Consider the following 66,659-nt stretch of genomic DNA (forward strand, 5'->3'; position numbering starts at 1 on the left):
AGAAGCAGATCGTAGACTGCATCTATGAGTTTCAGAAGAAGGGTCGGAACGGTGAGCTCAGAGGTATGGATCACTATTTCATCACTCAATGTGACATCGATTTGCAACTTATCTTTTTGATGTAATTGAAGAGCAATTTTTGCAAAGATTTGAACTGCAGTAACCGATATTTTTGTTCAGAACGAACATATTCGGAGCCAAGGAAATGGATGCGCGGTAAAGGACGGATAACAATTCAATTTGGTTGCTGTTATAATTATGCAGTGGTAATTTTACAGCTCTTGTAATTTGCAGTTATTTTGCTCTGTCTTTTTTTTTTTGCTAAAGCAAGCATTTCTGATTTCCAGGACAAGCATGGTAACCCTCCAGGCATAGTCCGTGACGAAGAAGTCGATCCCATTCCCCCTTTGCTGAAATTTATGATCAGAAGAATGGTAGCATGGCACGTCCTGCCCACCACATGCATACCCAACAGCTGCATTGTGAACATTTATGACAAAGATGATTGCATTCCTCCCCATATCGACCACCATGATTTCTTACGACCCTTCTGCACGGTTTCCTTTCTGTCGGAGTGTAATATTCTGCTTGGGACAGAGATGAAGGTGCTCGGTCCAGGAGAATTTTCCGGCTCCACTGCTATACCTTTGCCTCTTGGGTATGCACTTGAGAAATTTGCTATATTTTCATCTGTTTTCCCGCTTTTTTTTGTTGCTTTCTGTTGATTTAACTTTGTTTCTGCTCACCATATCGTTTGGACATCCTTGCAGCTCTGTGCTTATTCTAAACGGAAATGGGGCTGAAAATCGCTAAGCACTGTGTGCCCGCTGTCCCTACTAGAAGGTAAAGGTTTGAGTCCTTAAGTTTCTCGCAAGCCTCTCAACACTAATGTGAATTCTTTCAAATTTTGGAAGGTGGTACTTATCACCTAATTGTTTGTTTTATTTTACAGGATCTCCATTACATTCAGGAAGATGGACGACAGCAAACTCCCCTTCAAGTATTCCCTGGACCCTGATCTGCTGAATCTTCGTGCCCTACCGACACCAGCTGAATCTGCGCGACTGCAGCAAACAGAAAGTCAGAGTTCGTCGTCTGTTCGAGTCGTCCCAGTGCAGCAAATCAGCAGCGAAAGTGCAACGCCTGTTCCAGCTGTCCCAGTGCAGCAAAACAGTGGTGAAAGTTCGACACCCGTTCCTGCTGCACGCTTTCAGTCGGTCCATAGACAGCATGCGAAGTCGGAAGAAGTCAAGGCGAAAAGCAATACCCCCAACCAGTTCAATCTGGATGACTTCCCTCCTCTTGGCTTTGGTTCCGCTGGCTTCTAGCAATATCCTATTAGCTGCCTTGGTTGATTCAATGGTGTGAACAACAAAACTGAGATATTAAGTTGGTATTCTGTCCTGGTCAAAGACTTGTTATAAGTTTACATGTGAAATCCTTAAACACCTAGTTCTTATCGTTAATGTTTGATTTCATTCAAACATTTAGGGGGAATTTTGTACTATATATTGCTCGTGCTATGTGACAATATAGCCAGTTTTTCAGAAAATTCAACTCTAGCGGCAGCATCAGTGCTATATCGTTTTCTCACACCATGAACACACACATTCCTATCTCCAGTCCAGAGAAACGATAATAATGAGCTGTGAGGAAATGAGATGAGATTCCATCAACACCAGTCGTTAAAAGCACTACTCAATTCTTTAGCTTATCAACTTGTGCACAAATCACAAATCACAAAGTAAAGGAACAGAAAGGATATAACGTAGTTCACCTTTACATCTACAAAGAACAGAGAAATTCTAGAAAAGCTGTTGAAGAGCAACAGTGCAAACATTTTTTAAAATGCTAATCACATTGGATTCAACAGAATACTACAACAGTGCAAACATAATTTCAGAAACAGTTTACAACAACTTGATACAATATATTTAATATTCATCACTAATTTGAAGAGCATCTAATTGTTGTTGTATTTCTTCCAAAGCTTCTTTCAACTTAGATATTTGTTGTGACCGCAATAGTTTTCTTTCTGAAGCTGAAGCTGAAGCTGAAGCTGAAGTGGGGGTAGAATTTTTATTCATGTGACGTTGAAAAGCTTTTTCTGCCTCCTCTCTGCTCTTGAATTTTTGATGTATAGCGCCCTTAAAGCCATTAACTTGACTAGAAGCTTCTATCCAAGTGTCATATATACCTGGTTGATGTCCAACAAAAACAACATATGTTTTTCCCTACAAAAAACATTCAAATTATTATATAACCAAGATATTAAGTCAAAATTAAAATGAAATGACTTACCATTCTTGCTACGAGTATAAATTTGGATTTACAACTCCAACCTAACAAGTAGACCGATAGCTGTTAATCTTGTGAATTGCTAAGAAATCCATCCATATGATCTATCCAAATTTTCTCATTCAAAATAGTAAATCCAACATAAAAATCAAGCACAAGATATTCCAAGCAAATTATAAATAATGAATGTGGAATTGTATAAAGCTCCAGCCAAGAAGTTGCAGAACCACTTGAACAGTATATAATATCTGGTGATTTAGCCCATTGCATAATAATTTGAATCGGAAAGAAAGTGATGTATGAGATGTCCTAAAACCACATTTGCTCAGGAAGAAGGCATTCCAGAAAACAAAATTTGTGTTGTGACAGCCAAAAATACCCAGACTGAAGATCCTACAGATCTATGTATATCCCTAGCAGTATTTCAGGAAAACTTTAATGCGAAAAAAGAAAAACAAAACATCTGCAGAAAACCATGTCCTATCCATTTCGTCACAATCCTTCACTTCTAGTCTGTGGTACTCAAACAGAATTAATTTAGAATTTTGATAATACATAAAGCGAAACAAAGATGTCGTTGGCACTACCAAAAAAATTGTTAGAGCAAAGGACAGCTATCCCGTTGGCAACTAGATTAGATATGAAGAAGTTATCAAATCAATTTACTATCAAAACACATGTACTCTTGATTAGTTTCCATAACATTTTCCAGATTCTGCGGACATATATATCTAACATGAATATTCATTAGTTACTTCAGAACAATTCTGCGAGAAACAGAACAAGTGGAGTGAAAACTAAAGTTTAACCAAACATTCTCATCCATCACTCATCCACGATAAAAAAAAGTCAGTCAGGCGCTAAATTGTCAATCTAACTTCCCGGATACTACGTTGACCTAAACTAATTAGGGAAACATCAAAGCAACATATGTGATTTACAGAAGAGGTCGGAAGCTTCGGCTTTGTCGAGGAAGAAGAGGGTCGGGAGCAGCTTCGGCGAGCAGCGCGAGGAGAGGCGGGAGCAGCTTCGGCGAGCAGCGACGGAGGAGAGGCGCGCGGAGAGAAACCCTAGCGCCGCTGCGAAGAGGAGAGTTTGGGGGGAGGCAAGCAGCACGGAGGAGAGGCGGGAGCAACGGCGGAGAGAAAAGAGCGGCGAGCAGCGTCAGCGCGCGGAGAGTAAACCCTAGCACCGCTGCGAAGAGGAGAGTTTGGGGGGAGGCAAGCAGCACGGAGGAGAGGCGGGAGCAACCGGAGAGAAAAGAGCTAGCGTCGGCGCGCGGAGAGGCTAACCCTAGCGTAGCGGCGCTGCGAAGAGGCGAATTTTGGATGCGGATCGAGCGAGCAGCGGAGCGGAGGAGCTTTACACGGCGAAGGAATGGAATTTCCACGTGGAAAATGCCACGTCAGGCGGTGCTCACAGGTGCTCACCGAACGGTGCTCAGGATAGCCACACCGTGTATATATATATATATATATATATATATATATATATATATATATATATATATATATATAGAGAGAGAGAGAGAGAGAGAGAGAGAGAGAGAAATGATATCCTGCGCGACTCACGGCCACTGTCGGCCGGAAATCGGCCGGATTCCGGCCGAATCAAGTGAGGATCTATTCGACGAAATCATTTGGAGGAAAATTTCTGCAAATACGCCGTAGCTATGGATCGAACCGCGGGTCCCTGAATTACCATCCGGATGTCCTACTGATCGTTTGGTCTAAGAAATGGCCTTACGTGGGTAAATGACAGCATGCAACGCCAATTAGTGTGCCACACAGTGAACAAGCCCTAAATTAGTCTTAGTTATATCTAGAGAAATGCAAATTTGGAAGCCCTAAAATCAACTTTTAGAAGCTGCCGGAGGAGACTGTGCCCCCGGAGCAAAAATGGCCGGAGGGGTAGCTAAGGAGGAGATCTGCCGGAGGAGACTCAAATTTAAATCATTTCGAACTATAGTTTGATTCTGCTCTAATCAAAGTTCGAATAATTCGAACCGAACTCAAGCTCGAATTTTATTTCGAACGAAGCTGAAGCCAAAATTATTTATATTTTCGAGCTTTGAATCAAATTCGACTATCACATATATTTTTCGAGCTCGAACTCAAACTCAAACTATCAATATTTTCATACTATTCGGCTCGATTCAATTAGTTTGCACTCCTAGTTGTGACTAGGATCGTAAAGAGAGTGCTTTTTATCATAAGAATTATGAAAGACAGATTGTGTGATCGAATGGATAATAATTGGATGAATGATAGTCTTACTGTCTATGTAAAGAAAGTTATAATTCAAAAAATTGTAAGATAATTATTTTGTGATGCTTTATGATTATAAAATTTTATATTTTTTATTTTAATAATTATATTGTTGCCTACATTGAACAAAGATCCTAGATCCGCCCCTGAATCTAGACGTCAACGATCAAGTCAACTTTATAACTTGGTCATACAAGCGAAGAGCATGTGGTTCTGTTAGCTCTTTCAGAATTCATGGCTTTACTTTTCCTGTCAGCACTAGCCATGCAATTTTGTGTTCCATAAACACAAGCGATTGATTCTATTTCTAGGAAACTCATCCTAATGATGGGCAAAGTGACAAATACACATCATGGATTTTATCTTCGGATGATGAGGCAGTTTCACGAGATCTTCTCTCAGTGGCGAAGGTAGATTGCTTCGGTCGAGCGGGCACGATGAAATTGTTGGATTAAACCAAATTCCAAGAGGTAAATTACAAATTGAATGCCTCTTCTTTTCTACAAGAAGCCAAATTCAAATTTACCTCAAGCACCTCTTCATGAATTCATGTACGTCTTCATAAATTCATGCATTAATGTCTTATTGTTTTCATGTCATCCAAAACCCTATAAATATAAATGAAGTGTGTGAGAGTTGTAGCAACAAGAAGTCCAATACAAAAAAATCCTATTTGCTTCACAAGTCTTCTTCTTTGTCCTTAAATTTGTTAGTCCCTACTTCTTCTTCCTTCAGAAATCACTCTGCAACATGACCACCAACCTACTCCATGCTCCGCCGGTCATTCGATCTATCTTGCAGGCGTAGCAGTGCTAGATTCATGTATTTGTTCACGGATGATTTGAGAGAAGTTGGGTTAAAGGATTCCTTCATGACGGATATCGATGAATTCCATCACTATGCCTTCGTTCCAAAGCCTCCAAGCCTGCATGGCATTGAGTATGACAGTTACTGAATGCTCGAGGGAAGAATTAATAGAAGAGCAACAAACTAATGTTGCCGAGAGTCAAGCGTCCAAGCCTGCAGGATTCCTTCATAGTTGACGTGACTTCTTCTAGGATAAAGATCAAGAGTCAAACGAAGGTTAGATTTCAGATTGACTTGACAAGTTAACATAAACTCGAGAGAAACTATTCTATGAGGGTGAGATAGCTATCATATCCGGCTTGAATTGTACTTCGGGCTCAGTTGTGCTCAATCCTATACCTCACTTGAACCTCCAAAGCAATGTCATCCGCCCCCAAAGTCTCATCTCGGTTGTCTCAGTCTCGGCCATCTCAGTCTCGACAATTTCGGTCTCGGTCATCCCGATTTCGACCGTCTCGGTCTCGGCTATATATCTTGGTCTCGGCTGCCTTGATTTCGACTGTTTTAGTCTCGATCGTCTCATCGCAACCATCCCAATCTCAGTCGTCTTAGTCTCGACTGTCTCAGTCTTGACTATCTCGTCTTAGCCATCACATCTCGACTGCCACCCTCCACCTTATACAAAAACTATCAAAATTCCCCCAAGTATACGGTGCCTGCAAAGGGTTAAGGCAGTTAGTTACGAGATTATTAGACCTGATCCCCTAAATACCCTCGTACTTGTGCATAAAGTCAAAAGGTAAGAATAATCAGCGATTGCCGCACCGTAGGGCGATTACGAGACTGATAGAGTTGGCCCTCAGATGCCTCCCGTCGAGATCTCAGGTTTGCAATCGTTATAGTCGGTCTCTTCAAGTTCCAATCAATGATCTCTCTTAGGTTGACGAGAATAAACATTGTGAGTATATAAACCCTTCTTAAGGTATGGACAAGAGGCTCTCGCTCTGTCTCTTGCGCTCAAGCTCGGCCATTTGAGCAACTACATATATTCGTCATTTTCTTCTTCTACACTTCTATTTTTCTTTCTATGGAATACTAATTTGAGCGTTGGAGTGATCTGCCGCGACTCTTCGGTACCATTCTCACGTCTTTTTGAAATGTATTTCAGGTCCTTATCAACTTCTCCTTCGAGCTTCGTCATGAAATTGCGCATGTCAGATTATTCGTTGACTGATGACTTGACCATCCGTAGTATTTAGCCGGAACAAGACTGTTTAAAAATGCAACTGCAACAAAGAAGAATGCAAGTTGGAGAAGATTGCGGTGAGGCAGAAAAACAAGTCTTCTACTGGAGAAGATTTGAACGTCTAACGAGTCTGATGCAATCTAGGTGAATCTAATCAGATCATCGTCTTATCATGGTCCTGCATGCTCAATGGCGGAGCCCAAATTTACAATTAGCCCGGGCTAAATTTTTTCAACTACAAATAACAAAGATTAACCTCGGGCTGATAGCATAATAATTTTATTTATCTGTCAAAATCAAAATAATTTTTCTTTCTTTAAAATTCTAATAAATTTTGAAGTGGCCCTTGGGTTAGAGCCCAGTTATGTTTGTACCTGGCTCCGCCCTTGTGCATGCTAGGTCGACATAACAATAGAGTCCATCAAGTCCTAATCTCTTCTATCCATGCGACCATAATAGTTTCGAGATGATGAAGAAGCCTGATTCAGACTCTTTGACCTTAACCTTCGATAGTCCTTGGTGAAACATCGATCCAAGTGAGGCTAAGTAACATTGGACTAACGATCAAATAATATCAGGAGGACGGACCAATAACTATTGACCCCTGCGCAATAACTTGTTCTTGATAGATAACTTTTCGGTTGTGATCGTCCACGTAATTTATCTAGGATTTAAGTGACAATTATCTCCATAGCTATATAAAATTTTAAAAAATTATGAAAAATTAATTTTCTCCTCTTCTTCTAACTCTTTAGCTTTCTCGTACAGGACATCTCAGCCTTTGTTGATTTGATTGTAGGAATCCTCTACTGATATACTTCGATTGACAGATTGGCAGCCCACAGAGAATGAGCACACAAAGGAGGAGGAACCAGAGAACAGGATGAAGAAGAAACAATAAAAGTCACACATCGGGAGGATCTACGTCGAAAAAAGAGGAGGAACCCGAGGACATCGTAAATTTAGAAGACGCCGTAAAAGTCCCACAGAGAGAGAGAGATTGCGCACACAGAGAGAGATGTGCGCTGCGCAGAGAGAGAGAGAGTTCATGTGCCGCTGGACGCCGTCCAAGGAGAGGACGCAGCGGTGGAAGCTAGTAGAAGTACATCCTCTTTTCCTGGACAAAGCTGTTTCAGCTTGAAGCCGTAGATGTACTGTGGCAAACCTGGCCATTCCACCGCCTGGGACGCCACCGCGGCCGGTCGCCGTCCCACATGAAGATCTCCATCGACGCACGCTGCTTCCATACTCTGCGAGAAGTTCCCCGGCGCCGGGTCGTTCTCGCTCGTCCAAGGCGTGTGTTCTCCTTCATCCTCAAATCCAGCCCCACCTTCATCCCCGGCATGTACGTGGCCAGCTCAAAGATTCTCCGCGCTGCATGACAGAGGCTTGGAGGGCAGATCAGCCGGTCGCCGTCGTGCAGGAACTCACTGGACTAGATGTTAATTGTTATCAGCTGCTTAGGAAAGCAAAGGCAAGAGCACCAGTATCATCACAAGTGAGAGAAGCAGAGCGACAGCCATGGCGACACGACAGCTTATTCTTCTCGCTTTACAAATGGAATAAACTGTACCGGAACACTGATCAAGCTTCCTGATGAGCTCGATTCCTTCGTCACATACGTGCACCCAGAATTCCTAGCTTTATGATCAGGAATCTAGCAAAGTTTATGATCATATATCAAAAAGCATCACAAGCTTTAGGCAATCAAAGGTTGAGCAAGAAGGAACATTGTGCGGACAGAGCCTTTTCCAATCTGGAAGAAGAGGAAAATAACGGCCATGAACCTTTTGTTTGCATCAGTAATTTTGGAAATTAGAATATTTAGAAAGATAAAAAGCATCTTTTTAACCCATACTTTATTGTTTCTTTCTCTTTTTTCCATTTTTATTTAAAAATATTATATTTTTATCCTGATAATTTGAAAAATAGAATAACATTATCTTCTTTCTCACAAATTCTGAGTTTTTTCCGTGCATCATGCTACGTGACTTAAAAACTATATTGTACAATTTTAAAGTTTATAATAAATAATTTAACTAATTTATAATTATTAAACAAACAATTTTGAAAGAAAAAAAAGTACTATAAATATATAATATTTTTGTGTTAATTTCCCAACAATTCAGCTATTAAATGGTCTAAATCAAGTGCGAAGCTATCGCCAGCCTGTCTCTCGTTGTCCTTCTTTAACGCTCTTCCATTCCATTCTCTTTTAACCTTCTCGCTCTCTGATGCTCTGTCGCGACGAAGAAGACGACGGTTACATGGACCGGTGCCCCTTCGTCCGGGTCATCGTCGGCAACCTGGCGCTGAAGGTTCCTGTGCCGCCGGCGCCCCCTGCCTCCCCCTGCTTCGCACAGATCAGTCTTGGCAAGTTCCCTCACCAGATTGCCGACGTTCCTATCCTCGCTTCTGGCGAAACCTCCATCGCAGACAACTCGGCTCCCGTCGCCGCTCGGTTCCACCTATCAAAGGATGACCTTGACCGAATCGCTGGAAAGTCGTCGCTTTTCGCCTCCTCCGCTAGCCGCGCGAAGCTCAAGGTCTCCATCTACACCGGCGCGCAAGGGAGTTCCTTCCGGTGGAGCCCCGGGAATCTCGTGGGCAAGTTCAGGATGCGGTTGGATTTGAAGGGTATCGCAAAGGTCGGCGGGGCGAGCGGGGCGACGGAGTTCCACAGCGGGTGGGTCGCCATTGGTAAGAAGAGGGCATGGATCGGCAAGGGCACCCCTTCGTCGTCCTCCTCCTGGTCATCAGAGGCTCAGCTGCATCTGACGGTGAAGGCCGAGCCTGATCCTCGATTTGTGTTCGAGTTCGACGGCGTGCCGGAATGTAGCCCGCAGGTTTTGCAGGTAGAGGGCAACATGAAGCAACCCGTGTTCACCTGCAAATTTAGCTGCCGCAATGCCGTCGACCGCAACATATGCTCCAGGTTTTCGCCGCCGCTCGCCTCTTCCATTATCGGAGCCCTGTCCCAGGGTTTCCTTCAAAATTTAATTTTTGATTTCTTGGTTCATCGCAACTGGTTGCAGTGCGGCGATTTCGGAGTCACGTAGCACCAGGAAGTGGTTTTCGTCGTTCGGGTCGGAGCGGGAGCGACCGGGGAAGGAGCGGAAGGGATGGTCGGTGACGGTCCACGACCTCTCCGGCTCTCCCGTGGCTCTCGCTTCCATGGTAACCCCCTTCGTGGCCACTCCGGGAACCGACCGAGTGAACCGCTCCCACCCCGGCGCGTGGCTCGTGCTCCGCCCGGGGGACGGCACCTGGACGCCGTGGGGGCGCCTCGAGGCCTGGCGCGAGCGCGGCGGCGCCGGTGCCGGCGACAGCCTCGGGTACCGCTTCGAGCTTCTCCCAGACGCCAACATGGGAGCCAGCATCAACCTGGCCGAGTCCACCGTCAGCACCATCAAGGGAGGCCAGTTCGTCATCGACCTAACTGGCGCAACCGGCAAATCGGCCACAGCTGACGCCAGCAACCGTTTCACGAGCTACCGCGGTTTTGTGATGTCAGTGACGGTGGCGGGGGAGGGGCGGGGTGGGCGGCCGACGGTGGAAGTGGGTGCGCAGCACATCGAGTACACGGAGGACGCGGCGGTGTTCGTTGCGCTCGCCGCCGCCGTCGACCTCAGCATGGACGCCTGCCGGCTTTTCTCGCACAGGCTGAGGAAAGAGCTGAGCGCACCGGACTTGCTGCGGTGACCACAACACGACAACAACACAGTGAAAGTACCATCTTCTATCATCTCCTCCTCGGCTTGTTCACTCATGGATCAGCAGTAACAAGTCTTCTGGGCGTTTTTGAAGCTAGAAGTCTTCATCAGAAAGAGCCGAGCCAGTGTGAGGGGGGGCTTCTCTCAAAAGGAACGCACTGTAAAAATCGTCTCGCAATCGACATTCTAACTTTTTTGTTGTTAAAGACTTGTTCCGACTACTTTCAATCGTTTGAGATGCTTTAAATTCATGGCACAACAATGGCGCCTGCACTCCACGCTAACCCCTGTTCCTGAATTCTGATAAACCCAAACAAAACTGATCCAACAACTCTCTCATCACGATGCTCTCCACCAAGACGATCTAATACTCGAGATCTGATGTCATAAAGATTGTCTTCTTCAAAGGCTGTTCCTTCCTTCTTCTTCGTCGCCATGTTCTTGGACGTTGACGAGAGCTGGACGAAGTACTGATCGCCGGTGTTCATTCAATATTGATGAGGGACGCAGACTTCCTATGCCCAAATTCACACCACTCGTATTCCACTCTACCTCACACTTGAATGGGAAAGTAAAGTAGGACCCACCGTCGGACATTAAATAATTGGAAAACTTTTTAACTAACCCCCCCAGGATTTATCTCCTTTTAACAGCATCCTGAATTTATTATTATTTTACTCCCTTGAATGACAGAGAGAGTAATTTTTCAAAACTATGTTACTTTTTAAGAATAAGATAAAAGTACGGAGTCAATTTGAAAATTTGTCAGAAAAAAATAATAAACAAAATCCCGGACCTTTGGTCTGGCAGTGCCATTACAACGCACACACTTTCTCTCTCTCTCTCCGTCCTCTAAACCTACTGTAGCAGGGAGCCCTATTGCCCTCTCCAGCTCTCCCCCACCGATCGTGCCGACCTAATCCCTGCAGGGATGGAGAAGTTCTAATTCAGGTGAGGTATCTCGCTCACGCTCTTCATTCGGAGAGTGCTTCTTCATTTAGCTTGAAGTTATGTTGCTTAGGGATTGTGGGTGGCGGTAGCTCGTGAAGTAAGATCGTCTTATTTTTTTTTCTGTTTTGCTCGGCTTGTATGCTACTTGTAGTAATGAATTTTTCTTCTTTGTTTTTTTGGATGAGTAAGGTGTGATAAGGTGTGATCTGATCGATCTGGGGCTATATTTCTCTTGTTTTGTCAAAAATGTCAAAAAAAGGTGCGATTTTTCTTGCTTCTCTGATGGTTTTTTAATACTTTGAGGTATCATGCTAGAGTTTCCCTTTTTCTCCTACCAAGATTTAGATGCAGCGATTTTAGTCCTCCTGGTGATTTTTCGCCTTGGTTTTTATTTGGGATTGTTCTGGTTCAGATTCAAGGGCGTTGGACAGGCACCAACTGGGTAGCTGATTGTGATTTGGGTTATTCTGAAATCGGAAGCCTGAAGCCATCGTTGGTGTCGGTCATCATGATGAGACAAGCTTCTATTAGGAATCAAAGGAGCAAAGGGCTAAGGATAAAAAATGTCCTTCAGATTTGCATCTTGACTGTTATGTTCTTCTGGCTGCTTTATCAGCTGAAGCATTCTTATGACAAGAAGAAGGGATTACCAAGCAAACCAAGAATCTTAGACAATGCCATCGACATCGATTCAGAATTTGTAGGTCTTGGCCGGAAAGCCCTCCCACACGACCAGAGAATCTTTACTCATGATAAAGTCAGTGATAAGGATAAAGAAACTGAAGAAATTGATAGAGGTGAAGATGGAGAATCTCATAGAGGAATGGATGATGAAGAAGCCAAAGATATCCCGGAAGATGGAATCGATGAGCTAGATAATGAGCAAGAAGATGAGCAGGATGAGCAAGAGAGGGGGGATGAGGAAGCTGAGGATGGAGATGATACTGTAAATGAAGAAGAAAAAGATGATCAAATCGAGGAGGCTGAGTTCCTGGATGACCAGGACCCTGAGGATGATTCTACCCAGGATGCACATGAAAAAAGTTACAGAAATGATGATGCTTCTAGTTCTGTTCGCCAGGACCAAGTGAATGGAACAGAAATTAGTGATATCGGTGTGGACGAGGAGCAACAGAAGAACAATGAGAAGGATGTGGATACAGAAGGTAAAATTGGCAGGAGTAATGCCACCAATGAGGATAATAATTCCACTATCACTGATGTTATCACCCTAGAAAAAGTCACTAATCGTAACGATAGCCTAACTGCAAGTGGATCTTCTGTTACAAAAATGGAGCAAGAAATTTCTCCCATCAATCAGACAAAGCAGGAGGGCAACCTTCTTACAGAAGGTGCATCAGATATTCAAGTGAAGCTACAAATTGTGTCACCACTGGCTACTAATGCAAACGAAACTGTCAAAACGAATAATCCTCCATCGCTTGCTGATGAAACACCTAAGAGGAGCATAGGTAATGCTCAAAATACCACGATGTCTTTGCAGAGCCCAGCTGAAGCTGACTCCAGCTTAAAAAGTATATTTGAGGATAAGCATAACAAGTCAAACACAACTTCTGCACTAGAGAATGTGGAAAAACTCTCTTAGTGTTTCTCTCACTGCAAACGACAACGGAGATGTAGTGGATGGCCATTCAGCTAAAGATTCATGAATTGTTCCGTCGACCTTACCGACATCCAAAGCAATGTAAAGAACATAAAGCAAGAGGCTGCAGACTATCGTTCATGTGGGATGGAAAATGGTAGGGGTTTTGTCATGTAAAAGATATAAGTTACTAGACTGCGCTTTCTTCTACTTGTGTTGCTCCTTCAGGTTTGCTTTTGCTCTATGTAAGCATTTTATATGTATTGGGTTCATGCCAAGCATTCCCCACAGCACATCTCTAGATAAGATCCAGGTGTTGATGAAAGTAGCTTTAGAGGAACATGTTTTTTTTCCTTCTTATTTTTCATCTGAATATTTGGGCAAATTGAGCTTATGGATATACAAGTGAGCAGAACTTGTTTCTTTGGTGAGAAGATGTTCTTATTTCTAGGTCTAAAACCAACATGCTTTATGCAAGCTACATTTTCATTTAAATTCCATAGTTCAACTAAGAGATTAACTTAAGATGTGTATCAGCAAATAGTTGTTCGCATTTACTATTGGTCCATTCCTCTCATATCGACTTTCATGTATCATTTACTTTGGGTTGATATTTTCCGAGTCTCATCCTAGTTAGACTCATTAAGTAGCTTCAGTAAATTATATTTTTTACCGTCGACATACATGATCTTTTTCATAATTGAAATCCTTTGCACTTTTTTGCTAGAAAATTAGGCCCTTTTGTGAGAATGTTACTTATTGTGTTAATGGAATGGAAGAACTTTTGCTTGTGTAGCAGTGCAGGAAGAAAGCACTAGCATGCTAAGAAGAAGGGAAAGCCTAGAGATTACACCTGTGCATAACTGGTAAACCCCTGAATTTACTGCAAGAATTTCGAGCTTCTTATCAGTGTAATGAATACCTAAGACAATTTATTTGCAGTTAGATATCTTCTCTGTTCTCTCTGTAAGTGCCTAGCAGAAATCAGTAGACGAGATAAAAACATGAGATCTCATCTTTGTTAGTTTGTATCTGATCTTTTTAGAAAACCTTTTGAAAGAATTGTTAGAAAGAGTTTAACAAAGATCCATAGCAACTTTGCGAACTGTTTCAACTGGTCATGTTGATGCGGCTTGTCTAAACAACTCCGAGTAGAGAAGTGGCCCGAGACGACCATAATTGTCTCATCTTCGCGGTTGCCATGAGTTGTCTTACCTATACCATAGGGAAGACAGACATGAAAATAGTTTCGACCCAAAGCATGATTCCACTACTTAACTTTGGTCTAACTGAAGTGATCAAACTTTCTCATGATGAAGAAGCATTGAATCCTCCATGTTTATATACCACCTCAAAGTAATCCATATACCTCAAAGTAATCCATACAATCTGAAGAAGTTTTTTTTTTTTTTTTTTTTTTTGTAAAAGATGAAATCTTCCTCCATTGGTCATTTAGGTAAATATCACGACAAAGGATCCGAACCCTTGTCTTTTTCTGAAGTTCACCAACTCAGCTAGGTCCCATATTAGAAAATTCCTTAAGAGATTTTTTGAAGGCACCTCTGAAACAACACCTCAGTCAATAACGATATGTTGTTAAGAGAACTCGAAAACATGATTTTTTGAAGGCACGATATCACATATGTCTCCATGTTTGCCACATGGTGTTGTCTCCATGCCGAAATAGCATATCTGTCGAACAAGTGGTAAGCTCCGAGTTCGAGTCCTCTTAACAACATGTAGTTGTTGACAGATATTGCGATAATAGGCTCTTATACATAGTAGTATCGTGCCTTCAAAAAAATCTTTTAAGGGGTTTTCTGATATAAGATCGTTTCTAAATTGTTAATACAGAAGAAGAAATAGGCAGCAAAGTCAAATTTGTGTTGTGAGCTGGTTTCCATACAAGATTTCGATATCAATCAATATCTAATCTATCATGCCAACTTACTATCCTCCAACTTGAAAGACAATTTCTTCATTATTAGAATTAAGTGGAATCACCTTAAAGTAGCCAACAAGTAAACAACAAAATTGGATTCGAAACAAACCGATGCCCAAATGTATCAACATGCGTAAGTTTCGGCGAAGTGGGAGGGCATTAACTCCAAATGTCATGATTCATTTCCTAATTTAATGCGAAAAAAATGGAAGAAAACAAAAAAAAAAAAAAAGAAAATCACCGAATCGACAAAAGTAAACGACGAAGACGACGACGATCCGACAGGCCGCCTGCCGAACCGGGACGGTGGCGGACCCGACCGCCGAGTCGCCGGCAGAGATTTTGAATATTTTAGGGGGCAAAGTGAAATCTGTTTTTTTTAAAATTTATTCTTCTAATTACGCGATTAAATAATTCAAACCGTGTCTCGCGTAATTAAACTCTGCGAACATGCAGCAATTATTATTATTTTATTTGTCGTCTTCTCCTCGTTCTTCCTTATCGCTGCGGGAACGTGTTCAGCTGTCGCAAAATCCGCATCTTCCGGTGCCTTTATCGTGCTCTTCTTATTGCGGGAAGCAGCGCGGCGGCCTCTTTATCTCCTCCAACCTGTAATCTGTTCCCACACTCAGCTAGATCTCGCCTTTAAGAATCCCTTGCTTCCTCCCTTTTGAATCTCCCACTACTCCCTCCTTGTCTTTTGCTCTCGGCGCCGGAGAGCGCCGCATTGCAGCGGGAACCATCTTTTCTACCCCTGACCGCTCTGGTTCTTGTCCGGAATCGGTCCGCGGCGCCGGATTTAGCGAAAAGGTGGGATCTTGATCGCGCTTTGAGTGTGGTGTAGGTAATGGCGCCGCTGTTCACCTGGTGGGACACCGAGGCCCAAAGGGGGACGCCGGTGATCGTCAAGATGGAAAATCCTAACTGGTCCATCTCTGAGATTTCCTCCCTTGACGACGACGAGGAGTACCAGTTCCCCACTGTGGCTCCGCGGAAGAAGGGCGCCCGGGGGAAGAACGCGAAGCAGGTCACCTGGGTACTGCTTCTCAAGGCCCACCGCGCCGCGGGCTGCCTCGCCCAGCTCTCCTCTGCCGTCGTCAGGCTCGCGTCCGTCGTGCGCCGCCGGGTCGCGTCCGGGCGGACGGACTCTGAAGCCCTCGCCTCCCCGCCGGAGGAAAGCCCCGTGCTGCGCTCTCGGTTCTACTCCTTCATAAAGGTGTTCCTTTGGCTCTCTCTTGCCTTGCTCGCCTTCGAAGTTGCGGCGTACCTCAAAGGCTGGCATTTGAGCGCGGCGGAGATGCGGCGCCTGGTTCTTCCCTTGTACTTCGGTCTCCCCGACCTCTTAGATTTCTACGCTAGTTGGATAAGCTTCCGGGTAGACTATATCGCCCCGCCACTTCAGTTCCTTGCCGACGCCTGCATCATTCTCTTCCTCATCCAGAGCGCCGACCGCCTAATCCTCTGCCTTGGCTGCTTCTGGATCCGCTTCAAAGGCATCAAGCCAGTTCCCAAGAGCGCCATTGGAGACTCCAAGGATCTCGAGTCCGGCAGTGGCGACTACCACCCCATGGTTCTGGTCCAGATACCAATGTGCAACGAGAAAGAGGTAAGCTTTGCATAAACCTCGGGTCTTTTGCTGTTCAGATTTCGGGAATCATCACCTAAATCTGTCATCTTTTCCATTTCCGTTTGCTATTTGTAGGTGTATCAGCAATCGATCGCTGCAGTGTGCAATTTGGACTGGCCAAGGTCCAAAATGCTGGTTCAGGTGTTGGACGATTCCAACGACCCCGTGACGCAGGCTTTGATCAGGGAGGAGGTGGAGAAGTGGAAGCAGAATGGAGCCCCGATCTTGTACCGACACCGTGTTCTTCGAGATGGTTACAAGGCCGGCAATCTCAAGTCAGCCATGAATTGTAGCTATGTCAAGGATTATGAGTTCGTCACCATCTTTGACGCTGACTTCCAACCCGCACCGGACTTCTTGAAGCGCACGGTGCCTCATTTCCAGGTGTGCAGGACTGAGGATTCCATAACCTTTGCTCCATAACCAAATCTAAGATTTGATTGATGTCTCCTAAACATTGAAACTCAAATTCATCTGTAATTGTCGTTTACAGGACAACGACCAGCTGGGACTGGTACAGGCAAGATGGTCGTTCGTGAATAAAAGTGAGAACTTGCTAACCAGGCTTCAGAACATTAATCTGTGCTTCCACTTTGAGGTGGAGCAGCAGGTGAATGGGGTCTTCCTCAACTTTTTTGGGTTCAATGGAACTGCCGGAGTTTGGAGGATTAAGGCACTGGAGGATTCAGGAGGGTGGTTGGAGAGGACCACCGTCGAGGACATGGACATTGCGGTGCGAGCTCACCTGAAGGGATGGAAGTTCATCTACCTTAATGATGTGGAGGTGCGGAAAGGATTTTGAATCACCCTTTGTTTCTTTTGCTCACAGTATCGATGTCGATTGTTACTCTCTCTCTCCTGTTTGAATTCTCAATTCAGTGCCAATGTGAGTTGCCCGAGTCCTACGAAGCTTACAGGAAGCAGCAGCATCGGTGGCACTCCGGCCCTATGCAGCTCTTCAGGCTTTGCTTGCCTGACATTATCAGATCTAAGGTACATATTTTGTGAAGCAATACATGAAAAAGCTTTATATGTTTGATGCATCGTGTTCTTTGTCTCTGAAGAACTAATACATGTTGTTTTGATTTTCAGATTGGGTTCTGGAAGAAATCTAACTTGATATTTCTGTTTTTCCTTCTCCGAAAGCTCGTATTACCTTTCTATTCCTTCACGCTGTTCTGCATCATTCTGCCGCTAACCATGTTCGTCCCAGAGGCACAGCTCCCTGCATGGGTTATCTGTTACATCCCCGCAGTCATGTCCTTACTCAACATTCTCCCTGAACCCAAATCCTTCCCGTTCATCGTCCCTTACCTTCTCTTCGAGAACACAATGTCCGTGACCAAGTTCAATGCTATGATCTCGGGTCTCTTCCAGCTTGGGAGTGCCTATGAGTGGGTGGTCACGAAGAAGTCTGGTCGCTCGTCTGAGGGTGATCTTATGTCTCTCACAAAGGAGCAGCCCAAGCAGCAACGAGGTTCCTCCATGCCCAATCTTGAATCCATAGTACAGGAAGAAGATTTCGACCCAAAAAAGGAGTCGAAACGCAAGCATAACAGGATTTACCGGAAGGAGTTGGCTCTTGCGTTCCTTCTCTTAACTGCAGCTGCTCGCAGCTTGCTATCGGCCCAGGGAATTCATTTCTACTTCCTCCTGTTCCAAGGGATCTCATTTCTTCTGGTCGGTCTAGATTTGATAGGCGAACAGATTGATTGAGAATCAGTCATGCTTCTTCGACATTCACAATTCCCTTCAGGAGAGGTTCCATTAACACCTCTTGACCGAGATGTAGATAGTTACAGTCTGAAGTTGTTCAGTGTTGGAATTCCTTCAGGTATCATTCATTTCACAGCGAAAACGATTGGTAGATAATAGAATAAGCTTGTCTACCCTTGTGAACTGTTATTATCAACGAAAACATACAGAAGACAATCTGCTTGACAATGCCTTAATTTGGTTATGAACCATCAGCGCCATTTCATCAACGAAATTCCTTCCAACTCAAGTTCATCTCCAGCAACAACATGATCTGACATTGGAAAAACTATAAACACGTAAAAAAAATTGTTTTTTTTAAACCAAACAAACGAAGAAAACTGTTCTTTTCACAAAAGAAAAGCTAAAAAAGCAAGAGGTGCTCATATTCTATGGGTGTAAAGTCTGTCATGCCGATTTCTACAGCATTCAGAATGAGGAATTTTCTTTACAATCACTGCACCAGTAAAACATCAAAGTTTGCAATTTACACGGAGAAGTCGAGCGGCCCCCGTCCCTGCGCCGTCGGTTTCAACAGCGAAGCGAAGGCCATCAAGCAAATAAAACAACGACGAATCCGATCGAGCAGACGACGAAAAGAAGCAGCTTGGGTGTAATTTGATTTCCTCTACGTTGTCCATCATATAGCAAAAGGGCCAGAAAACCTAACCCTAAATTTCGCTTCGATTAGATGGGCCGCAACGTGAGCCGGCTAAAGGAAATTTAATTTGCAATAACGCCCTGCTAAATTTTTCTTGTCCTAAAAGTCCTAAAATTTTGATAATTAACGAAAATATTTGTTATGATGAACAATTTTGTTTCTTGGATTTTCTTCTGTAAAAAGGTAGAATTCGTCATTCCAGCGGCTTCATACGATCGTTTCCATGATTATCTATGAAGAGGTAAATCGAGAAATTACAGTAAATCACGACAGAGGAGAGTATTACTTGAAAGTCTGTCGAACAGAGGAGAGTATTCAGCGAAAGTCACGACAGAGGAGGATATTATTGCTTCGTCAAGATTCAAATCCTTATCTTTTTCTATAAATTTGTTCCGTCATAACTTATGTCATGGGACTTGTTTCTTGGATTCTCAAATGAAGTGAGGACTTCCTTCCCGAATTAATAATTTGACGGCTTGTATTTTTTTTATAAATTATAAGGACGTGCAGATACCAAAGGACACACCGGTAGGAAGGTCCGTTCATGCCCTTATATAAAATTTAATTAATACAACTGTAATATTGATTTTTGAGCAAATTAATTATTATTAAATATAATTACTACATTTGTACCTTCCTAAGGGAAATTTGCATTTTTTTCCTCCAATTTTTTGATGAATTTTATATGTATATCCACCTAATGGTAATCAGCACCGTATAATTTGCTGTATAATTCGATTAATTCAGTTTAATCAAATTTTAAAATCAAAATCGAATTATTCAAAATAATTAATATTTTTTTAAAAATTAAAATTTTAAAATAACCAAATGAAAATTTTAAATTCGATCAATTAGTCCAATTTAACTAGCCCTTGTTTCTAACTATCAAATCAAATCTTAAATAGTTGAATATCCCCTTCTTCTATATTGATAAGAGACTTGAGATTGCATATGCCTTATAATCTAATTGTCCTTTTTGTAATTTAGCTAGGTCTTCTCTCAGTGTTCTCGTGTGCGTAGGGTAGCAAAGGTGTCGTGCATCCTTTCTTCCCTCACCTCTCGTCATTTAAGTTGCACATGGTTTGCTAGAACCCTAGATGATGACCTAGCCCATTAACTCTGTGGCCATGGCATGGACCATTGCATTATAATTCACACACACACACACCCAACTCAAAATAACTCCCTTTCCACCTACTACCTTCCCTTCCTTGTGTTCTCCTTCCATGGCTTATGGGATATGAGATAGCAGTGGTGGGATCATGTGAATATTGGATCGATAACTCTTTATTTGTCTGTAAATTCACAAGTTAAAAACAAAAAAGAAAAAGAAAAGCTTCCATTCCATGAGTTGCATGTCAACTTTGAGGACGTTCATTTATAAGCTTCGACTCATGCCTTGGCATTAAGGGAATTAATTAATTCATCAGCATTGACTCGCCAACAATTCAATAACTAGAGAAAACAACTGGCATCCGCAAGGGAATTGCTCGGTTTTGTTTCTTTCTGTGACATGTTTGTAGTTTTGTGAGCTGGAGGAACTGCGCGCATCGTCTGGCACAGAGATTCGGTGATCTAAGAAAGCAATTGATGATGAAATTAATAAGTGGAATCGACGACAGAAGGTCGCAGTGGGCAGTTACAATGCAGGAGAAGATCGAGTGCAGTTTCTTGTCTGATCTCTTCGAAGATGATGTGCTCGATCGCAGCTCCAACCGCCCTTCTCTCGTGCTCGAACTGGCTCCATTCCTTGTGGGAACTGGAGAGATCGCGAGCTATCAGTTGGGATAGGTCGACGACGATTCCATCGCAGTCGACTCGAAGGCTTTCTTCCAACTCCCTCGAGCAATCGTCTTCCGGATTGCTGCTGCAGGAATTCTTTGCCTCTTCCGTCGACTCAAAACTTGAGGGCGATGTCGATTCTTCCTCAGCTGCGTCAGGAACCAGTTTAATAAATAATAATTTTTTTTTTAAAAAAAAATGGTGAACGGCGAAGAAAAAAATTGTGAAAGTCAATGCAGCAACCTTCGTGAGAATGGAGAGCAAGGACTGACACAGGGCTCCTCTCCTCCTTGTCGATCTCAGCCTCATCGGTGGCAGCAGCGGAAGAGAGCCTATGGAATTCCACACCGTGATTTTCGGCCTTCATTAACCTGTCAATGGCCGCAGCATTGCGCCTGCAAGCTCTGCTGATCATCCTGTCGCAGGCAATTTTGGCGAGCACATGCCTGATGACCTCGGTCTTCTTCTTCTTCTTCTTCTTCTTCTTTTTCTTCCTCCTCTTGAGCCAGTAGTCGGAGAACCCTTTTAGCCTCGAACAAGCGCTGCCAAGGCAGCAAACGCATGCGGCGGCGTCGGCTGCTCTATCCGAGTAGCCATGCTGCAAGAGGTAGGCATCGAGCAGGAAAGGCTCTTGCTGCTCTTCCAGCAGCTCGCACAGCCTTCTCCCATGGCGGTGCAGTGACTCGGGGACGGAGTCCATCATCCGGGAAGAATGAAGATAAAGAGCAGCTAGCTCCCTCCCTGACTAGCTCACTCACTGATCACTCACTCCCAGGTCACAATGGCATGGGACTTGTCCGCAGATAGTAATCAGAAGCGATGGAACACAGAGACTACCATTCCCTTTCAGTGAAAGCAGATTAATGAGGCAGATGCAGAGGATGCCCAAATGGCCAAACCCTGGACAAAGAGGAGGCTCGTCAAGCACCTGCTCGTCCCCACCTGGTTGTTGGCTAGCAGTGGCAACCATGTGTCCATGACAAGAGGCAATGGCAGTGGAAAAGATTGAACTGATTTGCTGTTGGGAATTGTGTTTGGAATACTACTATACTCTCGATCCCTGTCTTGCCGTCTCTCTCTCTTCTCCAGGACTTAGCTAGCTAGCTAGCAGTATAGTAATAACTAGTTCATAGTTCATCACTATATATGCATCAAAAGTGTTGCAAGCCAGGAAGAAGCACTCTTCTTTGCTCCTCTTCTCATGGACATGAACATGGTCATGGACATGGACATGAGAAGGAGAGGTGCACCTTTAGCTCGATCCCATTGATTAAGATTAGAAATTATATAAATAAATAAAAATGCAAGTCCTTAAATGAAGCATGGTCCCGACGTGAACTACAGATTGGGCAGGAAAGTATCCTATGTTCTTAAGACACTGTTTGGGCTTCTGGAATCATATGTAATTAAGTATGCTTAATTATATAAAATAATTGCAGTGGTTGGGAAATTAATTAGTTTGATTGCCTTAATGAATTCATATATACTGAACTTACTGTTAGATGATGCCGGTTGACTGAATGGAGCTGCATTATCTTTAATTTGCTTAATTAATAGTTAATACGATGCAGTACCAACAGTTTAGTTGTTACCCCAAGGGAAAAAACTAATCGAGCTTATTAATTAATGATGTTGCCGATGTCTTTGCCCTATGATTGAGTGAGAAAAAAAAAGGGTGATAAACAATCAAAATGAAGTGCATCATTTGTCAAATTGTTAGATGAGGGTATCTTGCTTGCCCTTAAGGCGTAGCAGGGATTGATTTTAGGAGATGATGATCTGGGATCATCCTGTCATACATCTAATGCCTGTGTATCTACATGAACCTCTCCATATCCATGGGATCGACTTTAGGGGTTGTTGAAATTAGATGAGGGTATCTTTTCAATTAACTTCAAATGGGCATCCCATTTAAATAAATTATCTAAACCTTTAATATAGGTCTTGCTCTCAAAATTGATTTTCTGAATCAGCTGACTAATTGACTTACTTGCGAGGTAATACATGTTATGGAAGTTAGCCATCAGCTGCTACATAATGTGGTAGTTACCTGTTAACTTTTATATGATTCATCGTGATCAAATAATGTTTATTTGAAATATAATAGGTGTCATGGAGTTTTCTGCGTTTATTTTGCTCATTGAAATATTATTTTAATCAGGATATCACTTTCTAATAAATAAAATTAACATAAGATAATGAAACCGTTGTAGAAGCTAGCAACTAGATATTACACGATCAGCTATTTATTAGCTTCTAAATGGTTAATCATGTTCATATAATATTTATTTGAAATGTAATAAATGTTATGAAATCTCTTTTCTTTATTTTTTTCATTGAAATATTATTTCAACCATGATATCACTCTCCAATAAGTAAAATAAACATAATATAATATAATGACACCGTTGTATAAGTTAATAATCAACTACTACATGTTGTAGCAACTACCTGCTAGCTTCGATAATGTTCATTTGAAATGTAGAGGGTGTCACGGAGTCACTTGCGTTTGTTTTACTCATTAGAATGTTGTTTTAACCAAGTTATCACTTTTCAATAAGCAAAATCAAAGTAAAATAATGACATCATTGTAGCAGTTACTTACTAGTTTCTACAAGATTGATCGTGATCAAATAATATTTATTTTAAATGTAGAGTTTTTTTTATTTTGCTCATTGAAATATTATTTTTAATCAATTATCACTCTCCAAATAAGCAAAATTAACATAAAACAACAACACTATTGTGGGAGCTAACAACTAGCTATTATAATAACTATCTACTAACTTTTACATGACTGATCAGGTTCAGATAATGTTCATATGATATGTACTCATCAGAAAACAACATCACAAAAACATGATAAAAGTTTAATTCATCTAAGAACATGCTAACAATAAAACTCAATCAATCTTTCATCAAATTGAACTCCTCAGAGTTTACAATATGAAAATCTGTCTTTGAAACAAGATGATGAGAATAAGAAAAACTATCATGTTGATAAAATAGGAAGACATGTAGTATTTTGAATTGTATGCACTAAAAAAGATAAAAAAAAATAAACTCTACGTTGCAAGGAAAAGTTAAATCCTAAATCGAATAAGGGAGGAAGTTTTTAGATTGAAACTTAGGAGGATAATAAACAATATATTAGTTAACTACCGATTGTTTTTGGTTTATTTGAGAACTGGACCTATATATATTATGAGGATTTTGGATAGTTTACTTTAAATGAGGTGCTCCGTTAATTGACAAAGGACCGTCCATCTGACGATTTGACAAATGATGGACATGCTTTTGATTTTAGTTTAAAAAACTAGCATCAAGCATTATTGGTTAAAGAATAGTAAATCAATCATTTTGTTGTGTTGCACATAACAATAATTTAATTAACGTGTGGTGCTACTAAGTAGCATCAAAATCATTTTAAATTAATTAAAATCATTTTAAAATAGTTATAGAAGCTACTAAATAGCTGTTACAGTACTATAATAGTATTATATTAAGTGTTATATGTTGTAGCAGTTATATAATATTTCTACCCATTGTAGCAGTTAGTCATAACTACTACAATAGACTGGAAATAAAGAACCATGTTATAACAACTACTCAACCGCTTCTACCGGTAGCTACTATAATAACACTGAAATAAGGGGTATTTGTGGACTAAAATCATTAATAGGGCATCCTTTTGATTTATTTTTATTTTAAAAAAAGCGTGTGCATTTGATGTTTCTATAATTAATTTGGGTTGGGAAATTAGTTTACTGAAATTACTGTTCAATGATGCCGGTTGACTTAATCGAGCCGCATATATCTTTGCTTAATTAATACTTAATAAACACGATGCAGTACAAACAGTTAAAATTGTAACCTGAAGAGCAAAACAAATCAAGCTTAATTATTAATTAATAATGTTGCTCATGATTTCTTTGTCCCATGATTCAGTGAGAAAAAACATCACACACTAGCATCGAGCATTATTGGCTGATGAATAGTAATTCGTTTTGTTGCGTTGCACGTAACAGTGATTTAATTAATGCGTGGTGGATCAAAATGGTCGATTCCGTGGGCAATTAAGGGCCGCGTTAATGCGTCTCCGTAATGAGCCATTTGCTTTAATCTCGCCATTAACGCGCAATTTACGTGCCGTGATAGTGCCAAAAGACTCAGTCGCCTTCAAGTGTGTGTAAAGGAAAGAGACCAGGTAGCTTTCGACCCAAAGAAACACACAAATTATTAACGTGACGTGGCAATCGAGATGGGCGATCGACGAAAATAAGTTTTCCATTATTGATTATTAATCAAGTAATTAGTGCTGGGGCAAGTTCGTAATTAAATGAGAAAAGAAGGTCAAGAATTAGTGGAGCATGATCTCCAATCCGGTGACACTGACTGATCGCCGAATCCATCGAACCGGTCGAGCCAGTGAGCACGTGCGGCCGCACCGGTCCGGTTTAGCTCGAGGTGCGTGCGTCGGTCCCACATAATTCAACTGAATCGTTGGCTGTTGACTTCGTCGTTGACTTTCGATGAACTTGTCGAGTCACATAAAAAAAAAGTTGTTTGTCATGATAGATTCTTCATCATAAATTTATGACGAAAATCTGCATCATTCAATTTTAAAATTAAGATTAAATTCAGATCGTAAATTGAATGGGTGATTGCGATGACTTAAATTTAATCTTCTATTTTAAAATTGAACAGTCCAGATTTTTGTCATAAATTTGTAATGAAAATCTGTTGCGATAAGGATCCCAACTGTTACTTTAATTAAATTACGGAATTACTGATCTAGAAGTATGGCAATCTTTTAAGTACGATGGTAGATAGATTTTGGTGTTTTGTAATTTATTTCGGCCTAATAATTCACGATTGCGGCAGCGCGACGCAGTTGGTGGTAGAAAGGAGCAGACGAGGGATCAACTCGAAATTAATCAAAACCCGAAGGAGAAATTTGAAAATTTTTTAATCCAACGCAGTTCGTCACAATCCCGTAATGCATGGTGGAGTTTGATCGGTCGTCGTAGTTGTTTTAGGTCATCAACGACGCGACCCAGGCGAGATCGTAGTGCGGCGACGCCGGAGTCGGCGGCGGCGGCGGCGGCCGGTGGACGGTGTGTTTGAGGGCGGCGGCCTGACGGAGCTTGGCCAGCCGCCAGCTCAGGGAGGAGGCTTCAGCGAGTAGGCCGTCGCTGTCTCGCCGGACGAGGAGCGAACGGTGGGCCAGGCCGGCGAGCCGCTCCGCCAGCTCGCGGTTGGAGGCCCGGAGCCGGTCCAGCTGGACCCGGAGCCCCTCGAGGTGTCGTTTCTTCCGCGCGCGGGAGCGGCGGGCGGACTCTCGGTTGGAGATCATGCGGCGGAGCCGCCTCAGCTCCTCGGGCGGCGCCGCCTGGCAGTCGCCGTCGACGAGGACCGCCATCGTGAACTCGACGAAGTAGGGCGGGGGAGTGAGGGGAGGAGGGAAAGGGAAGAAAGGTGGAGGAGTGGGTGGACATTTAAAGGCGTAGGATGAGGCGAAGGAAGTCGGGTCCCAGTCACCTACGTCATGGATCACGACATGCTGGCGGCGGGTGCGGGTCGATGTATGATTAGAGAGTCAAATTACGGGCGGTGGATTTTGTCCGGTTTGGGCTGGCAGATTCGCGAGGTTGCCATCAACATTAATGTTGATTTTCATCAAGAAATAATAATAATAATATTATTATTATGTTTTTTGTAAGATATCATGCTAATCAATCCAACAAGAATTTAATAACCTTGGGAAAGTATACTAAATCAAATCACAAAAATCTGGCAAAAAGAACTAGCAGCCATTGCTTGGCCATTGTTGAAATCTTGGTGCTATAAAACAATTTTTTTCCCACAGAAACTGAATTCTACTTATTCTGGCACATGTACTCCTCTTCCATTCCACAGAACGATAATCATGTTCAGGTTCAATGCCTAACGATAATCCTCCTTTTGGAAGCACAGCTAATGCTTGATTCATTAAGTACCTGCACAAATTACAACTCATTTTCAGGGTCCAAATCACATTGTTAAGCAGTAACTGAATGTTTAACAATATTTGATCAACAAATTAAACATCAAGAAGATCTTTGATGATGAACTTAGGAATCTTTTCTCCTCCTGCTTCACTCAAAAGATAGAAGCCTAGAATATTGTAGGTGAGCCCCTTGAACCAGTCAAAAAGGTAAATTTAAGTGTTCTAAAAAATTGAACTTCCAAGGTAACAAAAAGAAGCTTTTTAGGATGGAACAGTGAGACAATCAGATAGTCTGCTTTGATGTTTAACTGAGAGACAACAGATTCCCTAAATGATCTTGATATGGAATGGAACTGAAAGATCAGATTCTTATCATTGTGTGACTTTTTTAGCATGAACTGTGAGAACTGATTCAATAAACGATCCATATGGCATCGAAGTAATCCACAAGAAATTCTCAATGTTATATGAACCCATGAGGTACTCCTACGTCGAGCCTTCACAACTTTCCTTGAAAAGGCCATCATTCCCTGTTGTATTTGAGGTTACACCAGATGCCTTAAAGTGTAGTTCAAGTAAATCATGGCCGAATTAGGAAATAGAGAGCTGACTTAAAAGGCAATGAGGCATCACACGAAGATGATTAAGAATGGGAATATGCTGCCTTTAATACAATAGAGGTTGACATCTTACACTATAAATTCCAGTTATAGTTGGTCATAAATGGAATATGTTAAAGAATTTGCATAACTGCAATAAGAGATCAGCCAAATCATCTCTGCTTGAATGTATGTTGGTTAAATGAATCCATTGCACAACTAAATCCACAACAACCTACATTCTCTCTCTTATATGAGAAATCTGAAAAAATGAGCATTAAGTCTAAATATCTAATAGCTACATTAATGATTTAGTCAGTTGCTGTAGGCAGTTAACACTTAAGCTTTTAAAATCAATATAAATGTGATTGACCACCAATTAGTTTTAATAATATAACACCTAGTTTAATTAGTTGCTGAGTCATTGGGCTCCTATAAGTATGAATAAGAACAAGTTTAAAAATCATCTATATTTACAGACAATCTATGTTTAATTGTGTGAGCATAAGCAATAATAGAGTCTCCAAAACTACAGGAAACAGTTTAGTCAAAAGGCACCAAAGTAGGCATACAAGACAGGTAAACATCAGTCAAGCATGTTATTTCATGCCAAGTGAGCAACTTAACGAGGCACTTCCAGCATAATGCATCTTGATAAGCTCCTTATTAAATGGATGAAAAGAAAGTGACCACTTCATAATTGCATTATTTTCGTTCCCTCCTTCACATCATAGCATTCAGTATGGTCAAAACACTCTCTTCCCTTTTTAAATTTAATGCACACATTTCTAGTTCTTTCCATCAAATTTGGTAAAACAGACACAATGATACATGGAGGGGAAAACCAAAACATCATATGCAAACTTAAGAATGCAACATTCATGACATTGTCTGTTTTTGTCTTCAAGTGACACTTAGTTAAGATAATAATTTCATAGCCCACTAACATAAAATTTTATCACCCACTACCATTATAAAACCTGAGAATAAAAAGTTATAATTTCATGTAACCCTTAGATATGTTGATGAATTTTTTGAACTAACGCACCTTGCTTATCCTTGTAAATAAACTAGCATTGCTACTAATTTGGGATCTTAGTGTCTTAAGAGTAGTTAAGAGCATGGACTACCAACAGCTGCTTAGAGGTGAAACATGGCCTTCATAACACAAGCTTTCATTTTGTTTCCGCTTAACATGAGAAATATTAAAATCAGCTCTGAACAAGAAAGCAATTTTGCTCCGATCAAAGTTAAGTAAAAATGTCACGCTATTTCCTTCTACTTAATACATTATAGACTATCATAACTCAGTCAAAAGTTGAGTTTTCAGGGTAAAAATATAGCATATCGTTAATAATAGAACTCGTCTTACACTATTATCATCAAATGCATTATGAGAAAACACTTTGGGTTCCAAATTAAAAACTAACTAAACCAATTAATGAAAGAAGAAGAATTTTAAAAAATAATCGCATCTAACTGTGAACATTATCATTCAAAACATTGACATTAAAATGGAAAAAAAAAACTTACATAGCTAATGCAGAGCTTTGTAGAAAATATCAATAATTGGTTCCTTAAATTATTGAATTGAATCTTCAATTATTCCTCTTCAAAATAACTCTTTTAATCATTCATTATCAGAGATCAGTTGGAAAAAAGAGGGAACCTACGTGGGCTTTCACACTGATTCCCATTGAATGACGCCCGTATCTTCCATCAACCATCTTTTCCATTTTTCCCTATCAAATCTCAATGGCATTTTCTTCCCATCAACTAAAACTCAAAGACCAACGAAGGGGAAAAGGAAATAAAAACAAAGCAGGCATGGTAGACACTCATGATACACTCAAATCACATATCACGCTAATGAACCAGGAGCGAAAAAAATTCCATTTTTTATAAGAACTTCAAATAAAACATCGAGAGAACTAACTAGCGATCTTGACAAGTGCGACGGAAGGTACCCTGAGAGAGCTCACAACACGCCCTCGCGTTGACCGACAGGTGGGAGGTGAGTCGAGGAGCGGCCACCGTGCTGTAAAGCGGAAGGAAGGACTGCATGCACCCAAGTTCTCCCAGATTCCTACGACGTATTTTTTTTCAAATAAAAAAACTGAAGAGAAGAACAAAGTGAAATACCACGGATTTTAGCTTTGTGTGGTTTACCGGGGAGAGGCGAAAGCGTGCTGGCGGCGCTGGAGGCGAGGGACTGCGGAAGGCGGAGCGCGGATGCGGGAGGCCGCCGCAGGCGGCGACCGAGTGGCGGAATACCGCGCGGCGTTGAGCAACGATCGCGAGATGGAACCTCGCCACGCCATTCGAAGTGTTGCGTGAGGTGTGGCTGCGGAGACGAGAGGACGGTAGGGTTTACGAAGCACCAAACCCTGGTGCTTTAAGATTGGCTTTAGGGTTTTAGATCGTATCTGGAAATCGTGATCATGGCCGTCCACGTTTCAACTCTTTTAAAGAATACATCTAAGTGGGCCATAATTTGGGCCATGGGCCGAAATCTATATCAAGTGTTCATGTGATAAATTTAACGATTTTACAGATACATAAATTCACAAATTTATTTAATTCTTGTAAATGAAAACGAATCAGAAAATTATTTTTTTTAAAAAATATATTTTAATTTGAACTAGTTCGTTTTCGCTTTTGTATGCCCATACCATCCTTATTTATTATTAATTAAATTCGTGGGGATTGAAGAAAGGAAGAATGGGTTGGAAGACTGCGACGTGCCCACTGGTTTTGTATGCGGGCAACCCGAGCCACTGGTTTCTCCGCTCGCATGCAGACGCGACGCTCGATTTAATTCATAAAACAATTAAATTCTTGTTATATATAAATAAATAAATAGAACCAAAATCCAGAAAATAAAAGAAAAAAAAAGGAGAAAATATATAAAATATTAGAATCCATAAGAAACTACGTCCTCGAGAACCCGGTTTTCGCAGTGCAAACCGGCCTATATAAACCCGCCCATGCCTGTTCTCCCTGCTGTCTCTAATTATTTGGAATCTTTGTTTTAGAAAAAAAAAAAACACGTATTGAATCACTGTGTGTCGCCATGGATTCCTCCTCTTTGGGCGGCGCGACGACGACGCAGCTGCCCGTTACCAGCTGCCTCCGCCTGAAGCGGCGGGAAGACGAGCGGCGGCCGTCGGCGTCGCTCGACAAGGAGGAGGTGCTCCGGCGGATCCGCCGCCAGAAGCGGATCAACCGGTTCCAGAACGCTCTGCGGCCGCCGGAATCAGGCACGGGAGGAGAAGAAGCAGACGCGTGGCTAGAGGATGCTTTCTCGTCCCCTTAATTATTACCATATAAATTATAAGTAAATTACTGATAGTGTGTCATACGTCAGTATTAATTAATTAATCCCATGCACGTATCCACTAATCACGTATTAATTTATGCAGTTTGTTTTTGGCAGATTTCTCCGGCCATGCGTGTGCTTGAGTTTGTTCTTCCTTTCTTGTTTTTGTTGGACCATGCCGTGAATGGATTGGGCCTTATCTGACACGAAGGCCCAATGGCTCACATTGGACGGTGCTCTAGGCCCATATATGGGCCCAAAAGTAGTTTGTACTTTATCACCAAATAAACCAATAAACCAAATAACACTCTTAGAATTAACATCATAAACAAACTCTTAGCAGCAAACTTTTTTATATAATCAATATGTTTGGATATAAAGTTTTAGGGTTTCGCAAGGTAAAATTTGATTAAATCATAGCACAACTTATAAATACTCAGAATCTGACCTCTAAGATATTCAATTTTTTTGATATTTAAAGTCCAAATAAAACTCTTTGTGGTGAATGAATTTACCTAATAGTCTTTCTATAATTATTGTTTTTGATAATTCAGGTCAGTTTCTTTAAACTGATTAATCCTCAAGGTTATCAATTTGACCTCATAGAAATTTTTTATCGACCATCAAATAAATTTGAAAAATACTCAAGTTGAGGTCACCAATAGCCGACTTCCACAATCGAAGTTTCCCACCGACCATCAAATAAATTCGAAAAGTACTCATATTAAGGTCACCGATATATCGACTTCCACAATCAAATTTCCCATAAGCCACCGGGTAAATCTGAGAAGTACTAATGTTGTGGTCACCGATAGTCAACTTCCACGATCTATCTATTGCTGTAGAACGACCTTTCCATAATAATTTTTTTTGGTAATTTAAATTTTCAGTTTGAACCAACTAATCTTGGAGATGATTGTCCCAATTTCACAAAAAATTTTCATCGACTATCAAGGTAAATCCGAGAAGTGTTCACGTTGAAGCCATCGATAGTTGACTTCCACAATCAATTCATCGTTGTAGAACGGCCGGCTCTTTCTGGATATTAGAATCATGGGCCATAACACGGTCGCTCCGTCAGGTAGTAGTCCGATCCACCCAAATAATCATATTTCATGTTGCTTCCCATAATTTTTTATGTCAAATAGAGAATATGTATATTCCAATCGAGAATCGAACCATGACACTCTAAAAATCTACCAATGGTTCCACCATTGCTTAAGGATACGTTTGGATAGAGTGAGAGAAAGTTCATTAATGGAAGGAGAAAGGAGGAAAAGAAAGGGAAGTAAAATATTTATGTTCCTTTTGTTTGGAATGAATAAAAATTAACGTAACATGTGTTATTTTATTTAGAAGGAAAATAAAAATAAGTTAAATATATAAAGTTACAAAAATACTCTCACTTTTTAAAAAATATAGAGGATGGATGTGAAATTATAAAATTCTATGAGTATTGCAGGTAGAAGTTGAGATATAGAAGGTCTTAAAATAGATAGCGCATGCTCTTTGGATAAGTCTCTATCCTTAGAAGAAGGAGGAGAAAAAGAAGATTAAGATTACTTGTCTCTATTCTCTTAAGTCTTATCCTCGAAGAGATTTATGGCGAAGATCAACGTTGACGTCGTAGAGTACAAATGGTTGGACATTGAACGGTGACGATATGTATTGTGTGAGGAGCGACGGCGCAAAAATAAGATACATAAATAAATGAGTTAATTTGAGAATTAATATTTTAAAAATAGAAATAAAATTAATATAATATATTTTTAAGTTCTTCTTCTCTTTTTTTTATCCTCTAAATCAAAATATAAGAAATTATAGTGATTTATGAGCCTATAAAGGTAAAATATATCTTTCACTCTTCCTCCCCTCCTTAACTCATTTCATTTTAAATAAGAGTTAAAATTCTCCATTCCATCCCTTTTCTTCCCTCAGTTCCTCCCAACCAGAGCGTTAGTCCATGAATGAGGGCCTTTGAAGCACCAAATAGATGAGGATTAGAGTTTTGCCTGTAAAATGGAGGACCCAATAGAGAAAGACTCTCTTGGGTCAGACAGGCCTGCTTTTACCAAGAAAATTATTGAAAAGTGATCATTTCTTTCCATTATTTATTTTTTCAGATGGAAAGTGAAACCTTTAGATAAAGGTATGACAGATCGTCTTCCTCCAACAATAATTGCTTAGCTGAGGTTTGTTGGTCCACTTGCCCCCCTGTGAAATAGGACCCACTCAACCTACCTTTCGTCTTCCACAATAAAACACAGAAGGATACGACCAAGGATTTTGCCACTTTACTTGTGCCATGGCTGGTGCCAACTTACCTTATGTAATTCCAAAGTCGCCCAACTGCTCTCCCAGTGCAATTATTAATACAATATATACAAGAATCACACTGCAATTTTTAATGCAATATATACGAGAATCACAGCATTGTCCAATCCAATGTGCTCTGTGGTGACCTGAAGGCATTGCCATTTTTTTTTACTATCTTTAATGAAGATAGAGGAGAACAGTGGAGAGATGTCCTGAAAGATTTTAATTTATTATTGTGTGTCATAGAACAGCTAGTGTGGGAGAAAGGGATCCAATCCCCTGTACAAGGTGCATGTTGTCTCTCTTCACATTGCCTTAATTCTTAGAACCCTAGTTCTTTGCCTTTTGTTTTGGTGCAATTCTTGTGGAGGAGCTGTTCTTTTGGTTGTTCAGAGTTTCTTGTTGCCAGAAGCTCTGCTTTTAGGTTTACAGAGGTGGAATTGCTGAATTTCTTTTGCATACTATTTCATCTTCTTCAGGAGCTTGCATTGGAGTTAAAGGAATGAAGTCTCAGTTCCTTTTGTTGCCTCTGCTCCTCCACTTCATCATTCAAGCTACATCTCAAGAACACTCCGACGTGACGATCATGGTGAAGGGATCTGCTCTAGTGGCCCAAACCAGTGATAGTTTTGTTTGCGCGACTCTCGACTGGTGGCCTCGCGAGAAGTGTAACTACGATCAGTGTCCATGGGGAGGATCTTCAGTCCTGAACCTGGTGAGTTCCCTGGTATGGTGCCTTTCTGTGTGTGGTTTTAGAACAATTGTAACCACTGCTTTGGCTCCATGGTTGTTCCTCAGGACTTGGCTCATCCCTTTCTGGCAAAATCCATTGGAGGTAATCAATCCCCTACTGTTCTTCTAGTTTTGAAATCATAATGCTGGCGATCGATCGATCCATTATGATCATTTCCTTCTGGTTAAATTCAGCTTTTAGTCCATTGCGGATACGAGTTGGAGGTTCGTTGCAAGACCAAGTTGTGTATGGCCTTCCGAATCCAGGGAGTCGATGTCTTCCCTTTTCGAAGATGAATGGTGGTCTCTTTGGTTTTTCCAAAGGATGCTTGAGCATGGCAAGGTGGGATGAGCTAAACCATCTATTTCAGAAGGCTGGGTAAGTTCCAATTGCTTTATGTTAATAGGTTAAATGGAAGCTTGAATTATGAGGTTTAAAGATAAATAAAACATTAATAAGTGTTCCGGCGGGATGCGATGGACGGTCAAGCCACTAGTCAATAGATCTTCAACTCACGCATTGTTGCTCCCGCCAATGGAGGGACATGAGAAAAAGTTGAACGAACGGATTAGCTAGGTGCTGGAGATTTCCCGACAGGTCACTCCCACGCTCAATTCAGTATTGGTAGAAAAGGAAAAAGAAGAACTAGTGTATGAATTTGCTAAAGTTGCGGAAAAAGATTTTCATACCTATAGAAGGGTTTATATACTTATGAGAAGGAATATCCACGTCGATTTGGAGGCAGATCCCTGTCGGGGTCGAGGAGACCGGTTTTGACGATTGCTGACAGAGGGCCCCGACATAAGGCATTTGGAGGACCAATTCTGCCGACCCTAAAATTGCTCTATGACTTAGCAGTTGCTGATTATTCTTTCTTTTTAGCTATATGTGTAGACACGAGGGAATCCAGAGAACCAATCCTGATAATCTTGTAATCGGCCTGACCCCTTGGCAGGGTTCGTACACTTGAGGGATTTTGACAGTTTATGTGGGAGGCGGAGGCGGTGGCTGAGGTGAGGTGTTGAGAAACGGAGATGGTCGAGAGATCGAGATAGTCGAGATTGGGATGACCGAGAGGCAAAGAGAGATGAGGTGATTGAAGTGGTCGAGCTCGAGGTGGCTGAGAGACCGAGATGGTTCGGATTAGAATGGCTGAGAGACCGAAATGACTCAAGTCAGGATGACCGAGTAGCCAAGATGGCTCAGGTCTGTGGCTCGGTCGAGTGGTCGAGAAGACCAAGAGGCTCAGGTCAAGACAGCCAAGAGGTCGAGACAGAGAAACCGATATGGCTCAAGTCGAAATGATCGAGTGGTCGAGTAGCGATTAAGATGGGATGAGATGGAGGCGCTAATCCACTCAAGGTTAACCATTAACTTTTTGATTTGACATATCAACTTACACCTTGACTATCTTTGCCACGTAAGGTTAATCAAAATCCGCCGCATCAATAAGAAAAAGTATGAAAGTTAAGTTGGATCCACATGAAATCTCTTTTAACTCATTTGTATTGTGATCGTAGAGCTATCATCACATTCGGTCTGAATGCACTATACGGGAGGCACCGCGGGCAAGGCGAAAAGTGGGCAGGTGCATGGAACTCTAGCAATGCTCGAGAGTTCATCAACTACTCCATTTCGAAAGCATACAATGTTGATTCATGGGAATTTGGTAACATCTTTCTCTTCATCCCTAAGATTCGATCGGCAAGAAGAAAGATAGCTACCGAAACTCACTTGCATCGTTGTTGATCATGAAAACATCAGGCAATGAGTTGAGCGGGCAAGGTATCGGTGCGAGTGTCAGTGTCGAGCAGTATGCCAAAGATCTGATCGAGCTCAAAGCTATCTTGAAAGAATTGTACAAAGATTTGCATCGAAAGGCAATGCTGGTTGCTCCTGGAGGTTTCTTCGATCAACAATGGTATGCCCAGCTCCTTCGGGACTCTGGTTCAGGCACGATCGATGCCATGACACATCATATTTACAATCTTGGTGCAGGTGAGTTCGAAAACATACTACATTGTACACAATTCATAATCCGTAGTTTTCCCGCCGCTGTCCAATTCAAAATATACTGAACAGGTAATGACTCTCACATACAAGTAAAGATTATAGATCCACAATACTTGAGTAGGGAAGCAGACACATTCAGAGTTCTCCAGCTCACTATCGAGAGGAACGGACCGTGGTCCTCCGCTTGGGTCGGCGAAGCTGGAGGTGCATTCAACAGTGGCAATCGGCTCGTGTCCAATAAATTTCTCAACAGCTTCTGGTAGGTCTGCATTGCATCCCCTGCTTCAAGTGTGACTATTCCATTTGCTGAAGAGGAGCAATTCAGGTACTTGGATCAACTTGGCATGGCATCGAAGTACAACACTAAGGTTTATTGCAGACAGACATTGATCGGAGGGAACTACGGTCTCCTCGATTCGAATACTTTCGTTCCGAATCCTGATTACTACAGGTAAGACCTCATATCACAAAGAAATGGTTTTGTTATTCAGACTCATATGGTTGATTCTTATCAGTGCTCTACTATGGCATCGACTAATGGGGAAAGGAGTGCTTTCTATTGATATCGGTGGTTCATCATACTTGAGAGCTTATGCCCATTGCACAAAAGGAAAAGAAGGCATCTCTGTGCTGCTGATTAATCTAAGCAAATCCACCAGGTTCAGTGTGAGGGTCCTCAATGTTCTCCATGCCGAAGGAGGAGGCAACAGAGAGGATGACGACAACGATGACGACAATGACTCCATCAAAGCATCAGAGGAGTTTGGAAACAGAGAAGAGTATCATCTCACGGCCAAAGATGGCAACCATTTGAGCCAAACTGTGCTGTTGAATGGCACTCCATTGGAGCTTACTGAAGAGGGAGGCATTCCACTTCTGAATCCTGTGAATGCTATTGCTAAATCGCCTATAGATGTAGCTCCCTTGTCCATTGCCTTTGTAGTCTTCCCTAACTTAGATGCAAAAGCTTGCTTCAGATAATGTGACGATAAATTGTAGTAAATAGCAGCTAATTACTTTGTCAAGTTGATGTTGTGTAACTCCATATTCATGGAATGAGTTGGATAAGTTCCTCATGCTTTTAATAAGAAGACATCACTTTGTCAATTAGTGATTTGACTTGCATTAGTTTACCTGTCTGTAGTTAACAAAATGGGTGAGAAAAGAGAAAAACACACAGGAAGATGAAAGACACAATTGAACTTATTATGAATAAGAGAAGGCAAGGAATCTGCGTGAAAGAATTAACTGCACATTCCAATATCTTATGAATTAAGACATTTGCTAGAGTTGCCCAATATTCAAGGGGGTTGAGATGTTTGAATTAAACATCCATGGCCTCTAAATTTAGAGGTCGAATAAAGAACTGGAAAGGGTCTGAGTAAATTAATAAATAAAGGTAAAATAAACTTTTCAAAGGGGAAAAAAAATAAACACAAAATCTGCATGCCTCCAGGACAATTATCTCTTCAGTATATACTGGTCGTGCAACTGGATGCTCCACCTCTACCAATAAGGAGCAGATTGTTTGTTCCAGAACAGGAATACACCGTCCAGCATACTGCGAAGAATTACCTTTAAGAAGCTCAATACTGAATACTATTTGTCTTAGAATGAATGTAATGTTCAGTGATGCCGGAACAGCAGCCCGAGTAGGAGTCTGGGAGATGCATCCCATGTTTTGACTGCACCACTATGCAACAAAATTCTTTTAGATATTTGAGTGAAAAAATGTGCACCAGTTGAGGTTTGTAACTCCTTCCCTCTATTTTCAAGCAGTCTGGTTATCTGACCATTTTTAAGGGCTCCAAGATATGACAATTCTTTATGAAGTCGTTGGAATAGTTTACATGCCGCGTCCAAAAAGGCTGTAAGTGCTTATATCCAATCTCCAGCCAGGGCTTGCACTGCCCATTGTAGTGGATCACCGCGGCCGTCTTCACGCTGTCAAGGTCAGTCTTTTCCTGATAGCCCAGACCTAACAAATGCCAGGATGATTCGATAGGATGTACATGACCTCTGAATGCAATTAGAGCTGGTGGCAACGTTCCCAGCTTCCATAGTGTCAGATTTGACTTCAAATTCTGCAGAAGCCATTAGGCAAGCAAGTGCAGTTAGGGAAGCAACTTCTACTGAAGCATCCAGGAGGAGGGTATGAAAATTAAAAACAAACAAACAAAAGATCAGTTACAAGTTGAATTTTCTTATGCATGTGGTTCGGGAAAAAAAAAACCTTCACCAATAAAAATAAGGTGCAATAAGAATCTGAGGACCTATCCATGACAGAAAGTCAAAAGGTGATACGCTTAGTATGGGCGTAGAGTTATAGGCAATAATATAGTCTCAAGTAAACATATGGAGCCTATGTTTAACCAAGGTACATTAAACTGTAATGATATCCATAGAATTTTGCAAAGACTCCACTTCCATGGTGTAATGGATATAAAGAAAGTTGAAAAGTATATGATGAATATTTGTTGAAAACAACAAGGACTAAAAGGAAACAATAATATAATTTGAATAAGGCATTAATCCTTTATATTCTTCCAGATGAAATTTCATATTCCAGTCAGCTTACAGAGCTGCAAGTCTCATGCCGCTGTTGAAATGCATGCTCTATTAAGATGAATAGGGCATCAATCCTTTATATTCTTCCAGATGATATATTCCAGTCACAGCTTACAGAGCTGCAAGTCTTATGCCGCTGTTGAAATGCATGCTTTATTAAGATGAATGAACTGGGTTTAAGGATGAATCTGATTTTTAGTTCTTCAAAAACTTCATAATGTAACAAATATTATGGGTATTGCTAAATAGATCATATGCCTCCATATATAACACCTTATCATGGGTTAACCCAAGTCTTTTTTTTTTTTGCTTTTAAATTGTCTTTTGATCTGCCTCATATTCTCGCACCTCTATCTGTAACTGATCATCCAACTAGTTTTGAAATCCCTTGATCATTTTTTGCTTGTGATATTTTTGGTATCACATTCAGTCTTTCGAAATGCTACACAAGACATTCAATCTTGCTGCCAATCAATGATATTACATCTGTAATCAGACTGATGCATCTATCTAAACCAATCAAAGTATACCAGAAACTTAGGAATCAATCCAATGCGCCAAAATAACTAATTTAGTTAATTTTTTAAGAAGGGAAAGGGTAACTAGAGTATCAAGTAATTTAACATTAAAACAGTATATCACAAGCAAATTGGAGAAGTTTAACAAAAAAATAAATGGTAAGAATCTTCTATAGTTCTCTCTAGAAGGAAAATTTAGGGCATTCATTAGGATGGAAAATGAGATGGCGACTGAGGTTAGACATTACCTCCTTTACCCAAAAATGGTATGTTTCCCGAATATTAGTCTTCCTCCAGGCATTCAAGTCAAAAATATTCATCCCATATGCCCAAGCACATTCATTAGGATCCAATTTATTAGCAATGAGGGGATGCGAAAAGTTGAAATATGTTCTGAACCTTTTACCCATCACCCATGAATCTTCACCTTTGCAAGTTAGGACAGCACCATTTACTTTCCCAGAAAGATCAATTTCCCATAATGATGACAAGTCACGCTGAACAACAACATCGTCATCTAGAAACACCACCTTGTTGAGGTTGGGGAACAACTGTTTTAAAATTCAGAATGATCACATTATTGCCACTATTCAGGAAACCATTTATGAAGAGAACAATTCTTTGCATCAATATGGGAATGACATGATAATCAAAATCAAAACCCGACTTAATTGGATAACAAGATGTCTCCTCATGGCCATCCATGGGGTCACAAACATGAACATTAATAAACAGACACACTATTGAAGCAATCTCAGAAAATTAAGACAAACATGAAGAGAAAAGAACAATTTTGTATTTCTTGTAGCTGTTGCAATCTTATGTCAACACATAACATTTTTATCTTTTATGACCATTGTAGACATGTCTCAACTTATATTCTAACCATAGTAACAGCTTTCACAACCATTGCATTAAAAAGTCAAAGTCATGTGCCTGTGAAAATATATGTTTGGTGGACGAAAATACATTTTAGTGTAAGACTAACATGGATGTTACTGGTAAATATTGAATATACATTTAACCTTACATGATTTCTGTTAATCACGCTTCACATATCGTACAAACATATTTGAATTCACTAAAGAGTTTCCATGTAATATAAAAATAATCATTTCTGTTTATAACCCATAAATCTGAATCTGGGTAAGCAAAACTCAGTTTTAATTACATTGACACAGCTGCCATTTTCCTAGACTCATATCTTAAACAAATTAGTTACTATCTGGGACAATGTGTTCCATTCATATTCTTCTGTACTCCAATTTTCTTTTTTACTTCAAATAAACATCAACAAAAACTCATTAGGTGAACTTTTTTTTTTTTTTGGAAACCAGTTCACCCTATGTTTTAACACAAAAAAGTTCAAGAAGGATTCATCGGCTGTTCAAATAAAGGTTGCCATGTGTCTAATTCAGACCTTCCAAAAGCATATCAGAATTATTTAAATAAAACTAATTTTTTTAGGGAGATGCAAAAACACATGCGTATATAATATGCTTGTGGTAATTTATTAAATATTAATGGAAGCATTTCAGGAATTTTCAACTGAAAGTCATGCAAAAACACATGCGTCTACAAGGTAATATCTGTGTAGAGCTCATATGACAAGAAACATTGAATCATATTACTACACATTTTCCACCTTTATTCTCCCAACCTTATTTTGAAGGATGAAAGTCTTGAATGACAGTAACAGCTTGCTGTATTAACTTTATTTAATTAAGTTTATAATATGACAATTGAAATAATATGGGTTCACTTCATCTTAAAGGATGATGCACCTAGTAACATGGATATTAGATAATAACCTAAGCCAGAAAAGTGCTTAAGATGACTGTCTGAACCCTATGAGCTGATCCTCTACTCCATACTCCACAGCATAGCGGACAGATTGATAAAAAAATAGCAGATAACAAAATTCCTCTTACATGTTTGCAACAACATAATTTCCGTGAAAGTTTCTTTAATAGTAGAGATGATATCGTGAAACAAAATGTTTAGTGACTAAATTACCTCAGGCAGGTAGATGCGCAGATGGTTGAGCAGAGAAATATATTTAGGACTTCTAGCTTGCAATTTAGACGCAAAAACCCTAGGAGTATCAGAAACATCGGCTCCCACAATATGATTCCCATGATAGTGATTTCTGACACCATTGTGATTTTCAATAGCTTCAAGAACAGGTACATTTTCTCTTGTTAACCAGCCAAACTGGTGAACACCTCTCACCTCAACAATAGCAAAGGGAAGAGTATTCAATGCAAACCATGAATGCATTCCAGGATAGGTCTTCTTGTCAGTTATGACATGAAAGACTACTCTCTCTGGATTTAGTGAAGATGCAACAACTGAGTTGGCCACTACAGAGGCTGCAAGAATGTTATCGGTGGCTACAACAAAATGATGGTAAGAGTTATCAGCAAGCAATGGTAGCAACTCAGGTGGTGGCAACTGTTTACGTGCTTGTGCATTGGATGAATACTCATCAGCAAGTCGTAATGAGAGACAATGTAAGCCTTTTGGAATAGACGTTGCTGCATAGTGTTTGTGCAGTTGCTCTGCTAGTCTAGATCTTTTCAACTCCCTGTCCATGCTTTCCATCTGCACAGAGCATGGCAAGTGATAAAAAATAAACCTCCATAAATATTGACTTAATGAATTTTATATAAAAATGGTTGACAATCATGATGTGCAGTTAAAAGAAAATTTCTAGCGTTTTCACCTAAATTTTTATCTTAAAACATGAAATTCATTTTTCTTCCTTTTATGGTTTGTCAATTATCGATAAAACAATGGACATTACTATGCACACAACTTGTGACACAAGATAATTCAAATTCAAAGTTTCTGACCAATCTGCCGCTCCTAATCAATTCACCAAAAGCTCACATAATTGGAGATGAACAATTGTTTTTGACAAATAGGCACACCATAATCTGTTGAAAGAGAAAATGTACCTAGTAGATTTTAGTAGTAATGGCTAACACAATTTCTAGAACCACAGACTAGAAACCATGAGCATAAGAGTGTAGCTTCTGCTGATCCTGATACTCTGACTCACCAATTCTATTATATGTGATGGCACTGCTTTTAGAATTGCTTGAATCATTTCAAAAAATTTCTTAAACTGCAAATATATAGGTGATGTTTTTCATCATAGTGTCTCTAGCCCCTCCTGAACAATCTCATTTAAATGTTGGATAAATGTTGTCTCTAGCCCCTCCTGAACAATCTCATTTAAATGTTGGATATTTTGAGTGTGAGGGTTTGGAAGAAACAGAATTAAGCAAGAAGATGTTAGGGTTTAAAAGTATTTAAACAACTCAAATTAAACAAAATAATTAGCCTAATTAGACCTTGAGGTTGTACTGAACAATATAGGTTGGTAACAATTGGCATTTATGGATCTCTCCCAGTATTTACAAGACAAAATGTCAGTAAACCATGCAGCACCACAGTGAAATGCAAGTCCCTTATAGATCAGCAGACTGTCTCTGATCATTGACTGTGATTCTAATCCAAGATCAGAACAACCCCTAGGTGCATGGAAAGAAATACTTAATGAAGTTCAGATGATACAAAGATATCCATCATTTTTCATTTTAGTTTTTAGTTTGTTATAACTTTAAATGAGTAAAATACAATTGCTATAATTGAATTGGTGTGGACCATGTAGTCATGTTTTGTAATTCTATACTGTAAAAGTAGAAACGTATCAGTTTGAACAAAACTAATTTTCATCTCTGTACCAGTATTTGTATCAATACATACCAGCTATATTGCCTGATACCAACCTATGCTTTGCTACAAGTTCAAAAGAAACTCATCTTTTTCAAATATATGCATCAATCCCAGGTACTTCTAGCATTAAGACTGCTTATAATGCACCATATTCATTTTGGTATTGGTAAGAACTGCTAAAGTGGAGTCTCTGTTATAGGACTTTGAATCATCTGATCACATATGTTACGGATTTGCTAGAAGTAGCAAAAATAGAATTAAAAAAATTAAAGCTAGTAGAAATGAAGAAAAATAAAAATTTAGGCCATGAATTGTTTTATTTAAACAACCTTTTTCTCTTATGAATTTAAGGAAGATTTAAAACTTCTCTTGGTTTTGAGCCTTTGATATTTTAAACACCAGAACTGTAAAGATAACATATCTATTTAGGTTTTCTACTTCAACCAATATCACTTCAGCTATGGTGATGATGTAAGAATTTTTGTATGACAAATGTTAAGAAATTTAAATATATAAGTGGCTACTACAAAATTATGATACATGGATCCTAACTTATGGTAGTCTAAAATGAGAACAGATTATTCATTATCACACGAAAAGGTTGCAAGCATTACAGATCCAATGATCATAAACAATTATCATTACCAAGCTGTGTTAGTCCAGACTAGTCTATCATTATCAACAAGCAAATTTAGTCCCAACTATTTTGTTCCTAACACATGGATCACATCCCAACTTTGGAATATATGCATTACGCAATGCTACACGGCTACTAATATTCAAATATCTTAAATCATGTTAATTACATCAATGAACTTTCCTTGGTCCCCTCTATTCCTTCAACTTCAACTTGAAACAAAACAAATCTGCTTGCCTAACTAAAGAATCCATTAGTCATTTTTTAACATGTTCATGTCATCTTACCCTATTTTTTCTAATTTTACTATCTATTCAACTGAAACCTAACAACTCCAGGATAATATTTGTGAATCCTTTTTCTATTAAAATCATACATTCACCTTAGCATTGACACTTCTGCTACCTTGACTTTTTGCACCATTTCTTATAAAATATGATGGATTGTGCTAAAATTTCAAAAATTTCCTTTTAACCTAAGGGAAACATGATAATAAGATAAAACTTTAAAAACTCTTTTCATTTCCCACCTTGTATATTCCTTTTGAATTGCGTTCCAATTTCGACCAATAAATGTCTCAGTTAGGTGATGTGAGACTATAGGATAAAGGCTCGGTTGTTGTTCTTGTTGTATCTTCCTTTTGAATTATTCAAGGTATTTTATAGAAATTCCATAAAATCCATCCATTTATATTCAAGGAGCTAATTTTCTACTTAACTTGAAAATTTGAGGTTCTGAAATTTCTCTCCACAATTCAAGCTTTGAGCTTAAACTCTACTATATCAACAAGATTTATCTTGAATATAATTGGTAAACTCAAGATTAGTCTCAATTCTTTGAGAATGGCCAAGTATTTGAAACTTAATCGAAAAGAAAAGGATGTGAAATTATAATTTGGCTACAGAATACTATCCTTAAAACAGACCCAACAACTGAAAAATAGCAACTCCATAAAGTTCAGAGAACCTGCAGCAAACAAGAACTAGAGCCTCTCTATGTAATTCAACTTATGAAGATTGCAACAACATGGTGAACATTTGTTTTCTGATAAACTACCATAATGGGCTTCTGGGATGAGCATAAAAGAAAAGTAAACAGCATACCGTCGCCTTCAACCTTGTAGCAAATGTCTTGGCATCACCCTGGCTATTCTTCATGTCAGAAAGAAACTCACTGAAAGACTCTGGCAATTTTAAGCCAGCTGAAATTTCCTCAGAGTTTACTTGGTCAATTAACTTGTATATATCTTTAACAAGTTTCTGCATATGCACTTAGTTGATTCAATGTAGGATTTTATTTTCACGCAAGAAAATAATCTGTTAATCATGAACTAAAATAGCAAAGAAGAGAAAATATTACCTCAGAACCATCACCACCCCGACCAAGAAACTTTGGACCTAGTCGTCTTCCCAAACAATCTGAAACAAATAAAGAAAGATTCAAATTCTGCATTGAATTTATGCCTTCTGGCAAGATGATATTACAATCAAAAGGTAAAGACAGTTGGGTACTCTAATTATAACTATTTTGTAAAATATTCACATTCATTAACTTGTACAACATGCTTGTGGAATACTCCAGAGGAATCAAACATGAAAAGTAGTATAGAAAGTTCAAATAGAAGGTCATCGGAAACCTATAACCTAATAACATTACACAGAAGGAGACAAGCTAAAAGCTTGAGGGTGAAACTGCCTCTAGAAGTTAAATAAGCAAATTTTCCAGAATGAAGAATCAATATATTCAATTGAAGCATTTCCATAAGTAATCTCAGTTGTCATGGGGCTCTTGCTTATTCAATGATTTGAAGTTATTATTACACAACTGCTTTATAAAGAGAAGCAAACTGAAGGAAGAACATAGAAAGCATATAAAAACAGTACAAATGATGAAACAAATAATTGTATGAAAAAATAGTAGACAAAATGCCACATGCTTTGATCACCCAAACATCCTTGTCCAGCACATCTCACTGCTGACAAGTTATTAGAGTCTCCAAGTTGAATATTGCTTCAAGCAACCCTTGAGAAAGCTTATATAAGTAGCAATGCTTCAAACAAAAAGAACCATGCAAATATTAATGACTAAAAAAACAAGGGAAATACTAAACATAAAAACTACTTAAGATCAGGACATATATGTGGGAAATTAGAAAGTAATTATAAATTGCTTCAAGGTGAGTTCCTGAGAAGATAAAAAAAAATTGAACATAACTAAAATCTTCATAACAATACAAGCAGGAGCAAATTATATACTGGTTTTGTTTACTCAATCACTGATCATACAAAAGAGGCCGATACAGAAATGTGAGGAAACATTTAAAGGAAATTCACAAACAGTTAACAAATTGTGCAGAGGGCGTTTACACACAAAACAACTTATCTACATTGTGGTGAATTGACCCAACAAACAAAAGAAAGAGGAAAGGCATGGGATACCTCTGCTCTAACAATTGGAGAGAAGTACAAGTACCAGCATATTATGTACATGCACAACTGCTGAACTGTATTTGACCATATAGGTAGAAATTAAGAACACATATAGATAGGTTGAATATTTTTTAAGTCCTTATGATGAAAAAGAACACCTTTCCCCTATCAAAATTAGATAGAGGGCGACATGGAAATACAATCAAGCAGATCAAGTTCAAAAAAAGTCTAAAGGTTTCACACAATGACCCTAAAGTTTAACCAAGAAATGGAATCATACAGCATCCTAGACAGTGGAACTATATTGAATCCTAGATCTAGAATAAAGAAACGGGATGGATAATTTGTCAAATCACCGATTGAAGGAAAAGATGCAAGAAAATATGCCAATCCAACGATGAAAGTCAAATTAATAATCAACGGATCCAAATCGAAAAATGCAGCAATTCACCCCAAACAAAAAATTGGAATGACATGTTTTAGTAACTAGAAATGAAAAAAGATCGAATCTTGCAGCCAGTAATGACACGAGAAGATTTGGTAACAGATTACAAGCATTTGGAGATCCAGAATATATGTTGCCCGAACCTACCCAAGGAGGAGCACTTGTTTACGCCCTCGAGGGTGACGACGGCGGTGAGAATGAAGACGAAAGGTAGCAGAAAGGCGAGGATGAGAATGGTGTGGAAGAGGGTCCGGTAGGAGAAGTGACGGGCCGCGACCTTCACCTTCATCAAGTCCAGAAACCCATTGCTGCTCGATATCGTTATGCTTCTCATGCTAGGCGAAAACCTAATCTGCATCGTGGCCACTGCGCCAGCAGCGACTCGCCGCCGGCCCTCACCGCTGCGGCCTCGCCGTGGCGGCGCCGGCCAGAACAGACTCCGAGCCCACAGCGCCTCCAAGCAAAAGGCCACCCCACACTAACAAATCGCGAGGGCAGCAGGAGGACGAATCAGCCGCGCGTCGAGAGGCGGAGATCGGGCACCGGGAGCTGAAAGATCGGGTGGTGCTGGTGGCGCTCATGTGCCAGCATCGAGATTGCGATCGAAATCGCGAGGAAAACGTTGAGAATTCGTGTTCTTGTTGGCTTCGATCTGGCACAAACGATTCGAACGTGGGAAATGCTTTGGGATGCGATCTTCCGCTAGATTCAACGAAGAGGGAGAGATCGAGAGAGAGAGAGAGAAGAGAGAGAGATCTGTGCAGGTCCTCGAAACAAATGCAAGATATGTTACTCGTTTGTGAATTTTCTTTTATTCTATTATTTCTTAATTTTCTTTTTATTTTTTCCTCTTAATGTATAATTTATCATCTTCTTTATATATATATATATATATATATATATATATATATATATATAAGGGATTTAGAAGTAATTAATTTTGTTGTTTTTTAGCTTAAAATAGGATGTTATTTAACTCATCGTTACACATTTATTTCTTCAATATATTAAAATTATATTTATAAAATAGTTTCTCTTTAAGTAATTGAGAATTCAATTTCAATTTGCACCCATTTTTAATTGATTATAGCATTATTCCCAATTAATTAGCATGATATTTCAGGCACCGACAATGATGGCGGCCACTCATTATTCAGTTTAACCTCCTTTATGGTCTAAAATATAAGATGTCTACAAATACAATTTAGAAATATCTTTAAATCAAATTCAAACTTAAAAGAAACTTGAAAGATATATGAAATTATATAATTATTCTTGTGTTTGATCAAAATTGCTTAAGACGAAATCGATTAGCTCATCCAGTTGTTTAGATGCCCAATTAAGTCAAGCAATTGACACATGTGAAGGTACAATCGACACATGCTTGGTGTTTTTTTTTTAATTATCAAGGATCTCATTGACATAGTTGCTTTGAATATATTATTTGATATTATTATCTTCTACTTGTACTTATTAAATCATGAATTAATTATCAATTATATGAATATAATAAATCTAATTTATAACAATTATAAAATTATAACTATTATAATATTATAGTGATTAGAATTTTATAATTGCATGGAAGTGAAAAATTAGCATGAAATGCTAGCATGAAAGATACAAGCATGGAAGTGAGACACTTGCATGCAAATCCCTTGTGTCTTTCATGCTAATATTTCATGTTAATTTTTCATGTAATAAATCATTACCCTCAATATAAAGTGAACTTATGTTGTTCGTATAACTAGTCAAACAATTCAAAATTTAAAGATAGATAACGCGTTGTTTTGATTAAAAAATGAAAGAGATACGCTCGTGATCATTGAGGGAAAAAAAAGAGTTCTTTGATTTTTGATTGTTTTTTTTCTTTAAAAAATATCACTATTTTTTATTATATTAAATAAACTTAAAGTTTTGTGATATGTAAGTATTATTTTGGACTAAGATTTAAGAGCATCTTAAGATTTTTTAATTACTATATATCATCTATAAAAGGTAAATCGAGAAATTACAGTTGGTCATAATTAAAAAAATATTGCTTATGCTTCGTCGATATTTGAACTCTTGTTATTTATAAGGTATTCATCGATAATCAACTCAACTATAATTTCTAAAAATAATGGTCACAATCTCATATAATAGTAGCATAGTAATAGAGGATAATTATACTGTTGAACAGTGATCGGCCCTATTATTTTTCATTTATTATTTTTTATTAAAAATTGATGGATAAGTAAGTAATCGGTACCTGGTCCATATAAGGTGATTAATCATCTGCGGGACCCATTAATTTCAATACTAAGTTCGGTAGCACAGTGGGTACGACTCGTCGTGGTCTCCTTTCGTTACTTGACAACTAAAGCTAGTGGTCAAAGTCAGCCGGTCCACACCCGCTCTACCGTAACGTCCGTGAAGAATCCGACGGCTCGTATCGCGTAGGAAAAAACGAACGGTTTTAAATCGTGTTTGCTCCACCATCCAACGGTCAGATCTCCCATTTACACCAGCTTCCGTGCTTCGAGCTCCGTTCTCTGTCAAAGTCTTGCTCTACCACTTCCTCAGCCACGACCCGAAACATCGTGACATCTGGCCATATCTTTCTTCTTATTGGTGGTTCTAACAGTCCCCACAGTCTCGTTTAATTAAAATCAAGGTATCCGGACGAGTCAGTGGGAGAAGCAACACGGATTTTCTTCTCGCCGGCATTTTGACGTCAATGCTACAGGAGGCCGCCGTGGGAAGACGACGAAGAAGAAGAAAAGAAAAAGAAGCCGAGGAAGGGAGAGAGGCACCCCGGAATTCCACTACTTTCCTCCAAGCATAGTTCTCATCTGGTTTCCTTCCTCAATCAGATCGAGGAAAGGGGTGGAATTTGAACCCTCGACTAGGGTTTCTGTAAACAAATCCCTACTCTTCTTGTGGATGTTGACTCGAATTCTGGGTGCTCTCTGCTTCTCGTCTTCGTTGGATCGCTGAAGAGGATGTTTTGAGTTGGAAATCATCCGGTAAGTATCTTCCCCTGTTGGCTCTTGTTGTTCTTTTTCATAATCCTGCACTTTCTTCCTTTAATTTTGTGGTTTCGTCTGGTTCTTCAGAAAACTAGGTTGAATATTTATAAAGGAAAACAGAAAACCAGGAAGACGAATACTTGGTGGTGTTTTGTTAGGTTGTTCGTGTCTGTTCTTCATGCACAACTATCTGTAGCTGTTAGGGTTCGTTGTTGATTCACCTGTGATTCAACATCTCGATTATCTGAACTCCCAACTGTTTATAAATTACACAGAAGCATCTCTTCCAGATCAAGTAGGCATCATCTTATGGCCGGTTGTGTGCATTTAGGAGCTTCTCAGGTGGAAGGCAGGCATGTTGTGCAGGAAGAGACAGAGAATCTATTTGGTGGTGTGGTAGAAATGATTGCAGCAGATCTTGGTGTTCGGTTCTCCATCTTGACAACTGCAGAAGAAGTATCACTATGCGACATTGAAGAGCAGTTGAAAGGATTACACGACAAGATCCTCAATTGGGAGTCTGAGAAGTCACTGATATCAGACTTGGTTCAAGATGTGGATGTAATCCGGGAGCTCAACGAAGTTCTTGGACTACTACAATCGAGCAGTGAAAATGAAGAGCACAATGAACTCCTGACTTTTGCCCAAAACATTCTTCAGATGGGAATGGTCAGACTTGAGGATGAGTTTGTGGAGCTTTTAGATCAATGTTACCAGCCATTAGAGCCTGGTAGCATCTCATTTCATTCTGCAGAAGATGACAGCATGGACTTCTCGAGCAGCTCGTTTGGTGAGGAATCAGTTGATGGTGCACCCCGCCGTGATGCTGTTAGAGAGCCTGACAATGTTAGGATTGCTCCAATCCAACACGGTTTGATTTCTAATATTGCATCCATTGCCAATCTGATGTTTCGATCCAACTACGATAAAGAATGTTGCCAGACTTATGTGTTAAGCAGGAAATCTGCTCTCGAGGAATGCCTGTCAGTTCTTCAAATGGAGAGACTCAACATTGAAGACGTGCTCAAAATGGAGTGGCAAGTCTTGAGTAGCATGATAAAGAAGTTGATCCAAGCATTGCGTACTTTCATTTGGGTCTGTGTTGCCAGAGAAAGACAACTCTGTGATCTTGTCTTTGAGCAACTTCCAAGCTCAGTTAGAGAGTCATGCTTCCTTGATATCACAAAGAGTTCTGTCCTTCAACTTCTCAGCATTGTCATGGCCATAGCCATTTCACCTCCAAACCCAGAGATGTTATTCCAGACACTCAATACATACGAGGCTCTAAAAGATCTTCTTGTGGGCATGGAGCAGTTCTTCCCAGAAGACAAAGGTTCTAATGTTTTGACAGAATGCAGTGAAGTTTCAGCAAGATTAGAAGAGTCTGTGAGAAGGACCCTAGAGGAGTTCAAACATAAAATTCGATCAAACTTCTCATCCACTGCATTTGCTAGAGGTGGCATCCATCACCTTACAAAATATGTAATGAACTACATAAAGGCCCTTTCTGCATACAGTGAGACCCTCGATTTGATTCTTGAAGACCCTCATGAGAATGGCCATTCACTGCCAGAAGACAGTAAACAGACTTCTTCCCCTCTGGCTTGGCATCTGAAGATAGTGACCGCAATTCTGGAAGAAAACATCGATCGCAGATCCGAACTTTACCAAGATGACTCGCTGAAAAACATCTTCATCATGAATAATGTCTGTTATATGGTTGACAAAGTTAAGGGCTCTGAGCTAAGAAGCTTCTTGGGCGACGAATGGATTCGTGCCCACATTGTGAAGTTTCGAACACATGCATGGAATTATGAGAGGAATGCATGGTCTTCTGTCATCTCTTTTCTGAGGGAAGAGGGGATTTGCAAGCATAATTCAAGCTCCCCTACCTTGTCTGTTCTTAAGGACAGATTCAAAGGCTTCAACCTTGCATTTGAAGAGGTTTACAAGGCACAGACTTCATGGATAATTCCTAATAAAAAACTCCGCGACGATCTGAAGATTGCTCTTTCTGCCCAATTGATACAAGCATATCGTAGGTTCGAAGGTAGGTACGCCACCCATCTGGACAATGCTAGACACCGGGAAAGGTACCTCAAGTACACGTCCAATGACTTGGAAGAATTTTTGCTCGATCTTTTTGAAGGTTCCCCCAAGTTATTGCAGAGTCGACGCAAGTGATGAGCTTGCCCTGTATAAATAAATCTTCAGGACATGTTATCAAATGCCTGGTGATTCATATTCCTTTTACACTTTTGTAAATGTATGTTGGTTTATAGTCATTCTCCATGTAATATTCCTTTTCCAACATGTTCTATAGTTTTCATGAACATAGAGATATTTGTTTTCCATGAAGATAAGTTTCTTTCATATGAAGGAGAAACTATCAAAATTTGCATTTATTTTTCCAGTGTAAAACTGACTTAATGTTATTTTATGAATGCTTTCAGTGACTTCAGCAATTCTTGACATCACTCACCATGAATAGAATTGAGTACTGTTTTTGAGTTTCAGATGGTATTTGTACTTTAGAAACATCCAATAGAATGGGGCACAGGGCATCAAACAAGCACAGAAGCCTTGTACAATCATGCTTGTTCTTGCTTTTGATTGTGGTAATGCCTCAACAAAGAAAAGCACTTCAAGAAAGTTTTGAGTGAAGCTCCAAATTCAGTTATGACAATCACTTGAAACTGGATTATAGCTCATTGAAGCTCAATGCCAAATGCAAACTTTGTGAGATCATCCAAAAGTATCATCATGCAGAAATTTATCATTACATAGACTTGGCACAATGCATGAATATTTGCAAGAAAGTTTCAGTTGTTTCCTGTTTCAACAAAAATTCCAAATGCTAGAACATCAATAGATTCGTTGAGCATTGGACCATAAACACTTCCAATGAATACCTTGTCAAGAGATAGAAGAGTATACCAAGCGCAACCGATACTGGAAGAGCCGGCAATGCCTTGCGGTAAACTGCCAAAAGTAGCAAAGTGATGCCGAGCCCAGCCATGATGGCGAGATAGCAAGCATATACTGTCATGAAATCATATAGTGCTGCTCTACCAACTAAAACGCTGTAAAATATGAAATCTCCCAGCCCCAGCTTGATTGCTCCTGATGAACCCAATCCAATTCCTTCTGCATCCTCTTCTCTGCGCCTTGCCAATTGCGGCGGTAGCAATGGGGTAGTCACTGCTGAAACAGATGCATCTTCTTCAGCAACAACCAGACTTGCTTCCTGTGATCGCGGATTCGGATTTCCAGCTTCCAGATCATTCGAGTTTGAGCTAGAATTAGTAGTAGTAGTATCCCTACTTTCTCTCCACAGCCTCCTTCCAACCCCTGGATGATTCTGCTCCACTGGCCTTGCCTCGTAAACTAATGCGGGCAATTCTTCATCTCTGGAGATTGCAAGCTCCACCAGAAGCCTCAAGGGCCCGCCAGGTAACAGAACAGCTGCCAGATCGTACAAGGACATCGCGACCAGAAGCGCCCAGGTGGTCCACTCCGGTAGGAGCGTAAACGAGTAGGCCACGAGCACCCCTATCGTCACCAAGTAGCCCTGGTTAACCAAGATCGGAACTTTCGACAAGAACACCGCCAAAACTCCAACGACGGAGAAATTGAGCAAGAGGAGCGAGAAGGTGACTACATCAACGGGTACGTAGAACCGCGCGGTGAGAAACAGAAAGATCTGTCCGCCAAGCAAGCCGAGGACGACGAAAGAGGAGAAGGCCATGTACGACTTCAGGAACCGCATGCAGCGGAAGTAGAAGAGGAGGACGAGGAGGAAGGTGAGGACCGTGATGACGGCGACGAAGACGAAGGAGTTGAGGAGGGCGCCTTCCAGCTTGTCCCAAAAGGAATCGGAGGCTTCCTCGGAGTAGGCGATGGTAGCGATGGAGGTAACGTCAGTTCCCCCGTCGCCGCCGGCGTGGAGAGCGGTGACAAGGAGGACAACAAGGAGCATGCAGGCGGAGACAGGAGCGACGATGCGGACGATCTCCTCGCCCAAGCTTTCGAGGACGCCGGGGTTGGAATTAGGGTTTCCATCTGCCATCGCTGGAGCCGAAAGGAGGCGCAGCGGCCTCTTTTGGGTCAACAAGGGATCCAAAGAGCTGAATATAAAATAAAGACACAAAAATACCAACTTCTTAAATAAATTTAAAAGAAAATTATAACTAATTCTAAATTTCAATTTCGATAAAATATATCGCTCTAACCGTTTCACACGATTGATCTCACAATCATTTATAAATAAATAAATTTAAAAAAATTATAATTAACAGAGAACATTACCTCAACATTTTGGATTAGTCAGTGAGTGACCAAGATCATAAATGTAAATTTGGTGAATAAATTTTTCACTAATTTATGTTTTAATTTGAGTTGTTAAAATAGATTCAAAAATTCTTCCAAAGAGTTAATTCTGCTCTTGTGCAAAGAAAAATGAACTACTACTAGTTATAAGAATGCACAACATCACTAGAAAATAAACTTGAAAACTTGCACCTTTAGGTTAATCATCCATGGAAAATAGCATTCTTTGAACATGTTGCACAGCAGGTGATCCCTGCCTAGTTTTCTCTAAAATCTGTTTAATTAAAATCTTCATTTCATCATCGTCTTGGTTGTCGTCGTCGTTATCATACTCATCTTCAATCTCATCACGGTAGAATGATCCCTTGTTCTTCAACTTCTGATCCCCCATTGATTCCCTCCCACAAGATTTTGGGTCATCCATTTCCCATATCAAATTATCATCAGATGAATGCAAGTAATGTGAGCGTTGGTGCCTCGAGTAAGTTGTCGTAGGCTGGTTCTCCTCCTTGTTCGTTGCCTGCACAAACTCTTCATAAAGTTCATCATATGCATCCAAGCCGGTTGGGCTATCCAAATTCGAGGAAGATCCCATGTCGCTGCTGGAGAAGGCTCTGTGAGTGAGAAGGTGATCTGATTCTAGCAACCGGAGTTGTTTCTGTGTTTGATGAAGTGCAGTCTCTAGTTCTTTGATCCGTTCTTGTAGCCTGAGTTGAATTACTTCATGCAGACGTAAGCTCAGCTCGCACGGTGAAACTGAATAGTTCGCATCGTGTATCAGGTTTGCCGAGGAGCTTCTGCTTTCGTTTGCACTAGTCGAATGATCCTCAGAGACCATACCAGGGAGTTTCTCTGCTTTTAGTTCTCCATCTGCAACATCTGCTAGTAGGTCTGGATCAAGCTGCAATAAGAAATTTTACAATATAAAACCATAATTCGACATGTTAGATTTTATAAGATAAATTCTGATCTAAAAGACTTATAATTTAATACTAAAACTACAAAACAAATTTAATCCTGAACCCATAATTTCAGTTTCATTTCGATTTCGTTTACATGCTATTTGATTTGGTTTGGTTTCTAGAAAAATTAATATAGGAAAACAATTTCAGTTTGTCAAATTTGGTTAACTGCGACACCACATATTAGAAAAGTTTGCACCACTATGGAAAAGTGTAAGTTATATATGAATACTTGCTTTTAGTTCAAAAAATTCACAAGAACTAGAAAACATATTGACTTACCTCATCAAGCTCTGACATTTTTCCAGAATTCATGCTTATTTCTAATTTCTCCAGCTCAATCTCAAGCTCTGCTTCTATTTCACTCCTTGATGCTTCCACAGGCAAGCAAATCTGGTTATTCTCACCCTTCACAGCTAATTCTAACTCAACATTGATATCACTTGGTTTCTGGTGCCCACAAGTTTCATCAGCCAATTCTTTTACAATTACAGTATCCTTCATCTCCAATTCCTCTTGCAAATCCTGAACCAAGTTTTCTGAACTCTTCAGCATGTCTTTTAAATTATCTATTTCTTTTTTGTTTGATAGTATAGTCGATATGATTCCAAAGCTAACTCCAACAGAGAAGACATGTAACATATCAACTGAGTCTGAAACAAAAGTTGACCGGCTTATTAATTAACAGAATATTTTCAGAAACTTGATTCAGAAATTAACAAGAATTTGACATAATAAAACTAAGCAACTTATGACTCGATTCAGTATGACTGACATGTAGAGAAAAATAATACAAATCATTTCATTGACATGCCACATCCACATGGCAGCCTATGTTCTGTTGATACAATGCACACACAACATATGGCACATGGTGCGCCCAATGAAGATGACATGGCAATGATGCATCCACGACACGGAATTTAGTTCCTCCATATTGAATGTAGCATCCAAATGGATGACACCTAGGCCATTCAAATGTCATGCCATTGATAACACGCTGATGAATCGGTATGAGTACCTTGAGTGTGAAGTAACAGAAACAGCAAGGAAAGAAAACAATCGACTGGAGCTACATGCACATAAGTTGGATAAAAAGTTAAAGTTGCCGTATGTAGACTAATACTGTCCTGATAATCAACCATTATATATACAGATCATAGATTTCAAAGACTACATGTGCGTAATAGTTGGATAAAAAATTAATGTTGTCATGCTCATACGTAGACCAATACTGTCCTGATAATCAACAGACATGTTTTAAACAACAAAATAAGTGGTCTGAAAACTAGGCGTATATATTCAAGTTGCCATGTTCATATGTAGACCAATACTGTCCTGATAGTCAATCACTATATATATAGATCATAGATTTGAAAAACCACATGTACATGACAGTTGGATAAAAAAGTTAAAGTTGCCATGTTCATATGTAGACCGATACTGTCCTCAACATAATAAGTGGCCTGAAGTCTAGTTGCATCTATTAAGAATATACATCAAGCTTTTGGTCGAAATGGTTAGCTAGTCAACTTTAATAAGGCATTACGGCAAGAGGTCTTATGTTCATTGTGACAATAATGTTATCTCATCAATTTGTGTGTTGAGTTTGGATAAGCCAAGTATATAACCTACACATGAAGAGGGAGTCTTACAACATAAATATACAAATTGAAATAAGTGATTAACCTTTGAACTTCAACAACATGCACGAAGAATAGGGAAAATGAGATCAAGATTTTTAAGTAAAACATCAAATTATGCAAATCAAAACAGGACTAAAAAAATGTAGAAATGACAAAGGAATTGCACCTTATGCAGTGCATATGAAACTCAAAATAAAGAATTCCGAGTTAACCAAAAAGTGTAAACTAACTATAAGCACGTTAGGACTATAAGCACATAAGAACTTTGGACAGAAAGTAGAAATTTAGTGAAGCAGCAATGTACATGAACAACTAATTTTGGCAAGCGCTTACAATTTGGCACGGTTCAGGTGAGAAAAACTGCAGCTAAGATTCATATAATTGCAAAAGGACCTAGATGGATGGAAATGTGCTGGGATCCAGATCACATTAAGTCATAATTGTTATTTCATATCGCATATCTAAGCAGTCATGACATCTTAAACAATCCTAACTGAAAAATATCTCATCTCAAGAACCTCCAATGTTTAAATGCAATTTCTATTCTCATGTCTGATGGTATGTGAATCAAGACATTATCAAGATAAGAAGCCCACCGAAATTGAACCTTTGTCCAATTAGACAAGACAGAAGAAAACAAACAGAGTGGTCAATACATGTTTCTCTCCTACCTCTCACATTTTGTATCCTAATTAAAATATTTTTTATAAATATAAAATCTAATATTTATCTTTGAACATACACATACCCTCATAACCAAGCTTATTATTATATTTTTGAGATCCACATTTTGTTAACAAAATTTAGCTTAGTAATGATTTTTTAGTACAGTAGATGCAGATCGCATTAAATCTAACCAAAGCAAACAGAGAAGAGAACTCAACTTCAGTCCTTTTGGATTGGTGAAGAAGAGAACATTAATTTTGAATTGAGTCCATCGCCTTGCAGTAATTTTGACAACATAAGGACATTAAGTGAATCATGTAAGACAGTTCTCACATGTAAGCATAATGTGCCATAACTGATATCAGAGCAAATCTTATTTCTACACATGAAGTGCTGAAAAAGGAGTTGCCTTTGTGATGAAACCATTATTGAGCATCATATGATGTTGTCGATTAGAAATGATTCTAGGTAGTAGGTTGGGACTTTGACCCCTGATAGAGATGTGAAGCTTTAACTGGAGCCTTGTAGACGGTGGAACCAATATTGAACATCACATTTTGTCTCACATAGAGGCTTGCAAACTAATTGGGTAGGTTTATAAGCTTGAATGAGGGAAGGGAGAGGAAAGGAAGACTCGCACCAATTTACCTTGGATTTGCAAAAAAGAAAGAGAGTTTGGCAAGAATAAAATAAAATGAAATACAATCCTTATTTTTTAGCTTATCTAGTATGTACTGCATGAGGTAAGTTTGCCCTTTTAAACTTTCTCAACCGTTCATTAGTTGTCCGTCCACTTTTGGGTGGAAAGTCATATGAAGGAAAGGGGTGGAAGCTGGCATGCTTCCTCTGTCACTCAATGTCCAACTACGTCCAAGTAATCAGCAGAAGGGGCTCTGTTTCACTCCTTTCTCCCTTGTGCCCAGACCTTTATTAAGAGAAGGCAAGGCCTAAGTATTTTAGGATAGTTAAGCCTAACAAAGTTAATAGGTCAATTATCTTATCCGGCAAGTTATGACATATTCAATTAGTAAGACTTTTCCTTTCAATGTAACCAATCAGTCTTATAAAGATACCCTTTTATGCATTAATAACATTAAATATTACATCTTCCAAGAGTGACTTTTATTTGACACCCTTAAATAATTGTGTAGCCCTTTCTTCTCTTCTCTGTTGTCACAATGCTAACTTTTCCTGTCTAAATACTCAAAGCTACTTGCCATCTTACTTAACTCTAAAAGAATTATAGTTCAATTCAGCCTAAACCATCCAACATGTGTGAAAAGGAAGAGGAACAGCATATGTAAACAAATCACCATCTGCTTCAATCTAAAACACTGATATTAGGAGCATGGTGGCAATAGTACCTTTGCGATGAATAAGCCTCCGTGGTCTCCTAGTGTTGGAAGGGCCTAATTTATCAGGCAGCACGTCTCTGCTCTTTCTTTTTGGTGTCCTCGATCCAGGAAGAGGAGAAACCCCAGATATATTCTCCATATTTGTGTTGTCTATACCACTATCAAAATTTACATCTACAGGCCCATAACTAGATTTGCTGATTATCTTGTTTCCATCAGTAACAACAAGTGGCCTCATACTTGATAAAGTGGAAGAAGAACTGAAAGCAAACTCTTTAAACTCAAAATTTTCATCGTATAGGTGAGGAATGAGGCAGTCTTCCAAGGAAGAAAGAGGTTTATTTAACTTGCAGCGAGAAGACTTATTTCTTAGAGAGCTTTGACCTCTACCATCTTTATAACTCAGATTGACATTCCTTGGCGAGCTCAATGCAAGTGAGTTATTACTGAAAACATCCATTTCACACCCTGTTATCTCAAAATGATCGCCATTAGCCTTCATCATTTCCTTGTCCTTTAGGTAGCTTCCTTTTCTGAAAATCCATGGCTGCAAGCTGAGAATAGATCCATGGTTACTGACATACTCCCCTGGATTCATCAAGATATCTCCATTAACAAGATCATCAACAGAAGAACATTCTGCATCTCGTTTAGAAGCTAATTTCTGAAAATTATTGCATCCAGAATTAACTATCTTCTCATTGGCCTGCTTGTCCATTTACGTGACTAGCTTGATTTCCTTGCCGAACTTAAAGAACAATATTTCTGACAGAATCCCTCTTTTTTTTCACAATGCCGAAATAAATAAAGCTCACTTGGTATTTACAGAAGACTACGGCGTGCGGATATAAACTCACTGATTTATACCCCCAAAACAAGAGAAACCCTCGGGCACCTCAAGTTACATGCAGCGAAATCAAAATCCAAACCAGGCGCCCGAAAAAGGCCGGATCTTTAACAACGGAAACGAAGACATGTCAAATCCGACGCCAAATCTCCCAATTCCACCGCCGCACCTGCGATCTAAGAGGCAAAAGAAAACCGCCAAGGGAGCAAAAAATCGGAAATGTCAAAGGAGGTGAGCCACGATCATGCTCGAGAGGAACATAAGACGAGAAGAGCGCGAGGTATGCGACCGGGATTCCGATAAAGGGCGAGGAATCAGCCGAAGGAGTCCTCCTGCGCACATCCTTCCGTCGATTCCGAAATGGGAATCACAAACCAAACCTAAGACGAGCATCCTTCATCGATTTTCTTCCCTCTTTTAATTCTATTTCAACTTTGTCTCTCTTTTTATATATATATATAAGCATTTAACAGGGTCCCACCGGTGGACCCTCATACGGCATTCGTTACGGAGGTAAACATTGGGGTACTTAGAAAAGGTACGCAAGCAAATTTAAAATCCAACCTTTCCATTTCAAATTCTGAACGGTATTTTATTATAAAATCGGATCATTTTTAAAAAATATTTTAAAATACTCTTCTTCAATTTGTCCATCCATTAATCATTATCATCTAAATTATTAATCGATTGACTACTTAATTAAAATTAAGTGATATCAGTCAATTGATTCAAATAGTTATCATTAACAATATTTTTTGTTAAAAATATTTAACTCAAATTTGTATTTGACATTTGCAATACTAGAGCTCCAAATAAGTATTCATTTAAGTAATTTTCAACTGATTAATTAGTTAATTAACATTATTTTTAATCCAATACTCTTCTAGCTCGATAAATTTAGTTCAATTCCATGTTACTAGACCTAGTAGATATTGGCACCAATCCAACTCCTAATTTGCCCTAGACTCTCGAGTTCCTAGCTCGAGCACTTCAATTTCACAACTCAAGCATCTCGATCTTGCATACTATCTAAGCACCTTGAGTGCTCGATGACCCGAGCACCTATCAATGTAGCATTCTTGAATGTTTTGACAACCCACACATCCGTCTCAATGCTAAGAGTACTCGACGGTTTGACCACCTCAACTCGAGGCTCTAAGTGCTTGGCCCCGACTCAGCAGCTCACAGCTTGCTAGGCTTCAGTTGGGACCATGCCTAAGCTTTCTACACAAGGTCACTCCATACACAACCCAATCCTTCAGGGGACCAGTCCCATGCCATCCTTGGGCTCTGACAGAGGAATATAGACAAATTAGACAAGCACCTTTAGTAATGGGGCCTATCATTACATAATTAAACAGACCTAATCGAATTGATCTCATGAAAAAGTTTCATCAATCATCATACATCACTTGGCAATCAACTTTCTAGATTTATCTTTCCATTGAAAAAAATTAATCCGCAATATCCCTAAAATATTAATACATTCCAAATCGATAAAAGTAAAATAGACTATAGAAAAATCAATAGCAAAAAAAAGAGGACGAGGAGGGAGGCATCAACCCCAGACTAGCCAACTGAAAGATTGAAACGCATGCGTGTATGATTCTTAGTAAACATCCTATCTGCATTTAGTATATCACCTCCAAAATTATATCGATTCTGAACTTATCAAATAAGATAAATTATGCATTACATGGTCAAAAATCTAGCCTTATTATAAGTGAGTTGGCCGATTCCATCGAAGAATCTTTTGAAAACTCGCAGCATCCTTTTAGAAGTGCTCATGTCTTGACGCATACCCAATTAGATCATAGTTGATCAGGCATCGCATCGAAAGAAGGTAGACGAAGCAGACATGTGTTGCAAAGCATATAAGGTTGACAGTCCTTTGTTCTGAGAAGTCCCTGTGTGGGCAAGAAGCCACAATAAATATGTGCCTGGGCATGAGGTAAGGTGTTCAAACAACTATATATATATGTTCCATTGCTCTTAGGCTGGAAGAAGTCATATGCTTTGGAGGGACCGTTCTGCTCCCGTCGTCCCTACCAATCTGAAAGCATCACAGTAGCCTGCTCAGTCGATTCAGCATGAGCACGAATGGCATCTCGAATCCATAGCAATCGACTCGACGAGAGGAGAGCAGAGGCCTCAGTTTGCCATGCCCATAAGTCAGGCTGCCCCAAATAGTCATGGTGAATCCATCGAACCCACAATCGAGTCTTTTGTCTGTTGGAAAGCCAAATTCCATATATACTTGAAGATTTCTAACACCATATCCGCCTGCCTTATCTTTTGGTAGAGACATAGTCGCTCAGGAAAGCCGAATTCCATATTCGAATTCCTTCTCCACTTTCTCCATGTTTTATTCTTTTCCTTTTTCTCCTTCTCCTCCTCGTCCAAGTAATATAATTTTTTTATAATCTAAATATTTAATCATTCAAACAGATTAATTTTAAATATGATTGATTTAGACTCAATTTAATTCGGTCCAAGCTGGATGTGGTCTCCCCACACTAGATCCAATCAAAATTTGATATTATATCTATCTTTCTCTTACTCAACTTTATCGAATGAATATAAGTTTATAGAAATAGAAATAGTTTAAATTTATAAGTAAATTCCAATCAAAATGCACGAATTGATCTAGAAAGTTCATTACATCCATTTAAGGTTTTGTTGATTTTTGAGATTGTAAGAAGTCCAAAAGTATCTTTCATTATTTATTTCGGACTCATAGAGGTGCTCTAGTATTTTTTAACTTTCAACTTAAACGTTGAATACTTTTTTTTTCTTTAACATTATTAGGGAAGTTCAAAATCAATAAAAGAGGACATATTTAAACTCCTTGACACTTAAAAATTTACAAGATTTGAAATGAGTATAATCAAAATTTTCTAAGTTGATTAATAGATTTTAATTGAAATCTAATAAATCTAAACTATTTAAATTTTTATAAATTCATAATCATGTGAAGAAAAGTTTAAAGATGATAGATTTAAAGTTATAAATTCAATGTCATTCGGACTGTAATAGTTAAATTAAAAAAAAATAGAGTAAAGAGAGAAAGAAAAATATTTACTTTTGATAAGTGGAGAGAGAGGGAGGAAGATAAATATTGAGGTTGCATATATTTAAATTATAAAAATAATTTTTATATTTAATATAAAATGATTTACTTTGTGGGGATGGAAAAAGAGAGACAGATCTATTCAAATTATATAAATAATTCATATAATTTATTTATTTATTTTAAATATGATTTATTTTAAAAATCAACGCGTATAAAATCAATATTGAAGAGAGTAATAAATTATAAAAAAATCGTCATAAATCAGTATAATCATTTTAATATTACTAAATCGCCGTCAATTTATAATTTTTATCCGGAAACAAATTTATAAAATTAAATTAATAGAAAAAAGAGAAACAGCGGCATGCAACGGACAACGGGCAACGAGGAGGGCAGCTGGTGTCGGCGATGGGCCCCTCCCTTGTTTTCACCCTCCTGCACCACGTCCACACACTTTTTTTTTTGACCGTTGATGTCGCTGAAACGGACACGATCAAAAGCTGGATCTCTTCCCCATGCTCTCTCTTCTCTCTCTCTGTCTCTGTCTCTCTTCTACAAGCACTGGACTCGAGCAAGCGCCAGTTTGCTTCCTCCGCCCGCCTCTCTCGCGGCCACTCCTCGTTTCGCACTGCCGCTCGCCATGGCTGCTCTAGCTCTTCTACTTCTCGCCCTCGCCGTCGTCGGTGGAGCAGGCAAGTTCGAGCTCACTCCAGATCTCGTCACCTTTCCGTGATGTAATCATGTTTAATTTATTGTTTTTCAGGCATGCCTTTTGTCTTCTTCTTCTTCTTGTCGACTTTTTTTTTTTTTAATGTTTCCGGGCTTTGATTGTGACATTTTTTTCAGATCAAAATATGGGCACAATTTTCATTCTGTTTTCCTTTTGTTTTTTAAACTTTTATTCTCTTCAGTAGTTGCTAGAGAAGAATTGTTGCGGAATTTTGTTTTATGATATTTCTGCTTTGTTGATCGTTGTGTTGTTCTCGGATTAAAACATGGAAAAGTTTCTCCCTTTGTTCAGTCCATTTTAGCGTTTCGGTTTCCGTACTGTGATCTTTTGTTGGTCATGGAGCAGCCAGATGTAGATCTCTACTGTGATCTAAAACACTATCAATATTTTGATGCTAAGTGGAAAATTTTGCTCTGTTGCTTCATTGAGTGATAAGACATCAGACATTAAGACTGTCTGTTGATGGTAATGTCTTTGGTTTGATGCTTTTAATGAAGTTCGAGTTAATCTTCTTTCCGCTACATTTTGGATATTGGTTTTGAGGGATTCGTTTCTTTCTTCCCTTATCCCCAACTCTAGTTCAATGTTTTTTTTTTTACAAAAATTTTATTTTTAAGGTTGCTTTCCTGGCTCCCATCAATTTGTTTCAGACGAGAACATGGAAATTCTTTGCATCATCCTCTTTGTATTTTAACTTTCACTTTCTCAAGTGTTCTTGATAACCTTTTATTTTCCTACGTTTTTATCGATTTCACTTAGCTTGGAACACTGAAATTGTCTGCTTATGTTGAAACTATCTCTGCAACGATGATTTTAAGAGAAGAACCTGATCGTACTTGGGTCTTCATACCAATGTGTCACAATTCTATGTTAATCAAGCAATTTGAAGGTTTCTTTTTTGTGTGTGTGTTTTTCTTTTTACTCAATACGGACTCAGACTCACGATACTTTCACCATACAGTATTCGATACCGATGATTGAGTGGAAAATTTTGCAACGAATTGCGCTTAAACTGGGTGAAATCAGTAGAAAACAAAACCATTTACTGGTCATATTTGCTAATTCAAGAAAAGTCTATCATTTTCTTCTTCTCTCTGCCTGCATAATGTTGCCATTGAATTTGAAGGTTGCTTTCTGGCTTGGCAGATGCTGCTTGGTGTGTCTGTAAATCTGACGTGAGTGATACTGCTCTTCAGAAGACACTGGACTACGCTTGTGGAGCCGGAGCTGACTGCTCCTCCATTATCCAAAATGGAGCTTGTTACAACCCCAACACAGTGAGATCCCATTGCTCTTATGCTGCCAACAGTTACTACCAGAGAAAAGGGCAAGCACAAGGGGCTTGTGATTTCTCTGGCACGGCCACTCTCACCACAACAGATCCAAGTCAGTTTTTTAATCTCTTCGTATCCTCCATCAAATTATTGCCCTTGTAAGATGTAGTGTTAAACTCTATTATTTTCTTACAGGTTACTCTGGTTGCACTTACCCTGCCACTGCAAGGTATGTAGATAGATATCTCTGACCTGACTGTGTATTATTGTATCAGCTTCTCTACAGTGTTGAGAATTCTTGTTTATCTTATGGTATCTTTGTTGATCTGTCATCAAACTTTTCTTTCTCCAGTTCTGCAGGCACAAATTCTACACCAATAACAAGCACCCCTGGCACCTTAAGCCCTCCCAATGGAGTATTTGGAGGATTAGGACCATCAAGCAACTTGCCTGACAACTCCGGCGGCTTCCTTCTCTCGGCAGCTCTGGCCTCTCTCCTCTCAATTGGCATTTGCTCATGGATGGCTTTGTTGAGTTGATGAATGCTCTAGAGTTTCAATCTGCTTCATTGGTTGGCACATTGGGTGTTTTTGTGGTGATGGCCGTGAAAACAAAAGGAACAAATGTATGTGATAAAAGCATTTCTTATCTGAATTGATTCATGGTATGGTATTGGGAAAATTAGAATAGTTGTTTGTTTCTTTCTTGTGAGACTCTCTGAATTGAGGTATTATTGAGTAGTAGTTAGAGCATGAGTTTCCTAGTTTGTCATCATCACTTGTGAATCACACACTGGTGAGCTGTGAAGGGTGGGCATGTGCTATGTTTCTTAGTTAATAGAACAAGCAAAGCAAATTTTGTTGTGTTGTGGATGCCAGGATTAAGTACCTTGATGAAAGGGCAGATTAATTTTAGTTTATTGTCCAATTGTGAATTCCACTTAATATAATTTATTTATATTACAATTCTGAAAAAGCATTCATTGACATACCTTTGGATGATACATCACATCCATAATTAATGTGATTTTTTGCATCACATTTAATGTTTGGGCCAAATGAAAGCTCTCGATGCTTTGATTCACACCAACCATACTGGTCCAAGTCTACAAAAAGCTATGCAATGTTCTTCCTTTGTCAGGAGTTTTTGATTCTCGAAGTAAATTTGACCAGCTCTTGAGTTCAAACTGCTATGAAATTCTGAACTTAGTATGACCTAAATGAATACTTACATCAGAGAAGCTAATAGCTTGTTTCAGGTAATGAAGAAAAAAAAACCCTGAAGATATTGAACTTGATCCACATCAATAAACACTAAAACAATCAGATAAAGCATTCAAGTACTTTGAAACAGTTATACAGAGCTGAAGAACAACTTCAAATGCAGGCAGAGTTTAATATGAAATAAGAACCATCTTTTGCAACATACTGCCCAAAAGAACAGAATTGCTAAAAAGAGGATATATGAGAAACTTGCATTTCCTTGCAAACCTATAAGAATAATATTGGAGTAGTTCCACTCTTCCAGTTTTACAAAGACTTGAACATAACTGTGGCATCTGCGAAGTTGAATCCTTATATCAGGTTAAACTGTCGCTAATGACGATGTCAAAATGTAAAAGCTTCTCTCTGAAAAAAAGAAGAAACAATAGAAATACAAAAAATACCTTCTACCACTTCTATAAACAGCAAAAAGGGAGACATGTCCCTAGCATCAGTCTACATTAGGCATACACTTCAATACACAGAAGAGTTTCTGAAGAAGAATCCTCACGTTTAGACATGCGCATGGGACATCTAACGAACAACCCAATCATTTACCTTTATGAAGAATACAATCACTAGAGCACAGACAATGAGGAGGAGCCATCAGCTTCAAGTAGTTAGAGATGATGAATTCTGAATTTTATGGATAATCTGAAGGTAGAATTTCCATGATGGATTACCATCTGCAATAGGCTTCTGACCAAAAGTATTTGCTTGAACATATAGTTGAACATCATCTGCCATTGCTAGCCCTTCCAAATAAACACGAAGACTGCCTTTAGGTCCTGTATGAGTTAAAACAATGAGATGCATGACAAAGGAGAACAGAGAATGGAATGGTGCATGTGTGTCGAAGTTTACCCAAGGAATCGTCATCTTTGTTGGCAAAACTATATGGATCTGGGAAAATAGCAGTGTGAGGCTGCAGAAAATGAAATTATGACAAATATTAAAATAGAACACAAAATGTAAGGCAGAAGAGTTATCTAAAGGCAAAATAGTTTTTGACAAACAAGAAAAATGGGACATAGTTACAGGATTGCAAAGAGCTTTGTAAGGAGAATCATCTATAAGTAATGTGTTAGATGCCGAGTATTCTCCCTTTTCCCATGGAAGGTCAGGCTCCTCTTTGTCCCATAATTTGTTTAGCTCCTTGAGAAGAAGTGGTTTATGAATGTTGTCGATGGTCACACATCCAGTGTCAGTGCATTTTGATTGGTCCTAAATGAAACACGAGGAAATTACCTTCAGAAATTTAGGCCACAGACATGCAATAAAAAATATGAGGAAATCTTATTGTCATTAGGAAGCATGGAAGTGAATGCAAACTAACAATGTCAAGTGACCATCATGAATGGATCAAATATGAACTTATTAAAGTCTTAATAGTAGAAGTTGGACGGACAAGGTCACCTTATTTATTAGTTTGACTATAATACCTAACAGTGTGCAACCAGTCAAGCAAGGATTGTGCAAAGTTTTGATTTTGGCATACAAAGAATTGATATTGGTACAAAGGCCTTGCGTCTTGTAGATCTA

At 39.5% G+C, this 66,659-nt stretch overlaps 14 protein-coding genes and 1 non-coding gene across 25 annotated transcripts in view; 7 read left to right on the forward strand and 8 right to left on the reverse strand.

Moving 5' to 3' along the window:
* The window catches only part of LOC141821531 (RNA demethylase ALKBH9B-like), a 1,464-nt gene extending 136 nt beyond the window's left edge, over positions 1–1,328 (forward strand). Inside the window, 6 exon segments of the mRNA XM_074708930.1 lie at positions 1–63; positions 181–266; positions 348–658; positions 771–804; positions 806–843; positions 953–1,328. The exon segment at positions 1–63 is cut by the window's left edge and continues 136 nt beyond it. Of these exon segments, the coding sequence (XP_074565031.1) occupies positions 1–63; positions 181–266; positions 348–658; positions 771–804; positions 806–843; positions 953–1,328 (908 nt within the window).
* Positions 1,329–8,811: 7,483 nt separating this feature from the next.
* Positions 8,812–10,609, forward strand: LOC141820510 (uncharacterized). Its single transcript, XM_074707835.1, has 2 exons — positions 8,812–9,553; positions 9,654–10,609. The coding sequence occupies exons 1-2, from the start codon at positions 8,853–8,855 to the stop codon at positions 10,318–10,320; spliced, it is 1,368 nt and encodes a 455-aa protein (XP_074563936.1). The 5' UTR covers positions 8,812–8,852; the 3' UTR covers positions 10,321–10,609.
* A 551-nt stretch (positions 10,610–11,160) lies between these two features.
* LOC141821751 (uncharacterized) lies at positions 11,161–13,409 on the forward strand. 2 transcript variants are annotated; one of them, XM_074709107.1, is made up of 3 exons: positions 11,161–11,282; positions 11,482–11,541; positions 11,695–13,409. In XM_074709107.1, the coding sequence occupies exon 3, from the start codon at positions 11,791–11,793 to the stop codon at positions 12,886–12,888; it is 1,098 nt and encodes a 365-aa protein (XP_074565208.1). In that variant the 5' UTR covers positions 11,161–11,282; positions 11,482–11,541; positions 11,695–11,790; the 3' UTR covers positions 12,889–13,409. The 2 variants fall into 2 exon arrangements, with proteins under 2 accessions (XP_074565208.1, XP_074565206.1); XM_074709105.1 differs by lacking the exon at positions 11,482–11,541.
* A 1,990-nt stretch (positions 13,410–15,399) lies between these two features.
* On the forward strand, positions 15,400–18,532 carry LOC141820759 (putative xyloglucan glycosyltransferase 9). The gene is made up of 5 exons (XM_074708124.1): positions 15,400–16,433; positions 16,530–16,838; positions 16,948–17,238; positions 17,334–17,447; positions 17,547–18,532. Exons 1-5 carry the CDS (start codon positions 15,675–15,677, stop codon positions 18,168–18,170), a joined length of 2,097 nt encoding a protein of 698 aa, XP_074564225.1. The 5' UTR covers positions 15,400–15,674; the 3' UTR covers positions 18,171–18,532.
* A 55-nt stretch (positions 18,533–18,587) lies between these two features.
* LOC141822567 (small nucleolar RNA snoR8a) lies at positions 18,588–18,675 on the reverse strand. The gene has a single exon (XR_012601299.1). It is a non-coding gene; the product is annotated as a small nucleolar RNA snoR8a (small nucleolar RNA).
* Positions 18,676–20,410: 1,735 nt separating this feature from the next.
* LOC141816091 (uncharacterized) lies at positions 20,411–21,352 on the reverse strand. Its single transcript, XM_074703927.1, has 2 exons — positions 20,896–21,352; positions 20,411–20,801 (listed from the first exon to the last, which is right to left on the reverse strand). The coding sequence occupies exons 1-2, from the start codon at positions 21,350–21,352 to the stop codon at positions 20,470–20,472; spliced, it is 789 nt and encodes a 262-aa protein (XP_074560028.1). The 3' UTR covers positions 20,411–20,469.
* A 4,233-nt stretch (positions 21,353–25,585) lies between these two features.
* Positions 25,586–26,102, reverse strand: LOC141815174 (basic leucine zipper 4-like). Its single transcript, XM_074703102.1, has one exon. The coding sequence runs from the start codon at positions 26,072–26,074 to the stop codon at positions 25,688–25,690; it is 387 nt and encodes a 128-aa protein (XP_074559203.1). The 5' UTR covers positions 26,075–26,102; the 3' UTR covers positions 25,586–25,687.
* Positions 26,103–26,378: 276 nt separating this feature from the next.
* On the reverse strand, positions 26,379–29,597 carry LOC141822120 (uncharacterized). 4 transcript variants are annotated; one of them, XM_074709549.1, is made up of 4 exons: positions 29,410–29,597; positions 29,208–29,326; positions 28,914–28,982; positions 26,379–26,651 (listed from the first exon to the last, which is right to left on the reverse strand). In XM_074709549.1, the coding sequence occupies exons 1-3, from the start codon at positions 29,559–29,561 to the stop codon at positions 28,960–28,962; spliced, it is 294 nt and encodes a 97-aa protein (XP_074565650.1). In that variant the 5' UTR covers positions 29,562–29,597; the 3' UTR covers positions 26,379–26,651; positions 28,914–28,959. The 4 variants fall into 4 exon arrangements, with proteins under 4 accessions (XP_074565650.1, XP_074565651.1, XP_074565648.1 ...); XM_074709550.1 differs by lacking the exon at positions 28,914–28,982 and having other exon boundaries at positions 26,379–26,647; positions 29,204–29,326; XM_074709547.1 differs by lacking the exon at positions 28,914–28,982 and having other exon boundaries at positions 29,177–29,326.
* Positions 29,598–33,022: 3,425 nt separating this feature from the next.
* On the forward strand, positions 33,023–36,668 carry LOC141821844 (heparanase-like protein 1). The gene is made up of 9 exons (XM_074709216.1): positions 33,023–33,163; positions 33,355–33,590; positions 33,674–33,710; positions 33,803–33,986; positions 35,129–35,277; positions 35,373–35,606; positions 35,691–35,880; positions 35,947–36,072; positions 36,137–36,668. The coding sequence occupies exons 2-9, from the start codon at positions 33,378–33,380 to the stop codon at positions 36,600–36,602; spliced, it is 1,599 nt and encodes a 532-aa protein (XP_074565317.1). The 5' UTR covers positions 33,023–33,163; positions 33,355–33,377; the 3' UTR covers positions 36,603–36,668.
* A 194-nt stretch (positions 36,669–36,862) lies between these two features.
* LOC141821057 (putative galacturonosyltransferase 13) lies at positions 36,863–46,700 on the reverse strand. Its single transcript, XM_074708420.1, has 6 exons — positions 46,110–46,700; positions 44,448–44,506; positions 44,192–44,347; positions 40,724–41,311; positions 38,956–39,258; positions 36,863–37,705 (listed from the first exon to the last, which is right to left on the reverse strand). The coding sequence occupies exons 1-6, from the start codon at positions 46,318–46,320 to the stop codon at positions 37,406–37,408; spliced, it is 1,617 nt and encodes a 538-aa protein (XP_074564521.1). The 5' UTR covers positions 46,321–46,700; the 3' UTR covers positions 36,863–37,405.
* A 1,975-nt stretch (positions 46,701–48,675) lies between these two features.
* Positions 48,676–51,664, forward strand: LOC141821163 (exocyst complex component EXO70E2-like). Of its 2 annotated transcripts, none has more exons than XM_074708545.1 (2): positions 48,676–48,970; positions 49,061–51,664. In XM_074708545.1, exon 2 carries the CDS (start codon positions 49,283–49,285, stop codon positions 51,155–51,157), a length of 1,875 nt encoding a protein of 624 aa, XP_074564646.1. In that variant the 5' UTR covers positions 48,676–48,970; positions 49,061–49,282; the 3' UTR covers positions 51,158–51,664. The 2 variants fall into 2 exon arrangements, with proteins under 2 accessions (XP_074564646.1, XP_074564647.1); XM_074708546.1 differs by having other exon boundaries at positions 49,249–51,664.
* An 81-nt stretch (positions 51,665–51,745) lies between these two features.
* LOC141821164 (presenilin-like protein At2g29900) lies at positions 51,746–53,083 on the reverse strand. Its single transcript, XM_074708547.1, has one exon. It carries the CDS (start codon positions 53,040–53,042, stop codon positions 51,831–51,833), a length of 1,212 nt encoding a protein of 403 aa, XP_074564648.1. The 5' UTR covers positions 53,043–53,083; the 3' UTR covers positions 51,746–51,830.
* A 414-nt stretch (positions 53,084–53,497) lies between these two features.
* LOC141822220 (uncharacterized) lies at positions 53,498–59,042 on the reverse strand. Its single transcript, XM_074709657.1, has 3 exons — positions 57,941–59,042; positions 54,547–54,917; positions 53,498–54,203 (listed from the first exon to the last, which is right to left on the reverse strand). Exons 1-3 carry the CDS (start codon positions 58,647–58,649, stop codon positions 53,502–53,504), a joined length of 1,782 nt encoding a protein of 593 aa, XP_074565758.1. The 5' UTR covers positions 58,650–59,042; the 3' UTR covers positions 53,498–53,501.
* A 3,362-nt stretch (positions 59,043–62,404) lies between these two features.
* LOC141821434 (PLASMODESMATA CALLOSE-BINDING PROTEIN 2-like) lies at positions 62,405–64,779 on the forward strand. Its single transcript, XM_074708867.1, has 4 exons — positions 62,405–62,543; positions 63,728–63,967; positions 64,051–64,084; positions 64,208–64,779. The coding sequence occupies exons 1-4, from the start codon at positions 62,492–62,494 to the stop codon at positions 64,392–64,394; spliced, it is 513 nt and encodes a 170-aa protein (XP_074564968.1). The 5' UTR covers positions 62,405–62,491; the 3' UTR covers positions 64,395–64,779.
* Positions 64,780–65,162: 383 nt separating this feature from the next.
* Positions 65,163–66,659, reverse strand: part of LOC141822349 (uncharacterized) — a 5,275-nt gene continuing 3,778 nt past the window's right edge. For 2 of the 6 annotated variants that reach the window (XM_074709792.1, XM_074709793.1), the window contains exons 5-7: positions 66,156–66,341; positions 65,982–66,042; positions 65,163–65,905 (exon numbers count right to left, since the gene is read on the reverse strand). In XM_074709792.1, the coding sequence (XP_074565893.1) occupies positions 65,730–65,905; positions 65,982–66,042; positions 66,156–66,341 (423 nt within the window). In that variant the 3' untranslated portion in view covers positions 65,163–65,729. The remainder of the gene's footprint in view (positions 65,906–65,981; positions 66,043–66,155; positions 66,342–66,659) is intronic. The other 4 variants (XR_012601250.1, XR_012601251.1, XR_012601249.1 and 1 more) reach the window with 4 other exon arrangements.

This window comes from Curcuma longa, chromosome 2 (assembly GCF_044706935.1).
Source record: "Curcuma longa cultivar G26 ecotype Majalengka, Jawa Barat chromosome 2, ITB_CL_G26_1.1, whole genome shotgun sequence".
NCBI lineage: Eukaryota > Viridiplantae > Streptophyta > Magnoliopsida > Zingiberales > Zingiberaceae > Curcuma > Curcuma longa.

Coding starts and splice junctions, on each gene's coding strand:
- LOC141820510 (XM_074707835.1), top strand. CDS start 8,853: ATGCTCTGTCGCGACGAAGAAGACGACGGTTACATGGACCGGTGCCCC. Junction 9,554..9,653: donor GACCGCAACATATGCTCCAG/GTTTTCGCCGCC, acceptor AACTGGTTGCAG/TGCGGCGATTTCGGAGTCAC.
- LOC141821751 (XM_074709107.1), top strand. CDS start 11,791: ATGATGAGACAAGCTTCTATTAGGAATCAAAGGAGCAAAGGGCTAAGG.
- LOC141820759 (XM_074708124.1), top strand. CDS start 15,675: ATGGCGCCGCTGTTCACCTGGTGGGACACCGAGGCCCAAAGGGGGACG. Junction 16,839..16,947: donor GCACGGTGCCTCATTTCCAG/GTGTGCAGGACT, acceptor TGTCGTTTACAG/GACAACGACCAGCTGGGACT. Junction 17,448..17,546: donor CTGACATTATCAGATCTAAG/GTACATATTTTG, acceptor TTTGATTTTCAG/ATTGGGTTCTGGAAGAAATC.
- LOC141816091 (XM_074703927.1), bottom strand. CDS start 21,352: ATGGACTCCGTCCCCGAGTCACTGCACCGCCATGGGAGAAGGCTGTGC. Junction 20,802..20,895: donor TGCTCTCCATTCTCACGAAG/GTTGCTGCATTG, acceptor TTCCTGACGCAG/CTGAGGAAGAATCGACATCG.
- LOC141815174 (XM_074703102.1), bottom strand. CDS start 26,074: ATGGCGGTCCTCGTCGACGGCGACTGCCAGGCGGCGCCGCCCGAGGAG.
- LOC141822120 (XM_074709547.1), bottom strand. CDS start 29,561: ATGGCGTGGCGAGGTTCCATCTCGCGATCGTTGCTCAACGCCGCGCGG. Junction 29,327..29,409: donor CACGCTTTCGCCTCTCCCCG/GTAAACCACACA, acceptor AATACGTCGTAG/GAATCTGGGAGAACTTGGGT.
- LOC141821844 (XM_074709216.1), top strand. CDS start 33,378: ATGAAGTCTCAGTTCCTTTTGTTGCCTCTGCTCCTCCACTTCATCATT. Junction 33,591..33,673: donor GATCTTCAGTCCTGAACCTG/GTGAGTTCCCTG, acceptor GTTGTTCCTCAG/GACTTGGCTCATCCCTTTCT. Junction 35,278..35,372: donor TGTTGATTCATGGGAATTTG/GTAACATCTTTC, acceptor TGAAAACATCAG/GCAATGAGTTGAGCGGGCAA.
- LOC141821057 (XM_074708420.1), bottom strand. CDS start 46,320: ATGCAGATTAGGTTTTCGCCTAGCATGAGAAGCATAACGATATCGAGC. Junction 44,507..46,109: donor AAACAAGTGCTCCTCCTTGG/GTAGGTTCGGGC, acceptor TATTTGTTTCAG/ATTGTTTGGGAAGACGACTA. Junction 44,348..44,447: donor GGGGTGGTGATGGTTCTGAG/GTAATATTTTCT, acceptor GTGCATATGCAG/AAACTTGTTAAAGATATATA.
- LOC141821163 (XM_074708545.1), top strand. CDS start 49,283: ATGGCCGGTTGTGTGCATTTAGGAGCTTCTCAGGTGGAAGGCAGGCAT.
- LOC141821164 (XM_074708547.1), bottom strand. CDS start 53,042: ATGGCAGATGGAAACCCTAATTCCAACCCCGGCGTCCTCGAAAGCTTG.
- LOC141822220 (XM_074709657.1), bottom strand. CDS start 58,649: ATGGACAAGCAGGCCAATGAGAAGATAGTTAATTCTGGATGCAATAAT. Junction 54,918..57,940: donor GAGGCTTATTCATCGCAAAG/GTACTATTGCCA, acceptor CTTTTGTTTCAG/ACTCAGTTGATATGTTACAT. Junction 54,204..54,546: donor AAATGTCAGAGCTTGATGAG/GTAAGTCAATAT, acceptor TTCTTATTGCAG/CTTGATCCAGACCTACTAGC.
- LOC141821434 (XM_074708867.1), top strand. CDS start 62,492: ATGGCTGCTCTAGCTCTTCTACTTCTCGCCCTCGCCGTCGTCGGTGGA. Junction 63,968..64,050: donor TCTCACCACAACAGATCCAA/GTCAGTTTTTTA, acceptor ATTTTCTTACAG/GTTACTCTGGTTGCACTTAC. Junction 64,085..64,207: donor ACTTACCCTGCCACTGCAAG/GTATGTAGATAG, acceptor TTCTTTCTCCAG/TTCTGCAGGCACAAATTCTA.